The sequence below is a fragment of the Prinia subflava genome, chromosome 9 (assembly GCF_021018805.1).
Source record: "Prinia subflava isolate CZ2003 ecotype Zambia chromosome 9, Cam_Psub_1.2, whole genome shotgun sequence".
Classification (NCBI taxonomy): Eukaryota; Metazoa; Chordata; class Aves; order Passeriformes; family Cisticolidae; genus Prinia; species Prinia subflava.
In genome coordinates, this window is record NC_086255.1 from 25,928,791 (window position 1) to 25,992,906 (window position 64,116).

General features: G+C 44.7%; 2 protein-coding genes across 2 annotated transcripts; one reads left to right on the plus strand and one right to left on the minus strand.

Moving 5' to 3' along the window:
* The first annotated feature begins 6,600 nt into the window (after positions 1-6,600).
* Positions 6,601-49,279, plus strand: CDHR1 (cadherin related family member 1). Its single transcript, XM_063406483.1, has 17 exons — positions 6,601-6,661; positions 7,443-7,538; positions 15,637-15,782; positions 16,602-16,652; positions 17,478-17,567; positions 18,059-18,145; positions 19,850-19,966; positions 21,557-21,700; positions 23,958-24,036; positions 26,879-26,979; positions 28,703-28,906; positions 31,944-32,096; positions 36,173-36,337; positions 38,441-38,508; positions 40,971-41,199; positions 42,097-42,351; positions 48,728-49,279. The coding sequence occupies exons 1-17, from the start codon at positions 6,601-6,603 to the stop codon at positions 49,277-49,279; spliced, it is 2,598 nt and encodes an 865-aa protein (XP_063262553.1).
* A 2,951-nt stretch (positions 49,280-52,230) lies between these two features.
* On the minus strand, positions 52,231-58,042 carry LRIT2 (leucine rich repeat, Ig-like and transmembrane domains 2). The gene is made up of 3 exons (XM_063406487.1): positions 56,879-58,042; positions 55,711-56,492; positions 52,231-54,261 (listed from the first exon to the last, which is right to left on the minus strand). The coding sequence occupies exons 1-3, from the start codon at positions 57,121-57,123 to the stop codon at positions 53,456-53,458; spliced, it is 1,833 nt and encodes a 610-aa protein (XP_063262557.1). The 5' UTR covers positions 57,124-58,042; the 3' UTR covers positions 52,231-53,455.
* Positions 58,043-64,116: the final 6,074 nt, after the last annotated feature.

Below are 64,116 nucleotides of genomic sequence, written 5' to 3' on the forward strand. Positions count from 1 at the left end.
TTAGCATCTGCAGAAAATGTTCTCCTTTCCTCAGTTACCTGCAGCACCTTTTTTGCAAAAGCTATAAAACACTTTGTGGCAGACTAAAATCAGGAGTAGCTATATCTGAGATGAAGTTACTTCTTTTCCCCAGGAATTCCCTAAACCTCTGCTGCCACCCACAGTGAATGACAATAACTCATGATAAATCATGCAGGCAAATGCTCTGAGATTTTTGGTGTGTAGACTAGCATTTTTTTCAGACGGGATGAAACTACAATCTCTTCACCTGTGTGGAAAAATTGCCCACCCCATTTTGCTGGGAAAAACTTTGTTGTCTCTTTGAAAGCTACTGTGGAAATGCTAAAACTGGTAGATATTTGGTGTCGGCTCTCCCTCTGTTTTGCTGACATTGTAATTTCTTAATTCCTTTGGAAATAAGAACATCATAGCTGAATGTTTCTCTTCTTGTTATCCAAAATAGGGGGATTTCAAATCCAGGGGGCTCAAGTTGATATAATGCTTGTAGTCACTTTTCTAAATCTTGGTTTTCCTTTCCATGAAAGGGGAATGTTTTCCTTCTTCTGCTCTGTGGGCATATCTTCCTGAATCAGTTGAGTTACAAAGTCTTTTTTATGCTGTGTGTTTTATCAGACTAAATTTTTCCTGTTGAGGGTGGTGAAATACTGGCATGGGCTGCCCTGAGGAGCTGTAGATGCCCTGTCCCTGGAAACATTCAGGAGCAACCTGATCTGTTGAAGATGTCCTTGCTCACTGCAGGGATTTGGAGTAGATGAGCTTTAAACTTCAGTGAGCAAGATGAGCTTGTCTCTTCCAACACACAGCATTCCATGGTACTACCCAGGTTTCACCATTCTCCTGCTCAGTGCTGAGGTTTAGCATAGCTGCTTAGTAGAGCTGCAATATAAAAAGATGTGTAGACAGCCAAGTTACAACTCATGTTGTTCTCTAAATGCCTTAAACGAAACAGCACAGTGTCACTTTCAGCCTGGAATTACTGAGCTAAGAGGGGTTTATAAATTTAACCAAGATCACTCATGAGCACATCAGAATTTTTAGATTACTTTTATATGAATTTAATGATCTTGGGCTGATTGTTTATAGACTGTGGTGGATATAAAAACTGAACTTAGATGTTCATATGTCAGAACTGTGACAATGAACTCATTTTCCTTTTAAAATGTTAAATTCATTCAATTAATAGCAAGAGAATAACAGTGAGAGGAAGAAAGAAATGTTTATTAGTTTACATTTTAATCTCTCATGACTACCAAAAATTCCAGGTCATTTTAACAAATTTACGTATCCTAATTGATGAGCATAGGCTGTGGAGAGATGCATAAACTCATTTAGGAGGTGGCATATTTGTTCTGGCTACTGGGAGGATCAGAGTTGGGTGATAATGGCCAAGGACTCAAGCACTCATTTCTGATTAGATTTAGCCACCAAAAAGTAGGACTGTTCTCTTTTGCAGTTCCTACTGAGCAATGTTTGACCTATTGCAAGTCTGTTTCTCTCCCATAGCTGGTAATTCAAAACATAGAGATGGGCACTGAAGTCTTTGAGGGACTTCAGTCTTTTCTCTCCTGCCAACAAGCTGGCCCAGGTTCTTCTTGAAGATTCCCCAGTTCCTATAGTTTCTCCCAGCAATCAGACAGAAGGTATGGTGCTGTGCTATGAAAATGTAAAATCTGGGTTATGCAAAATTGTTCACCACCAAAACCAGTCATCTGAAATGTCATCGACAGCTGTTCCTGGATTTCCAGGATCATCTCTATCCTGTATCAATGGAAATTGGTGTAGAGTGATGATATGCCCCAGTACAAGTCACCTATCACCCCTCTGCAGGGAGGTTGTTAGGAGGGGGAATGATGTAGGCAGGAAAGAGTGATTGGTTTGGTTTGTGCTGGGAGCTGTGTGTTTTTTGCCAGCCAGGCAGCAAACACTCAGGCAAGTGTGATCATTACATTTCTGTTACCTCAGCATGTCCTGCTGCTCTTAAGATGTTTGGGGATCAGCTGAGACAATTCTCACTCACACCATGGCCTGGGATTTGCTGCTGAGCTCACCCTTCGGTGTGCAAGGGACAGCCCAGCTGAGGCCAGGGTTGTTGGGGTGCCTGTCTTACCTATGGTTTATGTCAGGCCCCTTCCTTTGCTTTCAAGCTAAAAAACAATGTCCCGCTCACTTTCAAAAATGTGAGAATAGAGAGAGTTTTGAGAAAATTTGACTGAGGCTCCACTTCTCTCCTTTGCAGAATTGCGTGAGGAATTCTGAGTGAACTGAGCTGTACATAATGCCTCCAGGTATCAATGGTAAGTCCCACAGCCCCTTTTAGCATGTGATTTACAAAGAGAAGGCCACAGTGTGATTTGCTGTCTTTCTGCACATGCTGAGGTTTAGACAAAGTGTGCAGCACTTTTTATGTTCAATTTATTTACATGCACAAATGTGCGCACAAAAAACGCTGAATGCTCCTCTCCAGGGTAATGCTAATGTCATATACACCCCAAATTCAGGGACAAGCATATAAAAAAGTAGCTTGAACTGATATTATATGAGTGTGAACTTTATTACTTATCAATAGTTGCCCAGAGCCTAGAACAGAGGAAAATGGAAACATAAAATCAGAAGACAGTACATAGTTATTAAAAAGCAAGGAGGATGGTGGAAAATAATATCTGTTATTTCTTAATTTCATTTTTCTCATGATTTTTAAATCGCCAATGCATGTGAGCATCCAAAAACTGATCGAAATGCAACTCATGCAAACCTCCCATTTATATGCCAAGCAGGCATTCCCCAGGTGGGCAGCTCTAATGTGATGGCCCTGAGGTGGAAGAGCCACCCACGATGTGGAAAGAGTAATTTCTCCCGGTGCCAGCTCAGTTGGAGCCCTGTGCTCAGCCTGCCAGCACGGGTGGCAGCAGGTGCCAGCTGGGATTCCAGTGGCACAACAGGGCACTCACCCCTCAGCTGGGAACCACTGTCCCCACCCTGAGCTCCTGGTGGCATTGCTGTGTAGTGTGATGGGCTGTGCTCCTGGGGAAGTTTAGGTGCCATTTTATGCTGGCATCTGCTGCCAGTTCTAGTCTGGCCAACATTTTAGGCTGTGCTTTGGGTCTGGGCTCAGGAGCAGCTGTCTTTGTGGGACCCACAATTCCCCCATTCAGGGCTGTGTGAACAGAAGAAGTGCAGCTCTTGGTAGTGGTGAAAGCCCCTCTCATGTCAGCCATTTGATTCAGGAGGATTACTAGCCCTAGGCTTCAGGTTCAGGGCTAAAAAAGTGAACATGGTGGGGCCCAGGATTTTCCAACATTCTCAAAGGCTCAAAGAGATGAGAGCTAACAGGGCAGGAGCTGGCCTTGTGTGTGGCTGGTTTTGTCTGGCCCCTGTGCCCAGCAAGGATCTAGTTTCATGTTGGGATGTAGCTTTGTCTCGGGGGAAGAAAAGCCTCCATGGCTCAGGGCATCCCAGGGGGTTTCTCATTGCACATTTCAGCTGTTTTACAGCCATGCTGCACTGGCCCCAGTACACCCCAGCTGTGGTCAGAGCTGCAGTCAATATTCACTGCATTATTGTAGCATCCTTCAACATTTAAACTTCTACTGTATAAAAATTCAGATTGTCTAACAAGCTCCAGTAGATATTGCTAATCAGTGACCCAAACTTCTGTTCTGAAGGTATTGAATATTTTCTGGATGTTTTTTAAACTGATTAGTAAGCAAAACCCTAGGAAAGCAGTTGATCCTGATCAGGTGGGTACATTTGAGAGCAGATGGGTATATTTCACTCTTCTTTTACATTTTTTGCTACTCGATATACTAAGAATGTATGAAATAGAAAGTTTCTTGTACATAGAGAGATCCTTCCATTCCCAAAAAAGCTGGGACAGAAAATACTGCTTTCCTAAAACCCCCTCCTGCCCCTTTTCTTCCAAAGGAGAAAAATCATCAAAATAAGCCTGGATCCATGAGCTGTGTTGGTTTTGATAAAAGTATATTTTCTGACAGAAAAAAACTACTCTGTCAAATGTTGCTGTGTTAGGTATGGATCTGACTGTGCATAGACACATATTAACTAGGTTTTCAAACTGTAAGGGGATTAAGAGCTCAAACTCATTGAAATTCAGGAGGGAGGCATTTTGCTTCCTTGGAGATGCAGGCCCTAGAGATTCAGATCCCCAGGGGATGCAACCAGGGGAACAGACAGCTATTAACTTTGACAAGAGCTCTCCATCACTTGTTCTAGGAAAATGCTCTGTAGAAAAAATAGTGTGTTGTTAGTTCTGGGTTGAGGAGGCAGATGAGAAGACATTTTAGGTGCTATTTCTGGATTTTTTTAGGCACCATGCAGGTCTATTTCTGTGATTTTTTAGTGGTTTAATACTATTTTTGACAGAGTGGGATGATTAAATCTGCAATAGGGACTAAATTTATATCCATCTTCTATATGTGTATCTGCTCCCACACAGTTTTCAGCTTTGGATTCCCATATCATGAATTTAAATGCACTAAAAATACATTTGTTTTTCATAGTTGCCTGCTGCAGGTTTCCTTGAGCTTTACAGGCCACTGCTGCAGTCACAGACCAGTTCAACGTGGAGCTTTTGTTAATAGTGCTCTACAAATACAATCATACAGAGGCAGAACAAAGATCTGCTCCCATAAAAATTGGTCAGAAAGAGATCAAGATGTCAAAGAGCCTTCCCTTGGTTTAACTTGTGAGCTTCTGGCAGGTGATAATGTAGTGCTGTACTGAACCAGGGTTTGCATCTGTGTCATCACATTTGTCAGTCATCAGTGAACCCAGTCGTCATTAATTTGTTTGATCCATTTGCAGCCGCCTTTAGTCTTTTGCTCTCTGTACCATTCTCCGGCAAATTCCATTATGGATGATGAGTTTTGTTAATACTGACCCAAGAGTTTTGCTTTTCTCCTTCTGAGAGCCTTACAGTTGATTTGTTCTGCAGGCACAGGTGTCCTGCCAGCAGCACTGTAGATCCCAGGGGATCTGCAGGCGCCCCACCAGCCCTGTCCACAGCATGGGAGCAGCACAGCACTGTGTCTGCAGCAAAGGCCTCTCCCATGGCCCCCTCCAGCATTTGTTCCCCCTGCCAAGGTCAGGGTAAGGAACACTATAAATGTGTGACAGCTCCTTCTGGAGGAAAAATATATGGGAGCTGGCCAGCCTGTCATTTCCCTCCGTGAGTGGTGAAAGCTCTCCCTGCAGCGCTGCCCATCTTCAGCCCTGCATCCCACGGGCCAGGGCTGGCAGGGGAGGCTGTCTGTGGGATTGTCTAGGGAACAATGACCTGCTCCCTTCTGAAGCTTTGGCAAACAGTGATAAAACATGTGGGTGACTGAGGGGGCCACAGACCTACACTGTGGCCCTGTGTAAAACTCTGCACCTGCTCTCAGGGTTTCCCCTGCATGTGCCCACCTCACCTGTCCCTGCCAGGCAGCATGCGCAGCTCCTGCCACTTCTTAAAGCACTGCGATGGGGACTCTTTGACTGATTAATCTATTAGACATTTCTTTCACTCTGACTGTTAATTAAATAACCCAGAAAACTCCATTAACACATCCTTAAAGGGCAAGTGCTTTGCCTCAGGTCAGGTTTAAACAGCTCAGCTGCGATGTAAACACCTGGGTGCTTGGCAGCGAGGTGCTGCAGAACCACACAGTCACAGAATTGTCCAACCTGGAAGGGACCACAAGGGTCATTGAGTCACGAACTGTCACTGATGGAGCTCCTTTCAAACAGGGTTATCTGTGAACAGCCTCAGGGTGGCTGATTTTTAACCATATAGTATATTGGAATATATATATATTTTTAGATAGCAAACACCTTCTATATGTCAAAACAAGCAATTTAAAAAGCCTTTTTTTGATGTGTTGATGGTTAAACACACTTCTTAGTACGTTGAAAATTTCCTGCTGAAAGTAAAAGATGCTTTCAAAAATTCATGCAGTTTAAGAATTAAATGGTCAGGCCAACTCATAAAAAGAACATTTTGACTTCTGCATTTTTAATATGCAATGTTTTGTATTTTCTTTTGCTATCATAAGTGCTTTCTTTAAAACAGTAACAATCATTTCTATTGTTTTTGCTAATATTAAATTTTCATCTTTTGTAGTTTCTCAAGATTGCCAGAGCTAAAATAAAGATTTATTTTAGCTCTTAAAAACAGAAAACTGTCTTGGAGAATTAAAGATACAGTTCAGAAAGAAAACAAATTCTACTTTACCTTCTCCCTGACTTGTGTGTTTGGACAGCACAAATACAGTACTGACAGCAAAACATGAGAGTTACACTGATTCCTCCAAATCTTGTCTCAGAGATGAGTCCCACAGCTCCCTGCAAAGTAATTGGTCTAATTAGGTGGTAGGAAGGAGCTTCTTTAAATTCCTCAGAAATTAAGACGTGTCATCCGCTTAACATCTTAGCATCTGTTACTGCCTCTTCCACATTTCTCTGCTACATCAGTCTGAAGGGCACTTTCCTGGACATTTCAGAGAAATAAAAATTTTAAAAAATAAACAAAACCATCAAAAACCAAGCTCTTATAACACAGAAGTTGGCTATTTCTTCAGTGGGATGAAGCATGTAAGGCATTTCACCCCCTCCTTATTTCTCAGTTTGGTGCATGTTTGCCTGGGTGAGTACAATAATCACTTTGTTAAGTAAAAATATAGGAGAATACAAGCATAACCTTAAATCCTGTAGTTATCCTTACTGATGTGGTAATGTTGTTCTGAAATATTTTCCTTGGCTACTGGTCCTTGTGCAATTGTTATCCTCTGTGTTTATATACTCGCAGTTTTGTTTCAAACGGGCTATTTTTAATCTCTAACAGTCAATCAGTAGAATGACAACTAATTTGTTGTTTTTTGTTTTGTTTTTTTTTAACTTTGCTGTTGTCTGGCAGCAAGTAAGTATTTAATTATGGCTAATTGCTCATGTAATAGGCATAATTTTAAGGCAGGATGTGCTTAGAACACTGGGTAAGAAAACTGGGTAAGGTACCAAGGTACTGGGAAAGTTTCAGGCTTGTATGTGTAGAGTAGGGGAGAGGTGTTCCATCATTGAAAGCTGAAAACGTTAATTTTTCATTGAAGCTGTCTGGAACTAGTTGAGATTTTTTTAGGGAAATCCTGCTATTTGTTTTGTTTCTGTTGATTTGGAGGTTTTTTATATACTCTCTCTATTTCCTGCTGTGTAAATACTGGCACAGTGGCGTGTAGGAGTAATTTTATTAAAAATATCTATACAGATACAGTTCTGAAAGTCCATTGCAGCAACTGGGTGTGTTATTGCAGCAACTGGGTGTGTTATGCACTCCTAGTATTCCCAAAACAACTCCTGTTTACTGAGAGTCAGCCAAATCACTGTCACCTACAAAATGCTTTTGTTTGGCTTCTGTTTTGTTTTAATTGCAGTTCAGGCAAATTATGCCCCCTATTTCTTTGATAATGGAGCCAGAAGCACAAATGGGAACATGGCACTTCTCAGCCTTTCGGAGGACACACCTGTGGGTCAGTATTAAAATTTCTATGTTTAAACTGTGAAACTGGAGTTGCTTGCTCTTATGATAAACATATATATTTTCTTGTAGGTTGTAGTTATATGCTGTGATCTTACATGTTTTTCTCTCAAGCTCTTAATTTGCCTCAATTTAAAATGATGTGTTTGAATTGTAGCTGCAATTTAAAACATGAATTCTAGCTGCCTCTTTTTTTGGTCCACCAGTCTATTCACAGCTTCAGAGCACAGACCTTTGGGGTAAGAAATAAATTTTTGGTGAGAGGCTTCTTACCAATTCTGTAAATGCTTATGAGAAAAAAGCCTAGTTTCTAATAATTTTATCAGCCTTGATAAAAGCAAGCTGTACATTGAAAAGTAAGGGGCATGATTTTTTCTAAACACATTTTTAATGTTTACATACAAATGGTAGAAAATGTTTCTGCTTGCAGTGAAAATTGCTTTGTCTAAATAACTGATGATTTTTAAAAATGATTCACTTTCTTTTATTGAAAATTCAAAAATTGATACGGTTTTCAGATTTCAGCACTTTGAGGCAGGTCTATTTATGCTTCTTTTAACTGTGGTTGCACAAAGTTAAATAACAAAAGGTGATGTATAATCAATATTTTCTGTGGGGGAAAAATAATCTCCTAATACCTAAACAATTACATAAAAAATATATTAAGTGAGGAACATCACTTTTACTTCAAACTTTGCACTGAGATTTCATTTAGGATTTTCTTCTGTTCATCTGTAGCTTTCACAGGCTAAATCAGAAAAATATTTAGTTAATGCAAACCAGGTACCAAAGCACCCCTTTACTTGTGCCTCATGCAGAGGAGAGGGATGGCTGCACCCAAACACCCCCTCGCAGGGCTTAGGCAGCTGGGGAAGGGCAGGGCGAGGGAGGGATCAGAGGGCACAGCCTGCTCTGAAAGCCTGACATTGCCACCCACGCCTTCTTAAACCACACCAAGGTCACTCTGTGCTGGGAAGCAGCTGCCTGGGTTTGCTCAGAGTCTCCATTTCTGACCCAGTGGTGTTAATGTCATCCAAGACCCATGCTGGGCCTGCTGGAGGGTGGGGAGGAGGGGTATTTGGAAGCAGCAAATTCTCCTTTACCTGCTCAGCTTGAGAAGAGAAGGGGGAGAAGTCAGCACATAGTGTAGAAGTGACACGTCTCAATAACGAACTTAAAAGCAGCTTGCTTGTGATGCAACAGGAATTTGCTATGAGCTTGGTCAAGCTGAAGTGGAAACCTCAGCTTGAAGGCCAACAGTAATGTAGTAATGTAGTGGCACTTGCAAAAGCCAGAGGCAGACCAAGGAGCTGAAATTTTTGCGGTACTTCTGCCTGGATTCTCATGGAAACCACACTTAGTTCAGCCTTGGCAATCCCTACGGTTCTGCTGGTTGCTGGACTTACATTAGGCAGGGGAATCACTTGTCCAAGGATAGATGAGGCTTGTAACGCCAGACAGCCACAAAATGGGACCCCAGCTCAGTTTGTTTGGGGTGGTGCTTGCCCACTCCACCCCTGAAACTGCAGGCAGTCCCACCCGCCATCCAACTCCCCTCCCTGGTGTGGTGCCAGCCTGCAGACATCTACAGAGCACCAGCCTCTCCCTGCCACCACTGGGAGCCTCCAGGCACCTCATGGGGATGCGGAGCTAAAGATGGCACAGAGCCACAACACGGGCAAAAGTGTCCCTCCTGTCAGGACTGCAGTGCCATGTGTGGTCTCTCAGATGACAGCACTCTCTGCAGCAGTGAAGTACAGCAGTAATTTCCACTGCATCTGATCTGGTGTTCCAGCAGCCAAAAAGAGGACAGTGTGCCTCAACAGCAAAAGTGTGAGGGATCAGAGCTTGTGCTAGTGCTCTCCTAATTAGCCCGAGTAAGAATAATGAGATATGTGATGGGCTTCTGGATGTGCTTTTGTAACATTAGCAACCAGACTAGGGACATAGAGGTCTCTGGAGAGTTTGTGCTTTGCATGCAGCAGTGATAAAGCTCAGGTTGAGAGCTGCTGTGGTTCCTGCCTACTAGCTTCATCCAGAATGTGCTTATACGTGTTTAAATTGGCTGGCTTGTACTTCTGATTTGATGTATAAATTACATGTGCTTTAAAAGACAAGAGAGAAGCAGCTTCTCTCTGAAAGCTCCAAAAGGCCTGTAGAAACCCTTGGGAAAGAGAGATAAGACCTTACTTTTGAGAAGACCAAATGTGGTTGCTTTGTCACACAGCTTCCAGTGCTTCTTTGGGCTAATTCCCAGAATATCTTGACAAACAGTTGTAAGTACTGCAAGGTCTTCTCTTCTGAAAGCACTTTTAGAAGTTCCATTGGGACATGGTGGCTTGGGATTTGCTTAACACAAACAGCTGCTGCCCATGTCAGCACAGCCACTCCTCAGGGAGGCTTTGGCAGAGACAGTTACACACTGTCACTTGACTGACACTCCAGTGCTGCAGTGCTGGGTGTCCTTTCAGTTTTGTGCAGGGCAAGAGGAGCAGAATTCACATCAGACCACAGCCAGATCTTTGTGCCAGAGCTCAGTGCTAAATGGGTACCAGGCTGGCCCTTTCCTGTGGCACTGCAGAGGAGACTGTTGTTCTTCATCACTTACTCTGATCTCCTCCAGAAGCAGGAGAAGGAATCTGGTCTCCCATGTTCATGTGCAGTCCCAAGCATCCACACTCCTGCAGTCATCTCTCAGGTTGAGCAGGTTGATCAGTGACAAAACAGGGGAATTAAAACTTCCATATGTTTGATTCTGGATGGCTTCACTCAGGTTTGTGTGCTGCAAAAATGGACAGGTTGCTATTAGATCCTCCCTGTCCTCACATAATGTTTGGAGTCATGGGCAGGATGCTTTTCTTGGCAGCAGCTGGTGTCTGATCTGTGCAATGCCACGGACAGCAGCTTTAATAAACTTTAGTCTTTAACCTGGCTGAGACTGAGTGGTTGGCAAAGTAGTGTGTGTTAGTTATATTCACAGACATCTGTAGGCAAGGGACATACAACATTTGGGAACATTGAAAGGACATGATGGATTCTCTGTGCAGCTGTAGAATGAGAAATTGCAGTTCTGCAGCTGTGTGAACACATCAAATTCATTACCATTCTCATATCATCCTTAACTTGACCTTCTTTTCCCTTGTCCTGTTTTGCTTATTTACGGATAGTTGTAACTTGTGTACCAAGTTGTTATAAAACCAGCAAGTCCTATTTCTGCATGAATGCTTCAAAGTACCTGCAGATTCCCAGATCCTATTTGTTGCTGCAGGACATGAGACCCCTCAGAGTAAGAGGGGCTAGAACAGCAGTCCCTTCCAGTGCCAGATTTAAGAAGAATGGGAGAAGTTATAGACTGAAATAGCAGTTGGTGTTTGTGATTTGGCAGGGCAGGTGGGTAATTAGCTCTTTGCATGTGTACATACAAAAAGTGCATGCGCTCCTAATCAAGGTCTTAAGGCAGGAGTGGGATGCTATTTCAGGTTGTTTGTTTCATCTTACTTCATAATCCCTGTAAGCCTCATAGTGGGGACAGAGTGGGGCTGGGAACAGCTGCAGAGCAGGGGATTGAAGCAGTCTCAGGAGGCCTAAGTTCATTACTCTCTCAAAGCCCAAACATCATCAGTGCTCTGTAGATCTCTGCATGATCTCCTTGCATTTCCCTTTCTTTTTTTTCCCTCCCCCCCAAGAAGGCATTCCTCCCATGAGAGGCCAGTTTGCAGTGGCAGTTCTTTGATCAAGGCTACAGCTGCCAGTTACTCACCACTGGGTGACTGATCCCTTCAGATCCCTCCATCCTTCAAGCCTGCCCTGTTCCTGCACACTCCTGGTCTCCTTTCTTCCCATCATTCACAGCTGACTGTGGAGAGCCTTCTTGTCCCCTGTGGTGCCTGTCAATCTTTCCTTGTTTCTGTTGCCCTGGTCCACCTTTAGGAGAGCTGGGAGCTACCAGAACAGAAGTGTCAAGCACAGCCTGCTTCTGCACCCCTGCAGCAGTGCCAGCAGTGCACAGAGCAAAGCCCCCTGCAAAGCTGAGCACTGCACAGAGATGCTCTGAGGACTCACAGGTGTTACAGCCTTCAATTGTGTTTTGATTCTTGTGACAGAAACTGTAGATACATCAGAAAATTGCACTCAGATGGCTTCTCCTTGGAGTTGGTTGCTGTGGGTGCTGCAGGGACCTATTTCTGCTGTCCATGGGGTGGTGGTCCAGGCCCCATGCTGAGCTCTTGCTGACATATTCCATCTCTCTGTGACAGGCACTGGCAGCTGCAGGGTGTGTTTTGGCTGCTGCTGTAGCAGCCGTGGTTTTTGGGCTGCTGCTGCTGCCATGTCTCTGCTTTTCCAGCCAGCTGGTGCACCGGGCTCAGGGAGGGAGCAGAAGGGCCTGGGCATGGTCAGAAAGAGCAAGCAGGGGATGGGAAAGGAGCTGCCTTTTCCTTTGGGGTAATCGTGGTGTGTGTCCATGAGCTCCAGGAGCCTGAGCTCCCCTGTGCTTGGGGTGAGCTTGATGTCAGAACAGCCATCTGCAGCTTTGTGTTAACTCTGTGTCCACCTCCTTTTCTGCTGGGGAAATGGGCCCTTGGCTGAGACAGGTGGAGAGCAGGCAAAGTGGTATTTGCTGTGACATTAGGAACAGAGGTGTCCTGTCCTGGGAGCATGGCCATGCATGTCCCTCTCAGCATCTTGTTAACAGATGTCAGCTGTGGTGGCAAAGGACAGCGGCAGGACTGAGCACGAATCCAAAATGTGCTTGGCTTGTTTAACTGGCAGGGAGGGGATCTGATTGCTGAGTGTTCCACAGCAGAGAGGGAGAGGTGTCGTCAGTGAGAAAGAAAAACCAGCCCCAGAGACCAGGGCAGAGACTGTGATTAAATTTGAGTGAAAAATGAGGTAAAACACAGCAATGGCATCATGAGACTGCCATTCAGCCCAAGTGGGAGAGCAGAGAGCAAATTACTTTTAAGATGGAATAGGAAAACACAGTGAAAAAGCCTGGCATGGCTCCTGGGAGGAAGCCACAGCAGAAAGCAGCAAGTAGCTCCCCAGGACTTGTCCCAGCCTGCTGCATCATCCCCTGGGTACTCAGAGTATCCAGCTCTTTTAACAGTGGCATTTGCCATATCCTCGAGTATAGACTCTTGTATTCCCATATTTTTATGACAGGGAGAGGCTGTTTACTTGGTATTCTCTGGTAAGGCTTTAGCTGTCTTTTTCATTTATTTCCTTTTCTGCAAGTAGAGGCAGCACACTGAGAACAGATTTTTAATTGGCATTAACACTGTGCTGAGAAGTGTTCCTGGGGGTGTTAATGATATGGAGAGTACTGTGCAGTGAAATTACTATTTGGAAAAAGTAAGGAATCATAATGAGTTAGAAAATAAATTTTGATCCAAAATCTATTTTAAAAGGCATGCAAGTATTTTGTGTTATGAAAAATGAAGTATCAGCTTTGGCTGAAAAGCAAACAGTCCAGTGTAAAGATCAATGAAGTCCATCATTACTGGCCAGAAAGCTCAGTAATCCCAGTCTGTACCAATATCAATGTTTCTTCTCACATTTAGCAGCAAGAAAGTGCCTGTCTTCCTTATAAGAAAATTCTAAGAAATTAAGGAAAGGAAACTGAGATTTAAAGAACAAGCCCAGGTTCAGTGGTTTCACATAAACTTTCAGTCTGTTGTTCTCCAGCTCTGTGCCCCTGAGGAGTGGTTTGCATTATTGTACTGCTGGTGTTAGGGTGTCAGGGCAGCCACAGCAGAGACCTTGTGCCTGGTGGTTGCTCTCAGGCTCCAAGAGAGCCCAGGTGTGGTGTCCATCCTGTTTCTCCATGGCACTGCTCAGCAGCTGCTGCACACATCCACACAGGCTAGAAACAGGCAGGACAGCCAGCATTGTGTCAAGTGCAAGGGACAGGAAAAGGCAGTAAGAAGGGCAGAAAACACCTGAGAAGTAGAGACAACTGATGACTAAAAAAATGCTGCAGAAAAGCACTGTATTTATAAGGATATCACTGAGATGATGACAACTGACACCTTAAATCTCCAATTGGACCCAGCTGTGATATTAACACAAAGCTTTTGAAATACAAAAATAAATTACTCAGTGCTGGTGCTGCAGAACCCTCCACAGTTTTCAAATCTCTGTCTCTTATACAGATAGTTGTATCAGGAAGCAGGTGTCCTTTCAGGATCCTATTTTATATCAGTCCCAGTTAATTCCTCTCCTTTCATTTCCTTGTGTTTAGAGAGCTGTTACAGTCAGAAGTGTCTCATCATACTGCTCATTGTCTTTCCCTAATAATTTTGAGGCATCACAGTTACAGATGTGTTGTTATTTTCCATTCTGTTTCGTGGTAAAAGTACAAGAAAAATGTGGAAAAATGTTTTGTAGTTTTGTGAACTGTTTTTCAAGTCTTGATTATTTGTTGGCTGGCTGAACCAGCTCGTAACAGGGTCTCTTGTTAGTGTTCTTGGGGGTGCATTGGTTTTTGCAATGTAGCATTTTTCTGTACAAAGTTGCCCAAATGTTGCCCTGGTAATTATTGTATGAGTTTACTCCTAAGTGAGCATGGATTCCACATGGTTTGGTATCATCTCTTGCTATCACAAGAAGACAGCCATGTTTTGCAAATATCACCACTGATGGCTGGATGTCCCATGTCCTTTAAGGCCTCTGAGCAGTTTCACCGTTTGCATGCCAAGGAAGAAGCAAATGAGGTCCAAAATGTTGCCTTGCAAAAGTGAGGAAACCTTTGAGAAGCTGTCTTGTCAGTGGTGTGTGCAAAGCTCTAGAATTAAACACAAGCTTACAGATCTGGTCCATGATCTAAGCTACTGAAGAGAGGAGATGAGAAAACCTTTGAGTATTGAATTAAAAACCTGCCAAACTCAAGACCACCAGAGTAGTTCAAAACTGAGAGTCTTAGAGTTCTTCCTTAACTTTATGCTAACTTTCTTAGCAGGGATCCTTCCACCCTATATTTGGGTTGCATGCATGAGCAAAACTCATTAGTAACCAGTCAGTCACTTGGCTATAATATTTCCAGTGTAGAGGGCTTTGTTAGATGTAAAGCACAGTTTCTGTGCTTAACCTCTGCAACCTGAATATCTCAGGTAACTTAATCAAGGCACAGTGAATTAGAAGGAAACAACAGCAGTGGTTTATATTTCAGGCCCAGTTAACTGGTGTTTGTAAACAAAAGTTAAACACATACTTGAAGTTATTTGGATGAAGGTGTTAAAGCACAGTAGAATGACAGATATGTAAGTTTAAAAAATAATACCAATAAACACCCTTACCATGCTTTGAAAATATGATTGTTATAATTCCCCCAGGAATTATCATTTATAATACACAAAGTAAATTTAGTGGAAAAACTGGCACCAACTTCTCAATGTTTAAAAATAGAAATAACAATCTTTCTCCAGCTTCTGAAGGAAATACATTGAGGAGTTTGAAAAATTTAATAACTGGTATGAGCATGAGTGGGTATGTCAACTCCAAAGAATTTAATGAGAGGGCTAATGAGTGGGAGTGAAGTAGGAAAGGAGACTTTTGTATTGATTAACTCTGAAAGTGGGAAAGTATGAAAATGTCCTTGCACCTCCCAAGTTCCAGAGCTCAGAACCAGTCCTGCGGGAGCTCTCTCTGAAGGGAGATTCTGTCAGATTCTCTGCACACTAGTTTGCAGTTCTGGTGTTCCTGCAAAGAAGAGGTCTGTGAGGGCCTTTTGGCACTGCTGAGATTGTCACACAGTTGTACAACAGCATCATTTCTGGCTCACCTGGCCTGAGAGCTGGTGAAGAGCTTGTCCCCTATGTAAACCCTTGGATATGAACAGTATTGACCTGGGTACAGCTCCACAGGAAAGGGCCTAAAGTGACAGAAACCAGCACTGATGGACTCAATTTAACCAGCTGGCTAAAAGTTGCCATCAGGACTATTGAACTGTCTGCTTATCCTATTTCCCAGTAAGTGGGTTTGACAAAACCTTTTCCTGCTGCAGGGTAGCCAAGTTCCTAAGGAACAGAGCAGTGAAACACTCACTGATTGAAATAATCACTGGGAAATGCTGTTGAATATCAATTTTTCAGGTACTCACGTGTACACTCTGAATGGAACTGATCCAGAAGGAGATCCTGTGACATATGACCTGACCTATGAAGCTGGATCAAGACGTTACTTTTCTGTTGACAAGAATTTTGGAAATGTTACTTTGATCGAGGAGCTTGACAGAGAGGTACAATCAAATGGCACCACTCCAGGTGTTTGTGGAATTTCTTTCCATTTAATTTGGCTTTGAGGGACAAGGCTGGTTTATTAGTCCCTGAAGCATGTAATATACTTTGCAATTCTAAGACATTCTACTTCACGCTTCATGTTGCATTCCATGATTTGTGCCACTAATATTGCAATCAAAATTTTTAGCTGCTGTCTGTCCAGCTCTTTTCAAAAGAGAAATATCTTCTTTATTTCTATCTCCCCCCACCCACACCCTATTAAGAGCTATGGGGCAGGTAGAGTCGTCCCATCCTCAGACAGGGACTCTCTTGACTTTAGGAAGAAGTAGAGATTTGTGTAAGCAGTGTTTCAGGACACTCCTCTAGTATGTCACAGCCCTTTAGCCAATGTAACTGTGCTGGTTAAATATGCCTAAAGGAAGCCTTATCCTGGGAACACAGCCATTCAACTCTTCATATCTCCTCACTGAGAAGCTTACACAGTATTTGGTAAACCCTTTAAAATTCTGTATACTAAGACAGAAGAATTTTGAACCAAAGTGCCATTTTAGGGAACATTCCTTGAAAAAGCTGACTGATTTTTATGAGTGCTTTAAGAAGCAACAGGGATTACCAGAGCAACCATCTCCTGACAGTAGCCACAGAAGGTTCAAGGAGGGGGTCTGAGCTTCTGAGGGGTCTTCCTGGCCTCTGCTGGGATTGCTTTGTGGTATTAGTTGTTATTTCATCTGCCTGCCCAGACAGGTTTACATCTGCAGTCCCTTTTCCACTCAGGACAAACACCATCTCTATAACAAAAGAATTTTCTTCATTTACAGAAGGAAGATGAGGTTGAAGTTATTGTCAGTATTTCAGATGGCCTGAGTACAGTAAGTATTTAATTATGCTGTAGCTTGTCAAACTCTCTGTTCTCACACACCTACTCCCATTAAATTACCTTAAAGGGACCATCTCATTTGATCAGAAAACGTAATCTCATTAGTCTTACCTCCTGTTCCAAAAGCCACTGAACTCACAGTTACTCAAGTCTCACTTCATCTCCTTGCTCAGCTATTTGAGGATAATTACAACGTAGTGTGAGCTGAAATACTGACTTAGCAGCCTGCAGAACTGCAGCAGCTTCCTATGAAGTTTCACTGCCAGCACAGTTGGATTTGTGCCTAAGATCTGGAGGCTTTTTGGAGAAATGTGTGACATTATGGGAACTAGTGTTGGGCACCCAAGAGCTGCCTGTCCCCACACCCACAGTGGTTCTCTGGCATGATGTTAATAAGATTTGCTTAGGCTAAAGTGGTGGAGGTTTTCTTCTCTGCTGCTAGATAAAGCTTTGTTCATGTCTAATCATTAAGGACTTATCTGAGGCACTGTGCATCCAGTCCTACTTCCACAGATTTTCTTGGCATTTTCAATTTATGGACTGATGCTGGCACAGCCAGGATAGCAATCTGCCAGTAGGAGGATGTGGGCTTCATCACTAGAGGTACCACAAAGGTGGGACCCTCTTCTTATCCACAAGACTGGATAAATCTAGAGCTCTTCCTCATCTCAAAGAAATTAATTGAGATTATTACAAGAAATTTTTGGGAGGTTCCAGCATCCTACAGGCACAACTGCCCTGGAAACCTCTGTAAACAGGAAATAGTGGGATTCATAAATAATGGGAGTCATAATATGCTCTTCATATTCTCCTTCAGGTTTCTGAAAAAGTCAGGATCCTTGTAATGGATGCCAATGATGAGAGCCCAGAGTTCATCAATACACCTTACATAGTCCAAGTCCCAGAGGTTGGTGAAGTTCCTTTACATACTGGAAATATACTTCTATAGGATGTAAACAGAGGCTAATATGTTTTCAATAAAATAACAAGTTGTGCAGGACAGACTTGCATTCTTTTGGTTTAGGGTTTGGGTTGATATTTAAAATTCACTGCAAACTTGGGGAATAAGTCTGTAGGTACTGAAGATGTGCTATTTTGGGGTAAGTTCCGAGACGTGAATCAATGTGAGGTTTTAGAATTGACTACAGTGGGAATAGGATACACCCAGTCTCAGCTAAAATGTTCTGTTATTTTTATTTCACAAAGTGTTTCTTTCTTCTTCTTTTACAGTTTTAACCTCTTCCCTCTTTCCTTTCCTCTCTTTGGTTCCCTCAGTGCTTTTACATTGTTTCTACCATCACTCTCTTTTTCTGCCTCCCTGCATACTCATTTTTCATTTCTGTTAACTCACCTGGTTTTCTGCTTCTGTGTGACTCTGCTCACTCTTTCTGGTCACAGAACACTCCCTCCAGCAGCAGTATCTTTAAGATTGAGGCAATAGACAAAGACACAGGTTCCGGAGGAAGCATCACCTACTTCTTGCAGGTAAAGTATTGTCTGTACCTTCCCAAATCATCTCTCATTTACTGATACTTCAGAAAGCAAACTTTAAAATATTTTGGGGGTTGAGTGCACTGCTAGTGCCTATAGGACCAATTTTGTACTACGCACAAGAAAATAAGCATTGTCAGAAGGGAGGTTTTCTGACTGCAAGCAGCCAAGGCTGGTCCAGCAGACAGTGAGGGGAGCTGGAGTTGCTGCTGACACTCCTGTGCTTGCCAGTAGGACTCCTCATGGCAGGGCTCTTACCAGCCCTTCCTCTGGAGTGACAGGGAGATCAAGATTAGCTGGTAATCTTGTATGCTTATGGGATTTCTAAAGCATGAAATAGCTTTCTTTAGGGAGCAAAATGCACTGGAAACATAAATTTGCCCTTTAGTGTAGCAGGCTGGTGCATAATGGATACCTGGATCACAGTGTGAAATGAGAGCTACTAAACCTTCTCCCTGACAAAGCAGTGACTGCCTGAAACCACCCTTTCAGTTGCTGCCCACTGGTGAAGAACTGAAAGGGCTCCAGATTTAAAGCTGAACTTCTGTATTACAGATCTCCTGTATGTCACAAGGGCAATTTTTTGCATTATGTCCTTCAAATTCCTTCTTCCTACAGGCAGTTTCCTCCAGGTTATCCCTTATTCAAGAGGAAACATGAAAAAAAAGCAAACAAAAAACAAAGCAAATTTGTTTCAGTATTTAATTTTTTATACAAATATGGAGACAAGTTAGAAGATATTTACATAGCACTAAAGCTAATCCTGTTAAGAGCTTGAGCATACCATGAAAGAACACCTTGAGTGCCTTGTTGAAATTTAGCTTTGATTTCACAAAATATGATCCATGTACAGGATTCAGTTTTGCACAGGGCTTTTTCCAGAGAGCTGATCGCCTATGAACCAATGGACAGCAATTTCAAAATTCTATGTCTAATTTATAATATATTTGCATGGCAAAAGGGATAATAAATACGTGTATTTGTTGAAAAAAATCTTGCCATGACTTTGGGCACAGTCTCTGAGAATTCTCAAGTTGCACAGAAAAAACCTCTCCACAAGTGTGATATAGGCAGGTGGTGATGTCTGCTGAAGTGGCCAAGATTATCTGGCAGTGGCCTTTGTGTCTACATGCAGGAACAGAGGTGTTTGTACAGAAATCTCCAGTTCAGAAGAATGGAAGGAGGCATTATTTAGGCCTCTGTTAAAATCAGATATCCTTTAGATTTTGTTTGTACATCACAAAAATCACCAGGCCACTGCTGTGTTTGACAATAATTTATACATGCAACCTTTCTGCTTTTTAAAAAAAAAAAAAAAACAGTAGAACTTTGAAACACGAAGGGGTAGCACCTTTTTTCTTCCCTTTCCCTTCATCTTTTTTTCTGTTAAGTCTCCCTACCTCTTTCCATGCAATTAACTGAGTTAACCAAAGTTTAAGTTTTCACAATGAAACACTAAAAGATTAAAAATATCTGCAAGTAACTGATTTATTCTGAATAATGAGAGACTTGTGGTTGGTTCATGAATTGTTCATAAACACACAGAGGTGAAATTCATCAAATACATTATTCACTGAAACTGTATCATTATTCTAGTCTTCTCCCTTAGCAGATGAAATAAAAGATGAATCCCCATGCAGTCCTATCTCCACAGGTGTAATCTCTGGCTGTTCCTTCTTTTCTTTTCTTTTCCTCTAGAACATCCATGCTAATAAGTTTACCATAGACCGTCACAGTGGTGTGCTGCGCATCAAACCAGGGGTCACCCTGGACTATGAGAAGTCAAGAACACATTTTGTTGTTGTCGTAGCCAAGGTAAAAGGCTTTTATGTGAGACTGGAGGTGTGGGGTGCTGTGTTTGAGTGGGACCAGTTGAATACAAGTGCTGCTGAAACATGAAGGCAGCAGAGTTATTCCTGCTGCAACATCTGGAGGCCTGGGGGTAACGTGGAAAGGTGAGGGAGTAAAGGCAGTAGGTGTCTGCTGCTGAACAACATCTGCAGGGTTTGGGATGGGGTTTCCCACATTTCTGTCATGTCACCTGTGTCATGAGACTCACCTGGAAGTGAAGGGTTGGTGTATGCAGCCCTGGCTTCAAGAAACGTCAGCCTGTGAGCCCAGGGCTCCTCATGCTGCCAGGGCACAGCCCTACCACCCCAAGGACAAACCCCTGGCAGGCAGATGGGCCTCAGTCATTACCCACAGTAGGACACAGGGCACAGCTAGACCCAGCACAGCACAAGTGGTGGATTTCTTTTCTGGAAATATCTGTGGACGTTTCTTTTTTTGACTTCTGTGCTGCCTCATGGTAAGGTCTTATTTAAATCCTGCGAATATTGCTGCACATCCCTTCTTGCCACTGTCTTTCCCAGCAGTACTGTGCCTGTGAACTTGGCTGAGGATTCATAACAGGCATTAAAAGTTTATAGATTCTGAAGTCTCTCACAATCCTGTGGGGACCTGTCACAGAGACAGACTCACATAGGTGGAAAGAGGGCAATTTTGCTGTAACTTATGAGAACTTTGATTTGCTCATATTTTTTGAAAAATGTATGTATGGACTTTTTCATGTATTTTCTAGCCAAGGTTCATTTGAGAAGAAGTAACAAAATTTGGCTTAAGTTCTGCCTTTGGGGCATTAAGGAAGAAAAGAAATCAGTGTATCTTTTCAAAAAAATCGGAATTTTTAGAATTGGTACTGCAGACATGTTGAACAATTCACACCTTTACACACCAGCATGACTACTGACCTACAGCTGGTGCTCTGAGACTGAGGGTGTTAAAAGCTTCTGAAATAGTGACTTGTCTTCCTAATTGGCTCTGCTGTACCAGTTGTGGAGAGCTGGTTGTAGCCAAGTCCCCAGAGACTGTTTATACAGTGTGGCTGTCTCACAGGTTTTGGCTGCACAGCTCCTTCTGAGCTTGCACTTTATCACATAGGAGTTCCTAGGAGACTTTGAGCATGTACACTGTTTATTTCCCTCTAGAGATGCACTACCTTGCTACTACACGGTCTTGTGTTCATGACAGGACTCTATGTGGGATGAAAAGTTGTAGACTTTGGTCACTAACTTTTTGCATCAGTTTCTAGTGTTCCTTTTTCCTGAAAAATCCTTGAATTCCCTTTCCCCTCTCTAAAGATCATTTATGACTGCATATATTGGTTCAATCATTTTTAATATAAGAAATTACCTACGAGGCACTGCAAGCTGTCTTCCAAATCAGAGAGAGAGCAGGACAAATGGAAAAGAGAAGGGAACAGGGCAGCACAGATTAATTGGTGTGTTCAGAGAGAGAAAAGATTCCTGGAGCTGTGCTTCTGAAGGCTCGTGAGATCCATGCAATGCCTAAGCTGATTTGCAGGCATGCTTCAGCAGAGGCATCTGACAATGACTTCTTTTCTAGGATGGAGGTGGGAAGCTCAGGGGAGACAACAAAGTGTTTTCAGCCACCACAACAGTTACTATCAATGTGGAGGATGTCCAGGACACTCCTCCGATGTTCATCGGGACTCCCTACTATGGATACGTCTACGAGGACACGCTCGCAGTAAGTTCGGGCTGTCATCCATGGGAGAACAATACAGTCTTTCCCATCTCAGTCAAAATGGCCCTGAGGTTTCTAGCATAGGCTTTCCTGGAAATAGGACCTAAACTCTGATTTGACTTCTAGGTGAAATGAGCTGACCAAATCTCAGACTTGTTTGTACTTATGTCTGCTGCAAATTTGCCATGCAAGGCCTCCTGTTGTTTTCATTAAAGTGAAAAAGGATTCTGCCCATTTACATTGCTCTAAGCCCAGACAGTGACTAAGAGCCCTTCTGTAGCTCAGACCTCCAGAGGCACTTGGCTGAAGGGCTAAGCAGGCTGCCAGTCACCTCACCTGAACACATCATGCTTAATGTGTCTGTTTGCTCAGATCAGTCTGCTACAACAGTTGGTTGTACAAGGTGCAGGCAGAATTTATGCCCAAATACTCCAGACTCTCTGTGTTGTACCATGGACATTGTCTGGGGAGAAGCAACCCTGACATCCCCAAAATGCAGGATGCCTTCCGCTCAGTGGTGGCTGTTTAGGCAGAATGGGCCAGGAAGGTCTCCTAGGCCTAAACTCAACCAGATAATCAGTCAAGCAAAAATTAGGAGAACCAGTCATTTTCAGCCACATATTCTTGAAGCTGCAAACTGATGAGTTTTCTCCATATCTAAGCAATGACATGATTGTGTATGGATCAGCTTTTGCACTGATACATAAGATTTAATTAAACTTTTTTTCATGTATAGGAAAGAAATGGTATCTAGCCATGAAATTACCCAACATTAGGCTATTGATCAGTTTAGCTGTGTGATTGCACTCTTTCATCTGACCTTCCCTTGAGTTTCAGGAAAGATTGTGTCTTACCTTTCTGTCCAGAAATGTACCCTGCAGCCCATGCATGACCATTCACTGCAGTTCACTGCAGAAGCTGTTACATTTCAGCAGGGCAGAGAAGTAATGCTCCTGTACTTTGCAGGTGTTTAGAATGAATGTATATTGATTTATTCTGCATAGTTACAAATACATCTTGAAATAACTATCAGGTGTACACAGGAGTTAGTGTTTACTATGGAAATGAGAGTCAATAAATGTTAATTACATCCAGCTTGAGCTTATAACTTACACCATTACGATATAATGATGGAAGAAACAATCAGTCCTTCCTGGTGTGGGTTTTGCCATTAGAATGAACTCCACAGAGAAAGAAGCAATAGTTGATTTTAGTGGTGTTTGTGCATTTGGTGTTAATTTTTTAAACTTGCTTCTTTTCTCCTTGGTGAAGTTGTCAGGATTTACAAGTACTCTGTCACCTTCAAAGGGACCGCACTGCATTTTGCCCAGTAGGCAGATTTTATTGCTGCTTCCAGCATAAACGATAATAAATACAGCTCTGTGTTTCCAGTTGCTCTAACAGAGCCTCGCTCTTGTTTGAAAAATTCACTCAAGGGTTGTCATGAAAATGTTCCTTGTTGCCATTTGTGATTCACTGACAGTTACTTCAATGTTCCCCCATTCTGCAGCATCAAACAGTAGCACTTTAGTTCAGAGGTCTAAATTGCACAGCTCATTGCCACTTGAGTGAGCATTTTAATGTGACACTCATCATCCCTCAGAGTTGATAGGAGCAGTCACATGAGCAAATGGTCCCCAGTACACAAATTCTGTACGTATGGCCCACAGCCATGTTACTTGTGCAGAAAGACAGACAGTGAAGTTTTAAGGGCAGTTAAATCACCATCATTTCCATCACAATTTTATGCCCTAGATGTTCTGTGAGCCAGGTTGCTCTGTGATCTCTGTTAGCTTCTACTGCCTGTCTGAACTTAATTGGGAAGGACCAAAGTGACCCAGTGACTGCTTGGCAGCTGCCTGTGTCTCAGCACACTGTGTGGCCATGGGGCACAGCAGCGGCCAGAGGGAATCTTAGTAGTGCCCTAAACTTTGGGTTTCAGATTGTCTGCTCCAAATCCTCTGTCCACATCTGTGGCTCCAGGCAGGTGTCCTTGACCACAAGCTCCAACCATTCCTGTGACCAGTCAGCCCCCAGGGCTGAGGCGCCCATGGCCACGCAGGGTCTGCAGCCATTTCACTCCCAGAGCAGTGGGCACTGGCCCTTTTTGTGTTCCCCTTATGGCACAAGCACAAGTACCCACTCTGCCCCAAACACCTCACTGCAGAGAGACTTACAGGAGTTCAGTTCATTAATGTGCAGTTGCAATTTCACTGCTCTGATCTTGGCACACAGGCTGTGATTTCCCATTTCTCCCCAGGGCTCTGAGGTCCTTACTGTTGTTGCTCTTGATGGAGACAGAGGAAAGCCCAACAGTATTCATTACTCCATCGTGAATGGTGAGTAGGCTTGTCTTACATGAAATCTGAAGGGCACTCAAAACTACATCTGGCATTAAATTAGAACATCATATGCTAGAGTTTAATAAACCTGAGACAAAAATTCTCAGGAAATAGTGTCAGGTACCTCAAACAACTTCATGGCCCTGTCTAGCAGAGAATAGCCAAGATTCAGTTCAGTGAGTTTTAGTGTCTTCTTCACAGAACTGCACTTGGAGCTGTTAATGTTGCTGATTTGTTAAGCATCAGTAGCCTGCTTGTCATTTCTGAAAGTGTAAAGGGAGATGCATTCACTCTTCTGAGCATCTCTATCACTTGATCTGGGAGGTGAGATAATTCATTGGGAGACCCAGAGATGGCATTTGGAGGGATATTTTTATTCATACAGTGATGGAAGTGGCTAAACAGTCAAACCTCTGATTTCTTGGAGGAAATTATATTTACCAGTGAAGAGACACGGACTGTACTCTGAAGTGGAAGAAAACAGATGTTATCAGAAGATTAATGCTTTCCATCAGCTATTCTGAGAGTGTCTGTCACAGTTCTTTTAATAGCATGAATGTGAAACTTAGCGGAATTGATGATTCATTAGGTGGTGAAGACAACAGCTTAGAGCAGCTAAACTCCAGGCTACAGCTTTGGGGGCTTGGGGTTTTGTACTCTCTCCCTTCCAAAACAAGGCTTCCGTAGCAACTGGGCACCCCAACTCACAGGTGTGAAAGATCCCAAAACTTCCCAAGGAAATCTGAGGTGTAATTGAAGAGCTATGGAGTCAGTGCTTCATTGTGTTAAGTGATCTAAACAGCCAGAACAGAGACACACAGCTGAGTTTTTGTATTGGTATGGGATGAGACCATTGCTGAAGTTCCTTCTTAATGTGAGGGAATAAATAGGTAAAAGAAAGGTAGAAACATTCAGGGAAAAAAGGGTTGCAGAACACAATAGATAAAAAATGGAAAAGGCAAAAACAAAGGTGTAAAATGAGGAGCAAGAACAAGTGGGATGAAAATATACTAAACAAGGGAGAAATTGGGTAAGGAGAATAAGTGAAGGCAGAAGAACCAGGGAAAATGCCAAAGGGAAATAAGATTAATGAAGAAAGATACTGGATTTCCAAAGAAAACAGAGAAAGACCAGAAGGGTTCTCTGGGATAAAAAAGGTAAATTTTTAGGAAAGAGTGGGAAAGGAAGATGGAAGGGGTTGACAGGTAAGTAGAATAAAATATTACTTAATGGGGAGCAGGCTTTTCTCATGCCCATTAACAAAGGGTTTTGTTTCTGTGAAAAGGAAAAGAGGGGAGCCGAGTATGCTTTTAGTCCATAGAAACTTGAAAAACAGAGAACAAAAGATTGCAACAGGTTTCTGCCCGTGCACCTCAGACACTGGCATTATTTTTGACAAGCCATTATTCCAATAACTGCAGGCTGAGATGTCAAAGGACAAGAAAACATTAACAGCAAATAGGGAATTGTTTGTTCTTAATAAATATTTCTTATCCTGGGACTGTGGAATAATAATAGGAAATGCTCCAATCTTCTGAACATGCTGTATGGAGCAACACACATACTGCTACACGTACTCCAGGTTACCAATTTCCCCGGGAAAACTACACAATAACATGAAGTGTGGTGGTTTGAAACCACTATTGACTTAAACTTCTTCTCAGTCAGAATATATTTTGCAGGCCAATGTATCTTAATAATTGGGCATTGTGAGTCAATATCTGTTCAATGTTGTGTCTAGAGTGCTTTAATGAAGTTGCAGTTACTGTAGGTATTAGCAAAAGAGGATACTATTGGATGGTTTAAAAATCAGCATTGGAAATGAGTTTGAGAAAAAGAAAAATGACTGGGCTTTGAGGTCATCCTTTATTTCTGAAGGCTTGATCTCCTACATTTAAAGGAATTTTCCTCTCCTTTCCTTTCCTGTGCCATAAAGCACAGGATGTGGCCAATATTGTACATGAGGTAGCATCAGGGCTGCCCTTCCTGGGCACCAGCCTGCCCTCGGCTGTTTTGTGAGATGGCTCCTGACGTCCTGGTGAGACACTGCTGCTTCTCTGCAAGCTGGCATTTGCTTCAGCACAAATACAGCAATCTCAATAAGCTGCTGCCTGGAACTGGTATTCTCTCCAGATCAATGGAAATTGGGTAGCTGTAGCAAAGTCAGCCTGCAGCCCTGTCCTGCCTCTGTCTGATTCTGCCTCAGTTCAGAAACCTTGGGCTTTACCCCAGACACTCCAAAAACCCCTTTTTGTTCAGAACAGCCTTGCAACAGGCTGAAAGCTTTTTTTGACAACTCAGTGTTTAAGACCAGAAGACGCTTCTCCAGAGATGCTGTCTGAGGGAAGTGACTGTGTTTCTTTGAGGCAGATTGTCAGACTTCTCAGCTGATATTAGTGAGAGAAATGTTCTTGTTTCTCAGAGACTTAATTAAGCATTTGCTAATTACAATGACAAATGTCTGTTTGCGTCTAAACCAGCATATAAAGAAGACAGCGTAATTTAAACTAATACCAAATCTGCATGCCTGGATGCTGAGGCTTGAGGGGAGCCCAAGCAGGGTGGGAAGAGGAAAATGCTGACAGCTGCCCATAGGGGAAGAACTCCACTGAGCCATTCCTAGGGGGGAAAACCCTTTTTGGGCCTCATCTGTATTTTCATCTCACTGTGACCAATCATAAAAATGCTTCATTTTTAAAGAGTAGCTTCAGATCTACTGATAGATATGGATACACATATGGACAAAGATGTGCTTAATGAAGTGTATAGTTGATTTGCCCATGTTTGTTCAAAGAAAGAAAGTGTGGCATGTAAGCAGAGCATCTTGGTTTCATTACAGGAAGTGAGGGTTCATTTGAAATCAGCAACACAACTGGAGCCATTTCTGTGATAAAAAGCCCAAATCAGCTGAAGAAAGAAGTGTATGAACTAAAAGTTAAGGTAGGTACTGTGGCCACTTTAAGACTATTGGTCTAAAATGCCATGAGAAGGCATGATTGTCTAAAATTGTTCCATTTATAGCTGACTTTACCTGTTTCAGAAACCACCTCCTATATTTGAGCAGAGTGCCAAACAGTATAAAGCAGCACTAATTGCTTTTGTTGGGATATTGTTGTTGGGATATTTAGTGTCTCAAATTACTCCTTTTAAATGAAATCATCTAGTCCTAATTTCATCTCTGAGGCTAGAGAATCAATGTCCTTTACAGGCTGTAGATACCTGTTCTCTGTGTTTCCAGATTTTATTGCTAAATTGGGAATTAATGTCTTGAAACCACCGTGCTATGAGATAGGTGACAGTCAAATCTATGATTAGTAGTAGGACTGGGACAGATCATGCAGTGTCATGTCAGCATCCACTCCTGAGGGACTCATCAGCCACATACAAATATATGCTCACACCTTGATGAGCTAACACCTCGATGAGCCAGTATTCATGTGACAGGTTGTGTTATTTTAAGCAGTTTCTAAAGAAAAAGTGTTTAAAATGTAGAATTAAATTGCAAAGACTGTATCAGTTTTCTTCAGCATGTTGGAACTGCATATTATTGTTGTGGTAAGGACACTACCAGCTTAAAGCAGCTTGGAGGAACTGGACACGGCCAGAACCAATGGTAGCATCCCCAAGGGCACTTGCTTGCTCCTGGCTTCAAGCAGTGAGCTGTACCTGGGAGAACACAGAGTCCTCATGGGCTGAGTTAAACTCAGGCACCATTTCTTCCTCTATCAGCTTGCGTCACTGCAATCTGCTGTGCAGATGCAGAATGGGTTAAAGCCTTGCAGGCTTTTCTGATCTCCTAGTTATATATGTGGTGACCCAGAGCTCATGCAGGCTGCAAAAGCTGCTAGAGGAACCAAAAGGGTGTTATATTACATGCATATAGTGACAGGCGCCTCAGTTGCCACACTAGTGTCTTCAGAGAAAGTGCCTTTGGTTTTGAGCCCTTTGAGCAAAAAAGCTTATTAGATATAGCTGTTGTGACAAAAATACCAGCCAGTTTCTGTCCTGGCAGAAGAAATGCCTCAGGTTCAATCCAGTGAATCAGGCCTCACGTTGCAGTTGTTGAAACCCAGACAGATTTGATCTTGTGGTTCAGAAAAATAACAGCTATGTTTGCCTGTCTGTCTAAACTATATCCACTTTAAATTAAGCTCATCTAAACATCACAGCAGAATTGTGAATCAGAGACTAAATCTCAAAAAAGTATGTACTTTTTCAAATATTTACCTAAATGCCACAAGTATGGTTTTTCTCACAGTATTCAAGGCTGCAGTCCTTGCAGCAATGAGACAATGAACTGCCTGTGGTACCACAGCAAATTTAAACATTGACTTTCTTTTCTATTCTATCAACACTTTAGGCAAGCAATTACCTTGCCTCTATTGGATTATTTGTTTTTAGAGAACTGTTTTCACCTAGAGTGAGTTACTAAGATCACGAAATTAGAAGGAGAATCAGCTGGGGCTCTACTGGGACTGGTTTATTACCATAATCTTCTAATCATCATAAACTTCAGTGTGAAATGAACTGAGGTTTTAGAGAAATATAAATCTGTGAATCTTCCTACAAGTTAGAATGCTTTGCACATGTGGAATAATACCTGAACACAAATCTGAAGGAGAAAACACCTTCATCATTCTTTTCTTCCTCTTGCCTGCTGCAGGCATCAGAAGTCAGCCAGGAAGGTGACATCTCCGAGCACACATTTGCCATGGTGACCATACGGGTGGTCGACCTCAACAACCATCCACCAACGTTCTATGGAGAAAATGGTCCCCAGAACAGGTTTGAACTGACCATGTACGAGCATCCCCCAGAGGGTGAAATCTTAAGGGGACTGAAGATTACAGTCAATGATTCAGATCAGGTAAATGGAAACTGTCGACTTTTGGTTTTCCTGTCCTATTTTCCCAAAGACTAGAAAGAGCTGTCAGACAGACAAATGTCATTTTAGAAACTCAGCTGTTTCAGCTGTGTTCCCTGAAAGCCTAGGACAGACAAAGTAGTTGTAGGGTCCAGTACCACAGAAAGCCTGAACCCAGGGGTTCAGTTAGTCTGTCATATACTGTTATGCCAGTGGGAAGGGTGGTCCTACACCTGCAGCCCAGGTCTTGTGGCAACTGAAGTTGAGCAATCCTTATGAACTTTCCTAACTACTGGTTGTGTTCAGTTGTGCCAGTGAATGCCAGAGAACATATTCTCTTTGAAGATTTTCTTGGAGGTTCCAAGCCATTTAGTAACTTCAGGTGCAATTACTGTCTGCATCTTCTTCTGGCCCTTATGTTACAGTGCGGGTCTGCAGTGCATGGTTTGATAAGTCATTCCCACTGGAGTGATATTTTTAGGTAGTCTTAAAAATTATGCCCAAGCCAAACTAACTCTGAACAGATAAAGGAAAAGGGGAGAACGCTCCATCCATCCCAGCCTGCTGTCTAACTGACCTGTGATACCTGTAGGTACTATGGCAATGGTTGCCATAGGGACCCCTAAGCTAAATGCTGTATGAATGACATCCATCTGAGTTAGCCTCAGGTTAGGTAGTGACAAGAAAAAAGCTTAATGCATCTGAGAATTGTATTACTATTAGAAAGGGCTCTCTTCTGTAACTGTGCTCAGTATTGTGCTGGTTTGATGGTATTGTACTTTATCAAACCCACTGGCTTCTTCCCCCTCCCTCCTGCTGCTCTGCAGCGAGCAGATAAATGACTGCTTTCAAAGCAGTGCTACGTCTGTCCTGCTGTTGTCACGGGGGATGGTGCTGCAGAAGGGGAGAAACAAAGCCCATCTCTTCTCTTTAGAGAAAATATATATCTAGGCTGACAAAATATTCAGGCTGCAAGTTAGGCTATAAAATAAGCAGAAAAAACTGATAAATACACTGTATAGATTTCTCAAGAAGCTTCCTAACACAGTGTAAGGCATCACTCTAGGAGGGGTGGGTTGCTTTTCTTCTAAGGCAGAGAATAAAATGTTCTCCCTTCCATCCAAGATGATTCTGTAGAGAGGAAAATTAAGCATGTGTCTGTCTCTGCCACAGCTACTACAGATTCTTTCTTTTGGGGGAGTGGATGATACAAATGAGGACGAGGAAGCTGTGGTTAAGGTCTGTTTAGGCCTACAGTTCCATGGAAATGCCATGCTTACTTGCAAGAAAATTATACAGAAATTTCTCTCTCAGACCTCAACAGGGCTTAAGGCTCAGTGCTGCTGTTCCTCCAGTCTTTCCTGTGTCCCATGGCTGTTTGCTTGGAGGCATGGAGCAGCATGGCCTGCTCTGAGCAGATCTGGGTTCAGTGGACATCAGTGGCAGAAATCACTCAGCTGTTGGAGGGAGGCAGTTCTCTCCCTATCCCATGCCACCCTTCTAGTCATGTACAATTCCATGTGCCACACACTTTGTCTGACTTTGTATTGTCAGACTGTCCACTCTTCCCATCAGCACTATTCTCCATAGTCCAGCAGCTCTGGCTTTGTGTGTCTGGCTTTACCATCCAGCAAAAGAGAGCCCTTTATCATCTCTATAGCTGGGGGATGAGTTTGTGTGACCAAACAACACAGACCACTGAGTTTGGTTCCAAGGTCATTCTGTTTCCCTTAAGAGAATACTGCTGAATACTTTTTCTCTTGTCATGAGCTAGGGCTGCTCAAGAACTGCTCATAACAAGCTCTCCAGGGATACAGCTGAAAGTAAAGTTGTCCTGTTTGAAAATTATTATTAGAAATTCATCATCTCAAGATTCATGCTACAGGGAGAACGTGACACCAGGCAGGCAGTGAATCTGGCTGTTTGTCACAGTTAAACATGACACTGAGAAATTGGTGAACCCAGAGAGTTTGGTGAGGTAGGCTCAGCTCATTTTCACATCTTCCCTGTAAGGCAGAAATACGAGAATCCCCCTTTCATCTTTTCTCTTACATGTTGCAGTTTGGTTTAATAGAATTAGCCTGGCCAGCTGGCTCTGGCTCACTCTTCCCAACTTGCACACAAGTGGTGATAACCTTTTAGGTACTGCTGCTTCCCATGTTCTCTCTGGCTAGAAGGTTTCTCTGTGTAGTGAGATTTGCCTTCTCACCTCACCTGGAGCTGTCAAGTGTGTCAGATTTTGTTCTGCACAAGTGGAGCTCCTCTCTCCCCACAAGTGCATCAACTTCCAAAAGGTTTGGTATTTGCATCTCTGGGCTAGCTTAATCTAACCAGTGCAAAATATGGAGTACCTCCTCTGTTTGGAAATTGCCTGTGTTTGTGATTCTGCATCTTCATCATGCAGAATGCATGAAGAACAACTCACACAGCATGTGAGTTATTAGTTCACAGGCTGGACACTGGAAGTGTTCAAGGCCAGGCTGGATGGGGCTCTGAGCAACTTGGTTTGGTGGAAGGTGTCCCTGCCTGTGGCAGGGGGGGTGAAATGTGGTGATCTCAAACATCCCCTCCAACCCAAACCATTCTATGAGTCTGGGTTTGTGAGGTTTGTGTTGTCCTCACTCCAGCAGCTCAGTTGTCTTTCCTTGGTCAGACGCAGGAAGAGGCAGGACCTCCCTGCCAATATGCACGTGGTGTCATCTGTGTCTAGCTCTCAGTTGTGGCACGAAACCCAAGGCTTCTTGCCACAAGATTTCTCTCTTAGCCAGGCCTGCTGCAGGGTTTTTCCATTATGACTGAAAGAATCACCAAGCTTGTCAATCTATTTTAAGAAAAGCTGTATCTGTCTTGTGACTAGGGCTGGAGGGATTATACAACTAAGCTTCTTAGTGGTCTCCTGCCCAGGGGATGGAGAGCAGAGGGCTCTAAGCAGTAAGATTCATTTTCATTTTGTATAGTTTGAAGAAACAGAGCAATCTAGGCTGTGAGATATGTGCTGTTCACTGAAAGCAATCAATGCCCTCTCTGCTTTTATTCACAGGGAGCCAATGCTAAATTCAACCTCCGTCTCATTGGACCTGGTGGCATCTTCCGAGTGGTTCCTCAAACTGTACTGAATGAGGCTCAGGTTACAATAATAGTGGAAAATTCTGCTGCTATTGACTATGAAACCTTCAAGGTGTTGACCTTCAAGGTACTTCTGCTTTCCAGATCCTCTTTTTTCAGTGTATACACTACAAGTATGATGGATTTTGTATTTGATGTGATTTAGCTTCTTAATCCACCTGAAACGGTCTGATGCAGTATCAGTGACATGACATTCCATGTAAGGGAAACTCATTTCTGCCTCTAGTTCCCCACATTCACAAAGTTTAATGGATGCATCTGTGGACTAAATCAGTCAGTGCAAAGTGTTGATTTTTTATCTCCCTCTGGAAACTGTACATGTTGGTGGCTCTGAATCATTCTAGACTGAACCTTGAGGGTATTATTTCTGCACTCACAATGATACATTCACAGGATGAAATCCTAATTTCTCTGCAGCTAGAACTTTACCTGCTTAGTGCTAAGTAATTTGATTCACGATCATGTTTTTGAATGTTGGCAGCCTGAAGACCCCAGCTGACTGGAAGATAATTCCCTAAAATTGCTCACTGCCTTTGTCAGAGTCTATCTATCTACATGGCCATTTGCAGGCTGACCTGAGGCTCACCTGTGCTCTGAGCCAGCCATGCAAGAACCGGTTTCATCCAAAAGCTGGAACCTTGCATTATCACCTTCCCTGATGGATTCTTTGGCTCATCAACAAGATTATTAAGTAGTCTGGTCTTCTGTCAGCTGCCTCTGAACATAAGTGTAGATGTTTCAGTTCTGACTGCAAAGGATTGCATAGACAATCCCTATATTCATTTTAAAAATTTGTCAAAATTATCTAGCTGAGTTTTGTAATGTACAGAGAGGGGCATTTTTTTGCACATTCCTAAAGCCAAAATTCCACAATTTTGTTCTCCCCCTTGCCATACAGTTTGCTTTGTGTCCTTAGCCACTTATCACTTCAGTATGTTTCAGGCCTCTTCTTGTAATGTTCCTAAGCCATTTTGAGCTTTATAGGTTATAGATGCTACAAAAATATGAAGCATCATTACTGTATTAAAGTGGAATATTCTGAAAGGGCCATAAAGTGCTACTGAAACTAATTATAACAAGTGCACATTTATTCAGGTTAAACTACCAAAAGACCAGTAAAGGAGTTACATATGGCCTCCTCATGAATGCCAATGGAAATCAAAGTAGTTAATGTGATTGCCATGAACACCAGAAGAATTAATTACCAGGAAAAAGGATATATATTTTTACAGCTTAAGCAGTATTCACCTTTTTTTAATTATTTGTACTGGAGAAAGACTTTCCAAAATTATTTCTACTGGAGACTATAAGACTTGGCTTAGAAAGTGCAGCCTTTGTCTGGATTCCAAATGGAGAAGGTGCAGATGGATGATATGGTAGCAATATCTGGCACCAAATACTTGATAAAGGCCTCACTGCTGGCTTCATTTTCCTGCAAAGTTCAAATCACTTCTTACCCAGTTTTAGTTGTCAGTGTACTCATTCTGGTTAGAATTTTGGATTAAATATATTTCTATTTAATATGTATCTCACAACAGCTTTGAGAGGTTATCTTCAAGGTTTTGGGGTTTTTTCTGTAAGCAATGATCCCTTTCCTCTAGTTTGTTTTTGAAGAGTAAAATGCTAGAGAGTAATAAAAGCTAATTTATCTGGGGGACAGACTGAAAAATTTTCTGAAGGAAAGGCTACTACAGAAACCTATCTTCCATTTAGTGCTGGCTCTTAAATGGAGTTGGTAGTCAGGACTTCCTTCATTTTCAGCTGTCAAGAGCTCGAATGGGTTTCCCCAAGTATGGCAGCTATGATAATTCACACATCTCTCAAGTCCCTCTGCCACAGGGGCCAGATATTGCTGTCTCACCTTGTTATGGGCTGCCATGCTTTGGGGGCAAACCTCCTGCCTCCACCTCCTCCAGCTTAGAGCTCCTCATGCCTTGGCAGGAGCCTGGACATGCTGCAGACCCTCACATCTACAAACTGGGACCAGGTGAGGCTGCAATTATCTTCAGCTGCCAAAATCAAACTCCATTTTAAAAATGTACCCAGCACTTTTAAGACTGTATGTCAGTTTGCTCTTCTGGCACTTAAGTATTAATTGTTGATATGTAGTCCTGTGAAGTGATAGTTTTATGCTATTTTTCTTCTGTCTGCATAAAACAAACAATACAGGTCATAAGACACTGCAGGCAAGTAAGCTGACAAAATTTCCTCCCTGAAGGAAGACGATGTCAGCATGTTGACATAGCAGGACTGTGGCTGCTTAAAGGAGAGGGAACAAAAAACAAGTGTAGAAACAAACTAAAAATACTGAGCTTTCATAAGGTGTACTAAGATGGGCTGATTGCAGCAGCAAAGCTGATTTAATTGCAGATGTTATAATTTAGTTATAGCTCCACATGCACAATCAGCACTAAGATTTTACCTCTGTACTGCTTTAGGAGCTGAGATTTCTCATGAGGAGGTTTTTGCTGATGTCTGTATGGCTGTCCCTTCAAAAATTTCTTCTGCTGTAACACCCCCTGAGACTCCCAAACGCAAAAGTTAGCACAGTGATGTAGTGACCAGGCTCCCCTTTTAGAGCAGTTGTGTCCTGCAGTAATTGCAAGCAATCCTTCAAGATTCATTTCTTCTCTTTATTCCCAAACATTATAAATGTTCACACAGCAGCCGCAGCTCTGATGGCACTGGGATAGCCTTTTCCCTGTCTACTCGAACAGCTCCCCACGCTCTGCTTTCACCTCGAGGTGATACAGATGTGTCCAAATCTGGCAGAGCAGAGGCTTGGGCACAGCGTGTGTCCCCCAGGCAGGTGGCAGTGCCACTTTTGGTGAGCATCACTCACCTGCCCCGCGGGGATCTGCAGCAGCGGAGCGCTGAGCTCCCACGGCCATGGCACCAGGGGATGCTGTGGCAGCCCTGCTGTACCTTCCAAAGCTCACTTAGACACTCACCCTCTTTGTGGGAGCTCCTGGGACACAGCTCCTAGGAATTAAAACGCCTGCAGCCAGATCTTTCAGCTGAACCTCTTAGATCTCAGTTCATGTCCTGCTCACTAGTCTATTAGTGGTGTGCTGTCTTCTTAGAACCCTCCTGCTTTGTGTTGACTATGTCTCTGCCCAAGCATGAAAACCAACCATCAGACCATTGTTTTTGGTGTCAGCCATTTGGGATCAGCCCCCACAGGGCCCAAGACTGATGGCCTGGTGCTGATCCTGTGAGATGCAGCCACCCATGGGAGAGACGCCTGGGACAGACGCTGTGAAGGTCCCAGTGTCTCAGTACCCATTGTTGAAACTGCTCTTTCTTGCTCAGCCACAGACCACCTGAGCTTGCTGCTCATCAGCTGTGGCATCCCACTGATGCTGCCCAAATCCAGTAGATTTTGCTCAATAAGGAGCAGAAAGATACAGCAGAGACACTCAGTTTGCTCTACCTGATTGCCTGTCCTTTCAGATGAGCGTCATAAGCATGTGTGATGTCAGAGAGCTTTGTTCTCCTCAGAGACAGTGAGGCAATTCAAAAGCCCCCACATCATCTGACAAAGTGCTAATCAGCATGAGGCAATGAGGGTAGAAGTCCCATGAAGGGGATAGTAGAAGTCCTCACAGTCTTTGGGAAATGGAATTGTGCTGTACATGCCTGACCATCCAGCATTTGGGATGGGAGTAATGCTACTTCAAACAACAGGTTCTCTCATCTTTTCACCCTGTTTAGTGCAGTTTATTCTTCCTGATAAAGAACTTCCTGTACAAAAGATCACCATTAAATATATATGGTTATTCAAAATAATTCAGTGCTTATTTTTCCCGAAGTTCTAGGAGCTGCCCAGGGATGATTGTTCATGTGCTTCTGTTATGGCTTTTGGATGTGTGTTGGTCAATTATCTCTAGTCACATCTGTCATACGGATTCTAATGTGAACACACAGGTTTGAAGGCCTCTTCCCACAGCTCAGCTGCCCATCGCAAGCAAGCACACACAGACAGGCCAAGGCCGCATGCTGACCTGGCCCATCATCTCCGTGGGCCTGAGCTGTCTGGTCCAACCAGGCTAAAATGCACCAGTGTGCCATGGGTGCTGGAGGAAGCTCCTTTAGGAGAACTAATAGCTGCTTTGTAGTGATTTCGGATCTTTCTCTTCTCAGCTTCTTGCAATAGAGGTGAACACACCGGAGAAATTCAGCTCAACAGCTGACGTAGTGATTCGCTTGCTGGACACCAATGACAACGTGCCCAAGTTCACCTCTGACTACTACATTGCCAGGATCCCTGAGAACTCCCCTGGGGGCTCAAATGTAGTTGCTGTTACAGTAAGTATCAGTCACCTCTTAAGAAATGTTCTCTTTTCTGGGTGTCTGTGGAGACAGTTCAAGTACCTTAAAAACAGTGGACAGGGCAAGTAGCAAATCTTACTTGCCATTTGACTCCCGGACCAAACTCCAATTTCTTTTCAGAATCAACCAAATAAAAAGAAAAAAAAAAAAAATTAAAAAAAATTTAAAAAAAAAAAAAAAAAAAACTTCAGGAAAAAATAAGGCTTTAAACAAATATTATTTAGAACAACAAGGGCCATCTGCTTTTAAGACAAACCACGTGGCCTTTGAGTATTAAGAAAGCCTCAGCCAAATCAGTGTCCAGTGGGAAGATTCAGTTATGGCTAAGTGGAATTGGATTTACTGGATTTACTCATACTTAGGTATGAGTCAAAAGAAAACAAGATGGCTGCTTAGTAGGTATTAGTCTCCTCCTCCTGGGAGGAACCTGCCTGCTAAAGGCAGAATTAAATGGTTAAGGAGGGCAAGAATATAAAATTAAAGGGGGAAAAAAGATCCCTATATATGTATCTTCTCACAGTGGGAAAAATACATCTATAGATTTTCCAGCATCTTGCATTTTCATACAAAGAAAGGGTATTACATGAGCCCTGAGTGCTGGAGGAGCATTTCCAGCTGCCTCTCTCTAATGCAACTGCTGAGACTGGAGACAGCTCTCATGTCTGAGATAAGAAAGCTCCTGGCCACCTGGGCCTCAGTGGGGGATGCAAGTCACCTTGCAGAGGCCACACAGGTAAGGATGGTGGAGGCAGGTTGCCAGAGCTCTCCAGCACAAGCTGGCAACAAGTAAGAAGGAAAAATAGTCAGAATAATAAAGTACTGAAGGCGAATTTTAGTGATGAAAGAATCAAAGAAGTGAAACATAAACAATAGAGAAAAAGTTATTGCATGAAACTAATAGGAAAGCTATTGGAGACTTTAAACATTACTACCTTTTAGGTAATAGGAATAAAAAAATTCTAGGACTTGGATAGTAAAAAAAAAAAAGAGATATAAAAAATATTTGCAGAAGCAACAAAACTTCTGAGCCAAAGTGTACAGGAACGTGTAGCTGAGGAGCCCATGTAAAATTTAGTCATGTGCTGTTGACTTAGCACTTGACCCAGATTCACAACTACATGTGAAAAACTAAGATGTTTTAAGTACTCATAATGGCAATTCTGGAGGAAATCCAAGGTATGCAAATGTTTTAAATAGAGTTAGACTATACTAAACTAGGCTGTGGTCAAAATCATGGGGTGAGAGAATCTGACAAGCTCACGCCAAAGAACAAAACAACATCTATCAGTGGGGCTGCAGGTGTGTTACATTAATCCTGCAGGAATCAAAGACATTGTTCCAGGTCTCAAATATTTAAACAGGAAGATGAATGAATCAACCAGCACCACCATGAATTTTGATGGCCAGATACAACAGTACAACACCTCCTCAGAGCTATCAGAGAAGCAGGAGCTTATGGAAACAGCTGCTACCAAATCAATAGCTCTCCTAAGCCTGAGATAAGAAAGGAAGCCAACAAGAGTATGAAACAAAGATATCATCTGGCATAGTATTTGCATTATTAAAAGGCACACAGGCACAAGAGTGATTAAAATACAAACAAAGCTGAAATACAATGTATAGATTGAAACATTTGTTATTCATTACTTAAAATTGAACCAATTAAACAAGCAGAAGCTTAAAAATACTCTATATAAAGTAAATAATTTTGTCTAGGGAATATTCATTAATGTTTAACTGATAATTAGGAAGGTTTGAGAGCTGGCAGTGTGTTCACGTCATTGAGATCATCTCTATCAAAGGAGGGTGAGGTAACTGTGGATGGATGGGGCCATCTAGCGTCAGTCTCCCTGCCAGAGCCCCCGGGCACCAGGGACAGCGTTCCTGGGACTGGCAGGGACATTTCCTGCTAATGTTAGCTTGTTCACTTTCTAGGTGCATATTTGCTCATGCGGTTCCCCCCTGAAAATGTGATGGCAAAGAGAGTGAAAAGCATTTGGGCCTGTTGTTAAAAGTAAAGTGAAACATTTCTTTTCGCATTTGAGTAAAGTAAACCCCTCTTTTTTTTCTTTTTTAAAGGCTACAGATCCAGATTCAGGGCTCTGGGGAGAAATCAAGTACTCTATCTATGGAACAGGAGCAGATCTGTAAGTAACAAGTACATAAATAAAACTACATAACCTCTAAGCAGAGTTCTAAAAGAATTTTCAAAGAAAGCTAGCAGTCTCATTCTTGAGCTGCTCATTTCCAAGGACATTTATGCTATGTTCTTTGTGAGCTCTGTGAACACAACAACAGTAAAGCTACTGTGATCATTAAACATCTGCTTCATGAACCCAAGGAATTCTACCCACAAACCCCCAAAGAGATATAAAGCAGCTGAAGTATCAATACCCAGGATTTGTTCAATCACCATTTGAAAAACACTTGTAAGAGAAAGAGAGGTTTTGGTCTAGTTGTGAAAAGTGAGTTCCACAGAAAAAGAATCTCTTGCTTTTTTCCCCTTCGCTTTCCATATGGCTTCACAAATAGCTCTTGTCAAAATAAATCAAGGAAGACAAGATATTCAAGGATATAAACTTCACCTTTGAAGGTCAGCTGCATCGGGTGTTAAAAGCCTTTCATATATTTAAGCATAATAGTCCTGCATCAGGAAAAAGGGAACCTGATTACTTGATTTGGTAGTAGTGCCTCCCTCCCTCTCCCTGTCTTTGTGCTGGGGGTAGAACATCTTGAAACACTGGTTCCCTCACATCACGTCCATCCCAGCTCCCAGACATGGCTGGGATCAGTGATGTGGCTGTCACAGATATTCCTGCTGGAACCTGCAGCTGCAGGGCAGGGCTGCAGGGCAGAATGCTGGAAATGAATGAGCTTCTCAGGCACACTTCTCAAGAATCTTTTTTCCTCTGTACATTATCCACCTGGAGCTAAAGCTGAACCCTTCTTGTTAAGGTGAAAGCCATTTAGGAGGCACAAGCAAAGTCCAAAATCCAAAATGTTAAGGGTGAACCTCTTCTCTAGCCAGAAGGATACACATATGGGAGCATTTCCACCATGGATTATTTTGAGCTCTTCACTAAGTCTTTAAGCTAGCTGCTAACTGCACAGAGAGAAGCAAGAAAAGGTCACGTCATGCAGGCAGACCTCTTAGGTTTAGAATGTAGCAGCTGGTGGAAAGAAGCTTGAGAAGGTTGTTGACAAAGGATTTAGGGGAAAAAAAACGTAAGCACAACTTTATTCTGATTGGCATTATGGGGATGCTCAGATTCACAGTTCTTATGCTGTTGAATGAAGAAATTATGATGTGAACTTTTCTTTTCCTCCTTAAGTATTTTTGTTTGTTTTCCTCATGCCAAAATGGCATAGCTCTACAGAGCTGGATTGATTTTCTAGCCCTGGCACCTCTAGATCTGCTGAACACAGTTTGATGCAGACAGGAGAATTTCAAGTAGAGGTGTGATGTTTCTGTCTTGGATGTTACATCAGTGGGTGTGCAGTTGCATGGGCAGAGAGATGGGTTGTAGTGGAGTAAGAGAAATTGTGTTAACTGTTGAAACCAATCTGATGGCAATCCTACTTTGGTAATCCAAGCTGCCGGTGGGAGCACTTCTCTTCTTCCACTAAAATGGGAATGATGTCTGCATGGTTAGGCCGGGCTGGGTGCTAAGGAGGCAGCACAGGCACTGTCTCCTACACAGCTATTCCCGCCTCCAGATCTTGGATTTCAGCAAAATTGATTTTTTTCAACAAGGTTATGAGAACAATTGAAGATTCTGGATTACTAAATGCCCCTTTCATAATCACTCTCCATTGCATTCACAGTTGGAATACAGAAAATATTTTGCCACCCTGTATATTGATCAAAGGATATATAAAAAGTTTCATCTGTTAAAAGCTCTACTGCTTGGAGCCTACACTGGCAGTCCATTTTCAAAAGACACTGTGTTGGTATCTTCTCTATAAATCCAAACTTTGGGCTGACACTTTTGACAGTGTCTCTGTAATTACAAATGTGTAAAATTGAATTTGCAACAGATAAATCCGAACACCCACTCCATCCCAGTGTCAGTCTATGGAAAAAATGATTATTTTTGGAGAAGATAATTTGCCCTGCAGTTTGGGAGATTTAAGAGCAGATTTATTTCCTACCCATTCTGAGAAATGAACAGTTTAAATATGATAGGCATCACACTTCTTTTAGCTACTTAGGTGATATAAATCAATCTTAATTTATGCAGAACATAATCTATTACACCGTACTTTTAAACTGGAAAAAAAAAAGGTAAAAACCAGGTTTAATGTTTTTCCGTTTAATGTAAGGAAATCACTCTGGGATAAGGCCATCACACTGAGCATTTACTGAAGAGAAAGACTTTTAATGGAAAGTACATCTAAAATGGCACAAGAGAGAGAAAACTGAGACCCTGATAGCTCTCTGGTTTTCAAGCTTAAAGCAACTAGACAAAAACCAGGTAGAGTGTAGGACTGGAAATATCACCCAGAGAGGAATTAGGTGAAGAGTACCAGTGTCTGGGCACAGCATTCCAGTGTTTACAGTGGGCTCTAAACAGAAATTAAGTGACCAAAAGTCTTCCTTCTTTTCCAGGTTCCTAATCCACCCATCAACAGGCATAATTTACACCCAGCCCTGGGCTGTACTGGATGCTGAAGTGAACTCGAAGTATAATTTCTATGTGAAAGCAGAGGACACAGATGGGAAATACAGCTTGGCTGAAGTGTTTATCACAGTGCTAGATGTCAATGACCACTCTCCAGAGTTCAATGAAAACATCCAGGAAAAGACGATGATCATTGGGTCACCGGTGAAGATAGAGGTGAGAGATGGCACCGTGTGTCAAAAAGCAGAGTGCTTTGGAAAAGCCCTGGCTCTGCTGTTTACTCTCAGGGGTCATGATGAATGTCTGAAAGCTGCCTTTCCTTGCAGCTTTATTTTGCACATCCATTCAGATGTAACAAATGGATTAAAGTGTGGAATTATAGTATTTATTGACTGCCAAGAAAGAGAAATGAATTCTATAGGCAGAATATAAAGTCCTGTTACAGTATTTGAATGATCAGCTGGTGGACAATCCTGGATCATACAGTGATCACAAGAAGCCCAAATAAGATAAGTGAATGAAAGTACAGGGTTTTGAACACTTAACCTTCCTGACACGCATTTGTGTTCAACCACACAACTTAGTTCCCTTCATTTTAAAGAACCATATTCAATAATCCAGTGTGGAACAGAAGGTGAAAAAATGCAATAACAATTCCCAGGCAAAGGCACAGAACATCCTATGTGACACACATTTAAATGCAGATCACGAAGCCTGGTCACAACACCTAATGTTAGTAGAATAAATGCCACAGCACAAAAATTAAGGCAGCTATAGTTTATGTCATGGAGCGAATTCCATTGTTCTTTATCACTTCACATTTGTCCCCCACACTGTGTAAGAAGTTCCCAGCTGAGGACCATTTGCATTCTACAGATAGGTTACAGTTCAGTTTTTCCTCTGATTTTATTTCATCTCAAATAGAAATCCCTTATAAAGGAAGCAGCCCAGTCCTGCTGTTTTTCACTAGAAAATGTAGCCTAGCTTCCAAGATGAAATGAAAGCAGCCCAGTCATGACACAGATACTATCAGAAGTGAAAGCTCAGAAGCTTTTTGTCCTCAGGCAAAGATACAAACAATAACACCTTTGTTTTTTACACTTCCCCTACCAGGCTATAGACCAAGATGCAGAAGAACCCAACAACATTGTGGATTATTCCATCATGCAAGCAGATCCGGCCAATGTGTTTGACATAGACCAAAGCACTGGGGAAATCAAGCTGAAATCCTATATCCGATCTCTGGACATCATCCACAACATCACAAACAACAAAGACTGCATATGGTCATTGGTGGTGCAGGCCAAAGACCGAGGCTCCCCGTCCTTCAGTACCACCGCGGTTCTGAAGATTGATATCACAGAAGAGGTAAGCAAAGGTTTTAGAAAAATCCTTACAGGAGGCAATCCCTGAAAGGCATCAAAGGGTAAGCACTGCTTGCTCCATTTAAGAGACTTTTTTGCCAGCTCTGTTTTGTAGAGTGTTTCTATAGCCTTGAGGTGAAGTTGGATTCTACAGCCACAAATGTGAAAGATATTTTGATCAGAAATATTGCAAAGGTACAAAGGTAGGAGCATAATGTAATTATGAGGTTTTTGTTAGAGATTGTTAGAGATTAATTAAGGTCTAATAGACTTCTGAGGGTAAAGGTAAATCCTGACTGCTAAATTTCTGCTTTTTTATTTTCATCCAGGAGAAGAAAAAAAACCATTTTTTTTCCTTACAAAAAGTGAGTGGAAAGCAGCTGGGGTCAGAGTGAAATAAATCAGATAAATCAACCTAAGTGACATAGGAAAAGTGAGAAAAAACTTTACAGAAATGCTTTAAAGTACATAGAACTTTGAATGGGAGTTTAATAATTGCAGTATTATTAGCAGATGAAACAAGAAGCCTAAAAGAGTCTTGCACATGTAGGTTGAGATTTTCCTTAGTGCAGCTTTTACATCACCTGAAGAACAAGCAGCAATTTATGGTGTGCAGTGCATGCCTGCACGATTCTTATTTATTGTAACTGCCTTGCCATGCCTTTAAATAGGTGCCAGCAGGGAAGGAATGGGCTTTAAAGCAGATGAGAAACACATCATTAGCCTGACAGTCTCTGGACCACACACATAAACTGGGCAAAGATGGAAATCTAATCCTACAGACAGCAGCTGGCTTTCTCTTTGTTTGGTCACAAGGCTCCCGCTGCTCTTGGGTCTGTTATAATTCTCTGTTTTCCCCGTCTCCTCTTATTCCACTGATACTCCTTATGAGGCACATTCATATGAGAGCTCTTGTACACAGTTCAGAACCTGCTGGACTGCCAGGGGACTTGGGTCTGCTCTAGCAGGGCAGGGCCTGGCATGGGGTTGCCTTTTGGGGCCAGCCAGCCCTGTGGGCATGGGCTGGGCTTGCTGCTGCAGGGTTCTGCCATGTGGAGCTGGGGGGACTCTGCATGCAGGGTGTCTGTGGTAAGTCTGGAGGCGTAGCTGTTCTCACAGATACAAAGGAAATGCACTGCTTAACACTTGAATTTTCAAAGGAAATGAAAATTTGGTGGGTTTTATACAACAAAAAAGAATTGCTGCTCACAGCCAAGAGTGGGAGCACTTGCCCTCCCTGCCTTGCCTCCAGGCTTCTCACAGGCTGCACGTTTCAGGAGTGTGTGGCACCAGCTGGACCCAGGCACTGTCCTCAGGCAGGTCCCTGCTGGTGGCCACCAGCCTTCCCTTCCCTTCCCTTCCCTTCCCTTCCCTTCCCTTCCCTTCCCTTCCCTTCCCTTCCCTTCCCTTCCCTTCCCTTCCCTTCCCTTCCCTTCCCTTCCCTTCCCTTCCCTTCCCTTCCCTTCCCTTCCCTTCCCTTCCCTTCCCTTCCCTTCCCTTCCCTTCCCTTCCCTTCCCTTCCCTTCCCTTCCCTTCCCTTCCCTTCCCTTCCCTTCCCTTCCCTTCCCTTCCCTTCCCTTCCCTTCCCTTCCCTTCCCTTCCCTTCCCTTCCCTTCCCTTCCCTTCCCTTCCCTTCCCTTCCCTTCCCTTCCCTTCCCTTCCCTTCCCTTCCCTTCCCTTCCCTTCCCTTCCCTTCCCTTCCCTTCCCTTCCCTTCCCTTCCCTTCCCTTCCCTTCCTTTTTATCCCTTTGCATCCCATTGTTTTTGCAGAAACAGATTTCAGTTTGCATGTATGAGAGATGCAGTGCCAGTGTCCAAACCCCTTGGTCATTCCCTGTGTCCCAGGGACAGCACAGTCACAGCTAACACTTTGTGAAGAAAACAATCTCTTGGTGTAGGCATATTGCATACACACACTCTCTCTCTGAGGCTGTTACACATGTGCATTTCATCCCCCTGTGCTCCAGCTGTACCAAGGCTCTTGTTTTGCTGTTTGGTGAGCATTTATGTACTACTGATTTTGGATAAGGAGGATATTTTTGAATGCATCCTCTAGAGGTTTCCTGCAGTGTTAATCACAGTAAGTAATTAAACAGGCATATTTTCTGATTAACGTTTTACCATTGCAATTAGCACAAGTCTGTGCCCTTCTGAGATGGATGCCTTGTGGCTAAGTTCAGCAGTATTGCACATCAAAAGGACCTTCTTCTCTTGGAATAATGCAGTGCTAAAAGAATCCAAAGGCCTTTTAATTTAACTGAGTCTGATTTTATGGAAATTGGTATTGAGGGGCATCTGTTAATATCCTATTCTTTCACAATAAATAAAAAATATCCTTTCACAGAATAAAAAACATATGCTGGAAAAGCCAGTCTTTTCCCATCCATATGTCTCCCTCAGAAATCTATTCCTGCTGCCTGATATTTTCAGAGAAGGCTTATTCCCACTGCTGTTCCTGAAGGTTGGCCTGATGGGGGCATCCCTCGGCCTCTTGATGACTCCACTGAGGTTCTGCAAATGTAGAGGGGGCGTTTATTTACACCTCCTCATGGACTGAGGCTTAAGTCCATATTTAGACAGCATAATCTGTAGTTCTTAATAGCTTTGGCCACTCATTTAGACTTCTAAATATAGCTGGTGAGTCTTAGTTTTAGATTCTCCTAGCTGAAAGGCTCAACAAAAATCTTTGCAGTAACATGGAGATCTTCTCCTCTCTCGTACTAACTGCAACCATGGGAGCTGTGGTTGGTGGCACTGCACAGCCCTTGCCATGTTCACAGAGCAGTTGGCCTCTTATTTCCAGTTTCATGGACTTGAAAAAAATATTGGTTTTGATTTGAGAAGTCTTTGAACTTTGTATTGCAAAGTGATGCAAACACAGCCTTCATATACAGTGATAGCATTGAGCTTTGTGATAAGCACCAGGGGCAGCTGGTGTTCTACCTCAGATCAGGAGTCAGTACTGAAGCAAATCTCCTGATCATCTCCACATACTGTGCCTGTGCCTCACATAGTTCCAAGCATACAAGGTGGACTTCTTTCAGAGGAAAATGTGTTTGGGAAGCACACCTAGAATGCCTGGGCACCAACAGGCAGCCCCTCCCTGCAACCAGTCTAGAAAAAAACCCAAAAACACTGAATGTGTGGAAGTGGGCTCCTCAGAACCTGCTGGTTCATTGTACAGATTGTAGAGATCCACTTGCTTAAGTCAACACAGCCCAAGTTGTCTGTAACACAATCACTGAACCAAGCATTTAAGATCAAGTCCAACTGTTAATCCAGCACTGCCAGGTCCATCACAGAACCATGTCCCTTAAGTGCCACATCTAAAAATAATCTGTAATAACTTGGGCTCTTAACAGATTTGCCTACTTACTTAGACTCCTAAATATTTCTGGTGAGCCTTGGCTGCTCTCATGGTTGAACAGCTCAACCACATTCCTTTGGGGTCCAGCTTCTGCATACTTGGCCCATGTGCTCTGCTCACTGCAACCCATGCATTAGGAGAAGCTGCCACAGCAAAAAAAAACCCGGCAGAGCATTATCTTCTGTGAGCAGTGTTATTTTAACTCCTTTGATTGCTGTTAGGAAAGAGTGTTTCTTCCAGGTCCTGGCCCACAGAGTATGACAGCTTCCATTTCATCATGTATGTGCTTTTATTTTATGTGTACCAGAAAAAACAGTACTCTTCAAAATGCAGCATGCCTTTTAGGAAAAAACAACAGCTTCAGCAGTTGCAAAGTGGCATTATTTGTTGAGCTGGCTACATGGCACTGCTGGTAATCGACACAAGGACTTGAAGATGTTTTGAATGTGCACTTCCCATAAGTCTCTCTGCAGCCTGGCTAAGATGATGACATTCCTGGATTGTATTGCAAGTTATTTCTGATATTTATCCTGCCAGTGTCATGGCCATGACAAACAGAAACCCTCCCACTGCGTGCGTACAAAATGCCTGATGTCTTTATGCAGAATAGTTGTCATCCAAGGCTAATTCCAGGCAAAGCTTTGTATAGTAAAGGTCAAGTAACTAGAATAGAGGCTGAACCAGCTAGCTGTTAATGGGTTTAGTTTTGGTATTAATCATCTCTTCATCATTGGAAGTTCTGAACAGATGCCAGACTTGCTGAGACCAGGGGATTGAACAAAGCTACATGCAGAAACTCTCCATACAATTTTTATGTGTTCTTACCTCTGCAGCTGTAGTACACAGGCAACATGTACTTCTGTCTAATCTCATTTATTCAAGGCTTTCAAATACCTAGTCAAATACTCTTCAGTCATCAGTGCCTTCCTATAAAAGAGATCTTGACAAAACTCGTAACAGGTGGACTCAGGTCACGTACTACTTAGCAGGGTTTATGTGACACTTAATTCATCTGACTTTCACATGAAGTTAAGTAAGGCAGGGTAGAATTTCTATCATCTGATGGGATTTAAGTACAAAAAAATCCAAGTAATGCAGAACAGCAAAGCCGATGTGAATCTAAGCTCCACCAAAGTCATGGGCTGCTTTGCTTTTGGTTTCTAGTTCATGTCCACTGCTAATTGAATACTGGAAGATCTCTCTGCACAGTAAAATTATGAAAATTAGTCCCTACCTGCCCAGTGACATGGTCTGTGAGTTTCACTAGCATTTCTTTGCCCCTTTCTTGTTGGCAATAGGACACATTCAGGGTAGAAGAGTGGTCTTGATAATGTGTTTGAGATAGATTGTGAAAACACAGAAATTAAGACAAGGAAGTGTTTATGAGTTAATTTACATGCCCCAAGTTTATGGATGTGACATTAATGACAAGAGGTACTCTGAAGCACACTCTGGGATACTCCCCAACTGGGAAGGGCAAAGAAATGGCCATCCTAGATTAGGGTCATACAGGGAAATTTATCTGATCTACAAGTCAGAGGTTCAAGTCCAAGCTACTCACAAGGTTCTCCTTATACACCCTGTCTTTGATACCTGTTTTAGCATATGGTGTCTCCTGTTCCAGAGGAGTGCTTTTCTCCCCATTGACCAAAAGCTGGGAGCTTAGACCTCTAACAAAAATGCAGATCACTAGACGTGCAAAGTCTGGGTGAGGATTCGCTCATGGAGTCAAAGACAGGGGCCTGGGGCACAGTGGGCAGCCCTTTCTGCAGCCACATATCACTTTATGAACAACTCTCAGTAACCAAACCTGCATGTGAATGGGCCATTTCTGAAGGATCCCCTGGCCTTGCATAGCACCACTGTCCAGACACCATCTGTATTCATGGCGAACATCTCTTGGAAATGCAATCCAAGGATGGGCTGTCATGCCCTGAATAAGGGTGACCTATGTGCCATGCCTCTAGCCTTTATTCCCCAATCAGCCAGGTGTATATATGTGCTTCCTAACTTCTTTTACTGTTTCTGGATTCAGTTCAACATCATTGCAACTGCCTGCTCTCCTGTGCCTAGTTCAACACTTAGCTCCCTTTATTTTATAGGCTCTCTATCCTGTACACATTTCAGCCTAGTTCCCCAGCTGTATTTATAATAGTTACTGGCCTCCTTCAAATATAACCATGTGAGGGTTGACCATTTCTCTTATTTTTGATATTTCCAGATCAAGTCCAGGGTAAAATCCTATATTTTAGGCCTCAAGAAGCGTCCATGGACAATATATGGAATATGCATGAGTGGCGTCCTTTCCACCATTTCTGTTACAATGGTGATCTCCACCATCATGTACTGGAAAAGTGTGAAAAGATCCAAGCTCCACCCGCAGGGCAAAATCCGAAAAATTATACGGGGACCTCCGAGACGCACAGTGTGCTAAGCTGGAAAGTGAACTGGCCATTCATTTGTCCTTAATATGCCATATGTAGCTTATGTCATTGCTGATTTCTTTTCTTTCTATAAACAAAGCTCTTTAGCTCCACTTATCTCCCCTACCTCAAAGAGTTTTGTTATGTCTGTAAAAGAGTACTTGAAAACAGAATGCAGCACATATCTGCTACCTACTCATTTGTACACTGACATTTTATAATCAGAAGTTTTCTCCTAATCCTTTTCAATGCCATGATCAGTAATTGAGCCAATTATTTTCTTGCTCCATTCTTGCAAGTTAAACACTATGGTGACATGCAGGAATCTGCCCTAATTTGGTGGCAATACTTCTGAAGCTTTTGTGTTCAAGTCATCTACCTCACAGCACTATAATGTTTACCCAGCCTCTGGCCCCATCTAAATTCTCCACCCCTGGGCTGGACCGGCTGCGTGACTCTCATATTTTTTTTTTTTAGAGACAATTTCCATCAATCAGCTCTACTTGTAACATATTTTGGACAAATGAAATTTCTGGGTCACTGTCTGTCCCCTAGAGTAAGTCATGTGTTTTCTTTGTACTCCTTTACAGACTCTTCACAAAGGGCCTATGGCCGCCTTTTTGATGCAAACTAAAGATAACCCCATGAAAGCCTTAGGAGTGCTAGCTGGTGTCATGGGCATAATGGTGCTGATAACTATCATGATCTCTACTGCCATGTTCTGGCGCAACAAGCGGTCCAACAAAGTCATGCCGGTGAGACGGATCATAAAAAAGAGACAGATGCCGCCATCCCGGACAGTCAGGATGGAGTGGCTGAAGTTCAAGAGGCCCAGCAACGCCGCGGAGAAGTTTGTCGTTGAGGAGGACGTCAAGAGCCTGCACAATGAGAACAGCAACAACAACGTCCAGGTTGTCCCTGTGCCGCCGGCAGCCCCCCTGCCCCCGCCGCCCCCCGCCCTGGCTCCCCGGGGCGATGCCCCAGGGTGGCGGGTGCCAACCGTGTCTGGCTCCCTCACTCCCAAGCACGTAATCAAGCCACCAAAGAAGAAAGGTCACAGCAGCACCCACAACGCCCTCGTGTCAGAGCTCAAAATGAGGTTTGAGAAGAGGAACGCAGCTTTTGGGGAGCCCCACATCTAGGTGCTCTCAGCAGCCCCCAGAGACTGCAGACTGTGGCTGGGCATGGATGTTTTTACGTGCTGTCTCTTCCCTGTGTCTGTCAGCACCCTGTGAACCAGAGCAGCTTCTCGCTGTGATAGCCACCCCTCACCTTCTGCAAGTACCACGTGCTACAGAGTGATCCCACCCGCAGGAGCGCTGCCTCCGTGTCCAGTTGTGACTGCGGTTCCTTCGCTGTGTCCCATGGGCTGTCCCTGCAGCTGTGTCTGACCACGGTGCTGAGTGCGCCAGCCACAGGCTCCCCAGGGGAACAGGGACTCAGGTCGCCCCTGGTTTGGAGGTCTCTACCCAGAGCTTGGGTTTTCAGACAAGATGCTCTGCAGCCAAGGCCCTGCTGGATGCTTCTTCTGACCTGGTCTGGCAGGTGGGTTTGCAATGTCTGAAAATCCATCACTTCAAATCCCAGACCCATTTTTGAAGATGCTGGCCTGGCTGTGGCAGCAGCACTGTCGAGGTGCAGGTCTCCTACAGCAGTGACACTGCCCTGTCCCCAGAGCACAATGTGCTTTGCAACAGCTGGCGGAGCGATGTGCTCATGGCCTGAGTACCCTCATTCCCAAAAGGTAAGCGGGCAGGCTTGGAGAAGTTCTTCATTTTCCTGCAGCTTACACTGGGTTTTGCCAGAGCACATTGACATGATGCTGCACTTTGCTTCTGCCCTGGACTTGCCTGCTGAGGAGGGATGGGAGGGGCACCTCAGCCTTCCCTGGACCAGCAGGGGCAAGATTTGAGCACAGAGGTTGAATAGCAGCGCTCACTCAGCACTGCCTCCTTCTGACACTGTGCCCCAAAACAGTGAAGAGCCCAGCAGGAGGAGGCGGACATGAGTAAAAACACAGGGAAGACAAGGTAAAACTGAGAGGCAAATGATGAATGGAAGAGAGACAAGTGCTGGAAAGTTGCATATGTTGGTCAGGGAAGTGTCTGGAAAGATCATGTGGTGTTGTACACTGCTAGCAGAAGGTGTCGAGGAATATATTTCATCACCTCTCCTGGCTTGTTGCAGGGACTGGTGTGTGCAAAAGGAGGTTTCCATAAAATATTCATGTTTTTCTTATCAGTATTTTTGAGTGAATTAAACAACAGTTAATGGGAGGGGACTGGCAGGGCAGCTGACAGGTTTTTCCTGTTACGTGACAGCAAAAAGGCACTGAGAGCAGAGCACTTTTTTCACTGGATCTACCCCAGGGACTCCCCCTCAGGTTTGTTTCTGAGGAGAGGTTTTTCAGCTGAGTGTTTCCCATCCCCTGAGGAGAAGGCAGCACCCACCGAGCTGGCTGGGAAGCAGCACCCTGCACCCTCTCTCTGAGACCCAGTCCTGCAGAGAAGCTGTGCTGTCATGGTACCAGGAACATCAAGGTAGGGAGCAGACCTGACAGGACGCGCCGTGTTAATTCAAGGGGTTCATGAGAGTTCTCCAGCAGTCATTTGAATTGAACCAGCAGACCTGGCCTTCAGGATCTCCTCTCCCTCCAGTAGCTGAAATAATTCCCCTTTTTGCATGAAGACTTCATCAGTTTAGCAGATAGCTGATTGAATATGAAATTACCCACTTACAAGGAAAATCTCTGCAGCAGAGTCCCAGCTCGGGGCCATGGCAGGAGCACTGCTCCCTGAGCCTCTGCTGTCACATCTCTCCTTTTCTCTAGTCTGTTTTCTTGCTTATCCATCCTCCTGGGGCACTGTGATGTGAGGCCCAGGTTCTCACCTGTCCAATCACCTCGTCCTTGTCCCCTGGCCATAAGCTGGCTGGAGGGAGGGGACGTGCAGCCCCTGCCCCCCCTCCTGCTGCCCTGTGCAAGCACCTGCCTTCGGCTGGCTGAGTGTTCACAGGTTCTGCAATGTTCCCTGAAGTCCCTGATTTATTCCCCATATCACTGTCTTCCCAGTGTTGTGTTATTGCCAGTGTTCAGTGTTCATTCTCTAATGAGGAAAGCCTATAAAGACCATTCAATTAAGTCAGATTTAACAGGAATTACAGGCTTATAGTCTTAGAGATTATATTTAAGAGGTGATAAAGATGTTTTATTACTATGTTGTGAGACTCTTTCCCAGTTACTCTGTATTTCAACTTCAAGGAATTTTTTTAATAAATAAATTTTTAAAAAATCTGCAAAAGGTGTTTCTGTGCTTGGTGTGCTTCTGCTGGCAACACTGCTTTGCCATCACCTGTTGTGTGACCAGACAGCCACAGGCAGCCAGGCCGCTTTTCAGGATGACCAAATGGACACTTCTGCGGGCTGTGAGTCGAGAGAGGGGCTGTGCAGTTTTTGGACAACACCAGGCTGGAAGGAGAGGAGGTGAGAGGCAGGATGCCATTGGCACAGGCAGTGGGCAGGGTCACAGAGAGACCCTGGCCGAGCTCCCACGAACAGCCCCACTGCAGCACGGCCCCGGGGCAGGGAGGCAGCAGGTTCAGTCTGATGCCACAGTCCAGCTGCTGCAATTTGTTATGGACTTCTCCACACGGTCAGGGGCTGTTTTGTTCTTCCCTGGCTGTATCCTTGGTGTGATTCAGCAGCTCTCTCCAGTCTCAGCAGTGTGCCGTTGTCCCTCCCTGTGACCAGGGTTGAAGAAGGCCAGTCATTACTGACGGTGCTTTGCTATTTACTCCCCCTCACCCACAGCCCCACACTGGTCTTCAGCCAGCATCAGCTCATGCCTTGCTCTGCATTGGCCATGTCTGCGGGTGGCTTTCCCAGAACAAGGTTTTCCTGCTAGGCCAGCTACTTCTGCCCCTTCCTCACCACTCCAGACCCCTGCGACTTGGACTCAAGCTGCCTGGCCTCCTCCATCCCTGCAGCCAAACCCCAGAGCTCCTTGGAATCCAGGTTTCTTTGCAATTTGTAACTGTAAAAGGCCAGAGATGAAGCAGAAGACCTCTGTGTATTCTGAAAACCGGTCATGTTTATTGCTTTGATACTAAAAGACAAGACTAGGAAGTCCTGTGAAGTATTAACAGTGAGAGTCAGCAGTGACAAAACAGAGCTCTGTTCAAAAGCTGTGCAGTACAGGATAGCAGAAGGAGGTGCTGGGGGAGGAATCATAGGGCCTGAGGAGAGACAGCATGGAAAACACACACCAAAAACCAAAATACAATTAGAAAGTCAAGCTACCACTGCATGAAGCTCAAAACAGCTGGGGTGTCTACTCTACATTTTTCTTTTTGAAACTATCTATAACACATACAACAAGGGCTGTGGGTCTATGGGCCACATGCTTTGGTTGTGCTGGAAAGCATGAGGTCAAGAAAAGAAAATAAGTCACATGTCCTCAGACCCCCGAGAATCACAGCACTGAGCTGCTCCACAAGTGGGAAGCAGTCACTTTTACTACATGCATCTTTTGCCTCTAGCAAAGAGGCAAGCTTTGGTTCCAGAACAGCAATATAGGCAGGCACCTGTCTGCATTTAGGGAATGTGCCTGGCTTCCATCTTCAGCCCCCAACCCCCTGCTCCACTATATTTGCTGTCCCTGTCCACTTGTTCCACCAGCCTGCTTCAAGCACTTGCACTTTTCCTGTTTGTGGTACAACCAAGGCTGTGAATCTCTTAGGGCTGCGTAAACCTTAAGGAGGAGTAAGGAACAAAAAAACAAAAAACACAAACCACCCCCAAAACCAAAACCAACACCTCTTGTCAAAATATTTTTTTCTCCAACTCAAATAAAATCTCTTCATCACGTTGACCCAATCGTCCCCACCATTTGTTGTTGCTGGGCTGTGAGCACGGCCGTGCCCAGCTCCCCTGTCTGTTCCCAGGACTGGCACACAGGAGAAGCCGGCACCTGGCGCTGGACAGAAATAAACACACACCTGTGTGGGTGAGTGAGGGGACACTTCTGGCCTTTGGCCACAAGCACGACTGTTGGTTCGGGGATTGTTTTTCTGTCAGTGTTGGTTTTCCCGGTGTGTCGGTGTGCGTTGCGCCACGACAGTGCTGAAAGGACAGCCCGGGGCTACGGAGGCGCGGCTCCAGCCACACCCGTGGCCGGACAGCCCGGGCACCTCCATTCCCGGGGCTCCCCAAGCCTGGCGCAAGCACCCGAGCCCTCGCAGCCCTTCCAGAACCGGCACCGGCTGCGGCCCGCGGCTGGGAGGCGCCGCAGCGGCCGGGCCTCAGGGCGGGCAGGGCTGGCCTAGTAGAGGTCGGCGCTGTTCCTGTGGGGCGGCCGGGCCTTGCCGGGCTCCTGGCGCTCCGGGGGCCGCCGTGCGCCGCGGCCGCCGTCGGGGCGGCAGAGCCCGTCCTCGCTGCCGGCGGGCAGGCTGTCCAGCGTGCTCTCCTTGCTGCCCGCGGCGTGCGCCGGGCTCCCGCGGCGGCGGCGCGGGCAGGCGCTGGGGCAGCGGGCCAGGCAGCCGGGCAGCGCCTCGGCCGTGCAGGCGTACATGCCGGCCGGCACGGCCAGCACCATGGCGCACACGATGACCACGATGTGGATGAGCTTCTCGCGCTGCTCCATCTGGCTGACGTCGCTGCCCGTGACGAAGACCACGCACTGGCCCTTGCGGGGAGCCTGGTTGCGCACGGCCACGCACACCTCGTACTTGGTGGCGGGCAGCAGGTCGGTCACCGAGTAGGTGTTGACGCCGGGCCCGATGTAGATGGTGTCCTTCTGGGCGGCGTCGTAGCGGCCCACCAGCAGCGTGTACCAGGTCTCCCCCGGCTCCGCCGCCGCCGCCGCGAACCACTCCAGGGTGATGCCGTACACCGTCTGCTTGGCGATGCGCACCTCCACGTGGGCGCCCGGCTCCGCGGGGCCGCCGGGCGCCCAGCCGCGGGGCGTGGTGGAAGCCCACGGGGCCACCACGCGGAGGTTGATGGCCACCGAGGTGTTGCCCAGGAAATTCGCCGCCGTGCAGGTGTAGTTGCCTGCGTCTGCTGGCCTCGCCGCCGGGATCAGCAGCTCGGAGCGGACGGTGTCCTCGCTGACGGGCTCCGTGGACACTGCGGGCAGAGGTGAGCGGTCAGCAGGGAGCGCCCTGCCTTGGGTAGCCCCAAGGCCGGGGTGGGACAGGGCCCACTCAGGGCCCGCCCTGCCAGGGAGAAGGGAAGAGGGGCACGGCCCAGACCCCGCAGAGCTGACAGCAGAGTGCTGTCTGTCTGAAAGGCGATAAACTTAGCATTGGGACACCCAGGCGTGGGAGGCACGGAGTGTGTCCGACCCCGAACCAAGTGCAAGCAGCTGGAGAAGCTGCTGTGGGCAGAGGCCGAGGTGCCCATCTGCAATCAGCCTCCTTAGGTCAGGGCAGAGCAGGAGAGGCACTGAGGAGGCACACCGACATTTTGGACACATGCTGCACCCTCTGTTAGGATTAAAAATGTCAGTCTCAAGAGGCTCAGACCAAAATAAGTGTACGAAGCCAGAAAGTGTTGGGCTGGAAGTGAAATGCACTTTTAAGAACAGTGTGAAACCCTGTCCTCTGCCTAAACAGGGGTGTGTGGCTGTGGTTGAGCAGAAACTGTGTAATTAATCAGCATGTGCTTGTGGAAAGACACACAAGTGCTGCTTGCTGCAGTGCTGCAATTGAAGCAAATATCAGGCCAAGATTAAGGGCTAATGCTATCCTATTTAGTTAGCTGGCTTATTAGGGGCACACAGAACCTGTGTGCTGGCTGCCAGTATGTCTTATTACCTTACCTGATTAAAATAGCAACTTGTCCTATTGAAGGCTCTTAGTAAAAATAAACGTGAGGGAGGGCGGATTGGGAGGAAAAGGTCTCATATTACAGCACCTTTGCTAAAGAATATAAATAAGCGAGACTTCAGGAAAACAACCTCCTCTGTTTCAGTTCATTCTGAACATAAATGGACACAGGAAACAGAGCAGCACAGTTTTGGGGTTTGTGTAGTATTTCTTGAGGGAATACATGGGAATAGTGTGGGAACATACAAGTCTGTGTATATCTCTGTGGGCTCATACAAACACATCTACATGCACATATATGCATTTATATACAGTATATGACATACAGTGCAGTATGTAGTATATAGTATATAGTAAATATACTTGCCTATTAAGATAACTATGTATGTATTAAATATGTACAACTAATATAGGATTAGTACCTCCTACATCATGTATCATGAGGAAAGAGCTGCTTCTTAAAATCCACAAGTAAGATAATTGTATAAAAATGAGGCCATGCTCCTTTCATCATTGACTGATGTCCTGCATGAAGCAGCTCTTCTTATGCTGGTCAGATGTGCTTAAATGCACAGGATGATTAAGATCATTTGGATTACTGCCACCACAATAACTGTGATGCTCTAAAGGGGCTGGGTTGCTGTGGTGACTGTGATGGCCTGCAGACCTATGTAAGTAGAATAGTACAGCATAAATTTTTAATGGGAAAAAAAAAAGGAAGAAGAAGAAGGAAAAAAGCTTTGCTTACCATTAAATGCCCTTAAAAGTTTGAGTGCATAAGTCCACCAGACAGCCGGGGAAGGGCTGGCTTGCACAAAGCAGGTCAGGGTGATGTTTAACCCTGCTGGGACTGTCAGGTTGGTGTCAAGGGCTGAGGTCAGGGGCTTCATGCAGCTGTTAAGCTCCACTTCATGAAAAAACTTCCCTGTCCTGAATTTTGGGCCTGCGCAAGTTAAATAGGAATTCATCAGAATAATAGGTGGGCCCACGGACTTGATAAACTGGACAAATCCCCGCAGGCGACAGTCACAAATCCAGGGGTTGTCATGGAGGGCTAGGACAGCATTGGAAATGGCTTCCAGCGGCCCCTCCATCCTCTGGCTTCTCTGGTAGACGGGCCAGTTATAGAAGACATCCCTGGATATGATGGTAAGCTGATTTGAGGATAGATCTAAGTAGGTCAGGTTGGGCAGATAGCGGAGCGCGTGTTCTGGAAGGACATCCAGCCGGTTGTGCTTCAGATCCAGGATTTTCAGAGTCGGGGTGTCTTGAAATGCTGTCCATGGCACCGAACTTAATTTGTTCCCTTGCAAGCGCAGCTCCTTCAGAGCTGGCAGATATTCCAGGCTCTTGATGTGCATCACTGTGATGTTGTTAAAATTGAGCCACAGATACTCCAAGGCACTAACATTCTCAAAAGACCCACGAGGCAATTCTGTTAGGTGAGAATTTTCTATTCTAATTTTCCGGATGTCCTGAGGGATGTTTGCAGGGATCTGCCTCAGCAGTGCAGACATGCAGAGCAAACTCCTAGGGAGGAAATCAGAAAATTTTCCAGGTCACACACCACATTTGAGGCCAATAAACCAGTTCCCAATGCAGATCTACAAGCACTTGAATAATTGTAAGGTATTGTATGTAGGGCATGCATAAGCCATCCATCCATCCCTGGGGTTTACACCAATTTTACCATAAAGAATGCAATTAAGTCATAAAAATGGCTATGTATGTAATTACATATCTCAGGGCAATAAGAGAAATCACATTCTATGCTCAGTTCAGCACAATTCAAGTACTAGAGGTGGCACTCCATGCATCAGTCTGCTTGGTTTTGGTGCTCACATCATCGGCAAGTTCCCACTGGGGCTGTCTGAGCCACCTCACTGGTGCTACAACAGGGGTAACAGTGTTCTTACCTTCCAAAGCCGTCCTGAGAACAAGAGCATCCTGTTACGCAAGATGAAACAGATGGGTTTATCTTGTGGAAGGCCAGAAGAAGAAGAAAAATATGACAGACTAGGTCCATATTCTCCTTTAAGAAAGTACTGTGCGGGGTTTGCACCAAACACACCAACAGCCTCCAAGAAGCAAATCCTATCAGCTGTAATCTTCCTTGACGCAGAAATAAATCCTGCTGGGGACCCAACCCTAAGGAAGACATGTAGTGTGGTTCTCAGCCTGTGTCCAAGTGCTAAAAACCACCTCCAGCACCACTCCTGGCATTCCTCCTCCAGCAGAGGGGATTCTGACACACATTTATTTGGTTGGGAATATGAAGATGGAGCCAAAACCACTTCTTTTGCCAAGCTCTTGCAAGTAATTAACCAGGCCAAATTCTTCTTCTTTTTTTTTTTTTTTTTTTTAATTTAATGGGGTCTGTCTCTGTCTCCTATATTTTAATGGCTTTTATCAAGGTCAAAAGCCACACCAAGGGCCAGACCTCCCAGCTGTGATTTGCATTAGTGCCCCGTTGCACAGTCCCTCCTCCCCCAAGCCCTGCCCACAGTGCTGTGCAGGGTGTGTTCTGCTCAGGGTGAGTGTGAAACCTGCTCCCCAGGATGTTACAGCATGGAAGCGTAAGCATGGCACCTTTTTCCTCTGAAATCACTCCTCCTCCCCACAGTTCTTACACGTTGGGAGTGAAAATAACAACACAGCTGGGGCCAGTCCATGGGTTTCTCTGATAAGAGTGTCTTGGAAGTCAACCTGTTTTGTATAAATACAAACTTCCAATGCTGTTCTCTGGCTTCCCTCATAAGACACGAGCCAACTACTTTTCAGTCATCTTGAAAAACTAAGCGTTTCTGAGAAGGGATTTTGAGTAACCAAATTTATTGATCTCTTTTAATCCAAAATAGCAGGTTTCAGTTGTGCTTTCCAAGGAGTTCTGCATTCTCCTGGGGCCATCTAGTGTGGATGGGCTTCACTACAGCCTGCACAAGAGCACGCCTGGGAAGAGGGCTGCACCCACTGCCCGTGTGTGTGACGCTGGGTCAAAGCAAGATTAGCCTGAACCTGCTTAACCTCTAACCTATGGGACCAGGATAGAAAAATATTTAAAGTGTGGCAGCTTAGAGCTATATGTGGCTCTCAGGATTGTGCTGCTTTCAGCCTATGGAAGACACAGGCTTGTTTCTGCAGTGTTTAAATCAACAGGAGCTTTTATTTCATGGCAAATCAGCAAAATGAACTGGGGGACTGACAGAGTGCTCTGCTTCTGTCCCGCATGTACAGGGAATGGGCCACAAGGAGTGGGCCTGTGTATGGGGAGACAAACAGAATGAGTACTAAAGGCCATCTTGCCCTGTATATATTACAGCTGTGTTAAATATCCAAGAGTGGAACAGCCTTGCCCTCCCAGCTGAGGGTGTGACAGAGTGAGGGAGGGGGCTCAGCTGGGGTCTGCTGTGAGGAGGAGGGACAGGAGCAAAGGACAGGATAAGGAAAGCTGCTGTACAAGGGACAGACAGGGTTAGACAGCCGTGCTGGGGACAGGAAGGAATGAGCTGGAACTGCAGAAGGAAGAGAGAAGAGTCCAGAGAAGGAGCCAGCACTGTGTAGAGCTGCCCCTGAGAGGCAAAAGAGAAAAAGTATGAAAGACTTGTAGACAGCAAGGTGATGATGCTTAAAGCCTTCTGAAGCTTTAATGAAGCGCTCTGAGTGTTGTGGCCATCTTGACAGCCACACCTCTGGGGATGCTACTGCCCACAGTGCCTCACATACAACAAGCACATGGGATTTTTATGGTTTGGGGGTTTTAGCTGAAATATTCCTTATTTTTCCATGGTGCAGTATGTGATATCTCAACAACTCCTCTATTCAAAGATCTCAGTGAGCTGGGAGTGAAGGAGGAAGTTGCTGGTCTGTAGCACAGCAGATGCAGCAGCTATAAATCCCCCACTGGGGGGTGGTGGCTGCTGAGGGGTTTCTTAGTGAAGCTGCTGCTGTTGCAGTGTCACTGCAGCCCGTGTCACCTGAGGCACACACTCCTTGTGCACTTGCCATGTAACCAAAGCAATAGAGGGGGCACCCATCAGCAGGGCTGGCTGGCTAAACTGAGGATGCTGCAGGAGCAGCAGTGGCAGCTGCCTGCCATGGGAGGGTGTGTCCTTCTCCATCATCCATCAGCCACTGAAGCAGAGGCACTCAGGGACCCCCACTCCCACCCAGCAAATGCCACAGTCACCAACGCCTTTGGTCTCTTTCCATGGTCTGCCATGAAACTATTCCCTAATAATTATATTATTTGAGTAATAATAATTTTATATTTTACAATAATAATAAATACAGTTTTACAATAATGAAATAATACAAAATATAAAATAGTATATAATAATGAATGAAATAATTCCATATGATAGTATATAATGAAACCATAATAATACAATTTTACTGCAATAATATTATTTTACCTGTTACAACAGGCAATAACAGTGACAAACTATTTATGATGTAGTTAGGTAGAAAACCCCTGGGTGTCAGGAGCAGATCCTGGAGTTTGGCCATGTTTGAGCTGCAGGGCCTGGGAACAGAAAGCTTTCAGCAGAGGCAGAAGAAGATCAGTGCCTTGATCTGTTCAGCTTTAGAGGGGACGCTATAGCTCCCTGTGATGGGATCAGTGAAGCCCCCAGGTCATTGCGTGTTCAGTCATGCTGGGAGCCACAAGGGATGGAGACACCCATCAGTGCCTGGCATTCATGGCAGGTGGATAGAAAACAGCTCTCATGGCTCTGGGTTGGACATTTGGCTGTGCCAATGGCACCAGGAGGGACAGGCAGAGGGATTCACCACTTTTAAGGCCCAAAACCTCCTTTGCTTGAAGGGAAGGGCCTTCACTGCCACCTCCCACTCCTCTTGCATGGCCCATGGGGAGGGTCTTAAAGTATGTGGCAGCTAAGTCACGTCTTCAAAAAATCTTTCATCCAAAGTGAAATGTTATTTATTTAGCAGTTTATAAACTACTGGGGTTTCCCTCTATGTATATCTTAAGGAACAGATTAGGTGCTCAATGTCCTGGGATGCAGGAAGCAAAATGATATCCAGGGATGTCTGTTGGAAATAGCTTATTTCAAATAATTGAACTGCTTAACAGAAAAAAACAATTTGAAAAGAGTTGCAGTTGTTTTCCCACACGGCCATTCCCAAAATGGCCTTTCAAAGAATGGTGTTAGTACCATGGGCCAATGCTCTGTCTGTTTTCAGGCTGATATGTATTTGCTGCTTGAGAGGCCATTTATCTAAACATATCCAAATGCCAAGTGTACTCAGAAGGTTCAGTATTAACCTGAGAATCCAGTGGTGAATCACTTACCAAAACTGGATGAATTAGGGTAGAGAGAAGGGGGCAGAGAAAGGGGGGAGGGAGAAGTAAGGGAAATAAATCCCCCAGTGTTAGCCACAGTCATTGTGCTTCTGTTCCCTACTGGACTGGGATTTTGCTGCCTTTGTGATTCAGCCCAGTTTATGTCCGCCTGTAAATGTAATGGTCACTATTGTGACAGCAGATGTCCACTCAGTTCAGCTGCTCTTGTGTTGATGATCACATGTTGATCATGTGGCATCCTGGCTGAAGCCAAAATGCAGAACAAGCTGTCTAAAACTCAAGCTGTCAAAATAAATCTCCACAGAGACAGTGTCTGCTGTGGAGTGGAGACTGCACTGATTGCCAAAGCAAATGCCAAGAGCTCACCCATTGTGTGCCGCCAGCTATGGCCAGGGAGTCAAACTCCATCTTGAAATGACATTTCTTGTAAGAAATCCAGTCTGGGCTGATGCTTTTCACTTAGTCCCTCTGCCACAGCCTTCAGTGTTAGAAATCACTGCTGGGCGGGACATCAGCATTGAGGGCTGCAGTTGGGTGTTTCAGACAGTGCATGTATCAAGGTCAAAAATGACTTGGCGTAATGTGGTTTAGTGGGCATGGTAATATCCAGTCCAAGCTTGTTAAAAGGGAGTGCAATAGCAGATGCTGGCTTTGGTTCTTACAGCACATCTAGAGAATTGACTTTAATCAAGAAAGAAAAGGTTTACTCCTTACCTTGCTGAAACCAGGTGCCTAACAGCCCTTCCATGACAATAAAACAGAAAATATCATGAGGTATTTATATTTATGTGTCTGAAACCACTGAAAATCTGACCCAGAGCCTTGAAATCACATCAGTTTCCTTAATGGTGTGAAATTTCACTCATAACTGAGCAACTACAGGGTTTGTCTGCTGACCAATGCCAGACAAGACAGAGCTTGTGCAAGGTTTTACCTGTTGCTTATTGTGTATGAACCACCAGTGAGTGCCGTAGAGAAAGGCTTATCTTGAACAGCAGCAGCTGAGATGATGAACTGGGCTGCTTCATCTATGAGACAGTGAGAGACAGGGCACAGCAATGAGAGAAGTGACGTTTATTCTATTTGAGATCACTGTTTATTCAAAGTGCAAAAAATACCCATTGGAGTCTGTAAAATTGAGCACACCCCAGTGGATGCCCAGGGTGATCCCTGGGTGGAGCAGGAGCAGAGTGCCGGTGCTGGCCCAGCTGCTGCCTTCTCCACAGCCAGCTCACACACCGAGGCTCTGAGGGGGTGGGAGCTGCTCCCCACCGGGGCTGGCTGCAGCAAATGGCCCAGCTCATGTCTCCAGTCAGCTGAAAGGGATTTTTTTCTGGTTCCCAGTCAGCCCCTGCAGACCTGACTTACAGGAAAGCCGCTGGGCAGTAGGTGCGCTCTGTTCACCACAGGAAAACTTCAGGACAGCCTTGGTTCTTCAGGCGCTCACCCCTGCAGGGCCGCGGCAGGCTGGGTTCTGCACAGCCCAGTGCTCCTGCTGCATAGCTGGGCAGCACCCAGCCTACATACAGCACTCCTTGCAGCTCAGCACAAAAACTGCTGCTGGAAAGACAGGTTTTTCCTGACTCAAACAATCAGGCTGGGACAAATGAACTTTATTTATAAAGATCTGTTACATACCATGTTTCATCAGTTGATTTGCTGCATTAAAATATATAGTTTTACGAAAGTTTATTTGTAAACCTAAAAATCTACACAGTCCAGTGATGGAAGTATTGTAATCAGTCAGCCAAGACTTCATTATTTTCATGTGAGAAAAGCCAATTCTTTATTCTCACAACTCATTTTACACAGGTTTTACAGACCTCGTGTGCAACTTTAATTGGTTAATAGCTTTCTTGCCAGTTACTCTTTGGTTAGTAAAAGGAGTTCTACTTGTCTATCAGATTTCTCTCCTCTTGCATTGTTTACATATTTTCTTTACTGATTCTCATGGGACAACTCCTTTGGTTACTGCAGGTGCATTTGTTTTTCAAGCCAGGAATAGGTTGTTAGGCTAACGAGTTCTCATACCAAGATTGTTTTCACATGGGAACTTGCAAATTACCTAGAAGTGGTGACAGGCTAACTTTGGCAATTTAGCAGGGCGGGCCTGATTTTATGAGGCCTTTCTTTTATAATTCTTTTACCTGTCACGATATCTCCCCCTTTCTTATTAATTTAAAAAGCTCTTATATTCTGATATTAAAACAATTTGCATCTTATTAAGGCTATTACCGGTTATTTATTAAATACGGGTCAAGATACATAAATACCGATTACAATCAACAAAACTTATTCAATCCAGTCATGTCGTTGACGCAGGGCCTCACAGCATGAGAAAAATAATGTCCAATGTCTTTAGGGGAAATTGAGATAAATTACCATTGTTTTAAAGTCGAAATAGTTGAGACTCAGGAGAAAGTCCATCATTAAACAGAGTCAGAAACCACTCGCGCTGGAGCCGGGGGGGTCAGTGCTGCCCGCAGGGAAAAAGGAGAGGGCGAGAAGAGAAAGGAGCTGCGGCCGCTGCCATCCTGCAGCTGCTGCGGGGAGAGGACCCAGCAAACGCGGCCGGTTGTGCTCCCACCGCAGGGACTGGACCCTGAACCCCGCAGTGCCCGGGCAGCGGCGGCGGCGGAGCCGGGGCTGCCGCATCCCGCCTGCCCCCAACACCCGCGGGGGAAAAGCAACAGGAAAAAAACCTCTAACGGCCGCGAAAGGGGGAAAACTCCGAAAACAAGCACAGAACAGGTTCCGAAGGCCCCCAGCCCGCGGCAGAGCCCGGGGCTGTCGGGAATCCCGCGCAGGGACCGGGCGGGGCCGAGGGAGCGGCACCGCAGCGTCAGCGCTGGGGAGGAGCCGACAGCGGGAACGCGCTCCGGCCCTGCCGCCCGCACGGCCCGCGCGTTCCGCAGGGAGCTGCGAACCGCCGGAGATCGGGGCTTTCTGCGGGGCAGAGCTCACCCGAGCGGGGCCGCCCGGGGAGCGGAGCGGTTCCCCCGCGGCCGCCCGGGGAGCGGAGCGGTTCCCCCCGCGCTGCCCGGGGGCTGTGCCCCGCCGGAGCCTTTGCACAGAGGCCTCGCACACAGGTTCCGTCCTCCGGCTTTCCGTGCGGCCGGCGAGTTCACACGGCAGAGACTGGAGGCAGGTTCAAAGTGGCTAGAACATTTTTAATAGTCTTTTCAACATGAAAAGCGGGATTAAAAGGTAGCCTTTCCATCGTTCGTGGGTACAGGGAACAGAATGGAGCTGCAGACACAGGAGGTACCGACCGAGAGGTCTCTGGAGCCCGCGGGGCGGGTGCCGCAGCAGCTGCGCTCCCTCAGCAGATTGTCATTTTTTAAACGAATTTCTAATAAAATACCATGTGGCTACCATATCGATAGAAAAGGCATTTCGTACATCTACTCTCGCGCTGTTTTCTACACCGTAGCAATAAAGTTCGTATTTTTTTTTACCCTCTTTCGTCCTGTTTGCGCTATATAGGTGCCCACACATGTATTATCGCTAGTTCGTCAGCTGAAATTCGTGGTCCGGGATTTCCCATATTTTTTCCCTTTTTTGAATTCACAGTCTGGACTTCACCCCGCGGCCTTTGTGCGTAATTTCGCGGGTGTTACCCTCGGCGGTGCGGATCTTCCGCAGCGGATTCCCCGCGGCTTTTCGGCCGCTGGCTCCCCCGCGATGCATTCTCGGTCCATGCTCAGCCCCCGGGCGGCGCCTGCCCGGGAGCTGTGCTTGTGTCTCTGTTTGTTCCTGTGTTTGTTTGTTTCTGTGTGTCTGTTTCTGTATGTCTGTGTTTGTTTATTTGTTTCTGTGTGTCTGTGTGTA

Excerpts from the sequence above, each read along its gene's own strand:
- LRIT2 (XM_063406487.1), bottom strand. The coding sequence starts at position 57,123 with ATGTCTTCCTTAGGGTTGGGTCCCCAGCAGGATTTATTTCTGCGTCAA. Across the intron at positions 56,493-56,878 it reads TCTCAGGACGGCTTTGGAAG|GAGTTTGCTCTGCATGTCTG; the intron begins GTAAGAACACTG and ends TTTCCTCCCTAG. Across the intron at positions 54,262-55,710 it reads ACTTTTAAGGGCATTTAATG|TGTCCACGGAGCCCGTCAGC; the intron begins GTAAGCAAAGCT and ends CTCTGCCCGCAG.
- CDHR1 (XM_063406483.1), top strand. The coding sequence starts at position 6,601 with ATGAAGCATGTAAGGCATTTCACCCCCTCCTTATTTCTCAGTTTGGTG. Across the intron at positions 38,509-40,970 it reads TATGGAACAGGAGCAGATCT|GTTCCTAATCCACCCATCAA; the intron begins GTAAGTAACAAG and ends CTTCTTTTCCAG. Across the intron at positions 41,200-42,096 it reads GGTCACCGGTGAAGATAGAG|GCTATAGACCAAGATGCAGA; the intron begins GTGAGAGATGGC and ends TTCCCCTACCAG.